Source organism: Xenopus tropicalis, chromosome 10 (genome assembly GCF_000004195.4).
Source record: "Xenopus tropicalis strain Nigerian chromosome 10, UCB_Xtro_10.0, whole genome shotgun sequence".
Lineage (NCBI taxonomy): Eukaryota > Metazoa > Chordata > Amphibia > Anura > Pipidae > Xenopus > Xenopus tropicalis.
Genome location: NC_030686.2, coordinates 35004171 through 35076259, shown reverse-complemented (window position 1 = coordinate 35076259; position 72089 = coordinate 35004171). Strand labels below are relative to the sequence as shown.

Sequence of the window (72089 nt, the reverse complement as noted above, 5' to 3'; positions counted from 1 at the left end):
TATGGCAGCATAGGGATTCCCCTGTACTAAGCAAAATTCAGCAGGAACAGCCCCCTAAGTTTGCTCATAGCCTGTACAGAGAGATACCATAAAACTATGGCAGCATAGGGATTCCCCTGTACTAAGCACAATTCAGCAGGAACAGCCCCCTAAGTTTGCTCATAGCCTGTACAGAGAGATACCATAAAACTATGGCAGCATAGGTTTTCCCCTGTACTAAGCACAATTCAGCAGGAACAGCCCCCTAAGTTTGCTCATAGCCTGTACAGAGAGATACCATAAAACTATGGCAGCATAGGGATTCCCCTGTACTAAGCACAATTCAGCAGGAACAGCCCCCTAAGTTTGCTCATAGCCTGTACAGAGAGATACCATAAAACTATGGCAGCATAGGGATTCCCCTGTACTAAGCACAATTCAGCAGGAACAGCCCCCTAAGTTTGCTCATAGCCTGTACAGAGAGATACCATAAAACTATGGCAGCATAGGTTTTCCCCTGTACTAAGCACAATTCAGCAGGAACAGCCCCCTAAGTTTGCTCATAGCCTGTACAGAGAGATACCATAAAACTATGGCAGCATAGGGATTCCCCTGTACATAGGAGAGAACAGAAATGTTCAGTGTCCCTACAAGTAAAACTTTTATCTCAGTGACAGCATTGTCCTTACAATGTTCCCTTCCTTGTCCGTCTGTTGGATACAAAAGTGCATCCAAATGCTTATTTTAAGTCTCCCGTCAAGTGATGAGAATTTACATGGGGTTGGAGGGAGGGTCCGGCTCAGGGATGGATAGTGAAGCCATTAGAGTTGAAAGCTAATCAATGCTGAGCTCTTTGCAGACGCAGAACCCTCCCGTTAGCACTTTTGTGTGAGCGCCGCCATGCAGCCCAGAGAAATAAGTGATTGCCATGATTTAGAGGGCCGCGTTTGATGTTGTTTCAGCTAATTAAAGGTTCCCTGTACTGTAACGATCTGCGAGGAATAGCAGCACATTGCAACGACCTGTAACCCTTCTGCCGTAACAGGGAAGGACAATTTGGCACCTAGATGCCGCGTTACCGCCCCGCCCCTATACCCCCAATCTGGCAACGTGAGGGGCAAGTTCAGCTTTGATGTGAGCCAACAGTTAGAAAGTTCTACTCGCTTAACTCAAATTTCAGGCATCTTCCTACTTAGATTGTAAGTTCTATGGAGTAGGGACCTCCTGCATCTCCTAATGTGCCATCATGTAGGTTTATTCATTGCCATGTTTGTCCCCCTGATTGCACAGCATATATGTATGTATGTATGTATAACTTTATTTATAAAGCGCCACAAGGGTATGCAGCGCTGTACAGTCTTACAGAATACAAAATTACACACAGGGAGGACAAGTGTTATAATAAATAAATACAATAAATATATATATGAGAACAAAGGGAGTAAGTGCCAAGTGGTATGAGACACAGTAGGAAGGAGTTCCCTGCCCCGTAGAGCTTACAATCTAGCACTTCCATGGTTTATACTCTCTCTTGCACTGCAACTCCCTGCCAGGCTCTCGTCATTGTTTAAGAAAGAATAGAATGACATATTTATGATGAGTCTGTCAACAGTTTCCCCCGGGAGAGATACAGTTTCCCTGGGGAGAGATGAAGGTTACTCTGGAATGTATGGAATGGATTCACTGTCCATCTTCCTCCAGAACAGACCCACATCCCACATCTATCAGAAGAACAACCAACAAACTAGGTGCCCTCAGAAAACATCAGTATTTAGCAGCAATTTAGCTGGAATGTAGTCAGTAGCAAAACCATTTACATTAGTCCCTGCCCCAGTGGAGCTTACAATCTAAGGTCCCTATCACATTCCGATCAGTCCCTGCCCCAGTGGAGCTTACAATCTAAGGTCCCTATCACATTCCCATCAGTCCCTGCCCCAGTGGAGCTTACAATCTAAGGTCCCTATCACATTCCCATCAGTCCCTGCCCCAGTGGAGCTTACAATCTAAGGTCCCTATCACATTCCCATCAGTCCCTGCCCCAGTGGAGCTTACAATCTAAGGTCCCTATCACATTCCCATCAGTCCCTGCCCCAGTGGAGCTTACAATCTAAGGTCCCTATCACATTCCCATCAGTCCCTGCCCCAGTGGAGCTTACAATCTAAGGTCCCTATCACATTCCCATCAGTCCCTGCCCCAGTGAGCTTACAATCTAAGGTCCCTATCCCATTCCCATCAGTCCCTGCCCCAGTGAAGCTTACAATCTAAGGTCCCTATCACATTCCCATCAGCCCCTGCCCCAGTGGAGCTTACAATCTAAGGTCCCTATCACATTCCCATCAGCCCCTGCCCCAGTGGAGCTTACAATCTAAGGTCCCTATCACATTCCCATCAGTCTCTGTCCCAGTGGAGCTTACAATCTAAGGTCCCTATCACAGTCGCACACATTAGGGGCAGTTCTATCAGGAGCCAATTAATACCCAATTAGTACCCAGAGGAAACCCACACAGACCCATGGCTGGAATCAAACCTAGAACCCAAGCAGTGCCAAAGGCAACGCTGGTAATCTACTGGACCCCTTATCTGGTGTCCTAATAAAATGCATCTGGAGCTCCACAACCTGCCCCCACACCTAGAAAAATCAAATCCAATGCGGAGATTTTCAAGTATTTTTTAGCCAAAAACTATGCTAAATTTTATTGTAGTCCTGCATGATTGGAAAATACCATTCCTGCAGCTCATAAGCCAATTAACTGCACTTTAACTATCATTAAATCTCATTATATAGGCATAATTACACTGACCAGACAATCACTCTTTAATACAACTTACAGTGCCAGCAAATAAAATAGAAGTATTCAAAAAAGGATGAAAACCACTGATATCTGAGACATTATTTTTGTGACCTTTGGGTCACTTTGCTCTGCATTGTCATCTTATCTCAGGTCAGCAGGATAATTGATGGAGCAAAAGAAAACACAGTTGCTTCATTTTGTTTCTGCCCTGCATTTTCTGCATAACTTGATTAAAGCCGATCCTTGTTAACACCAACAGGAAGAAACGGCTTTACAGACACACCGTCTACTCCAGGGGCTATTCATTAGTATCTACATATGTGTATAGCAAGGACTGGCAATCACTGTTTTTGTTATCCAGAATTACAATTGGAATTGTATTTATTTTTTAAGATTAAATTTTTGTACATTTTGTTTTAGAAAATGATTAAAAAAAAATATATTGTTTGTCTCCCTTGGCCTGAGGAATGTGGACTTAATGTGACTAAATATATATATATATATATATATATATATATATATATATATATATATATATATATATATATATATATATATATATATACATTAAGTCCACATTCCTCAGGCCAAAGGATAATCTCTTTATACAATTTTTTGGCTATTTAAAAAAAAAAAAAATATATATATATATATATATATATTTTATATATATAAATATATATTTTTGGTTAACAATATATCTACAATAAAAATTTTTTGATAAAACATTGAAGGGTGTGCTGGCCACAGATGATTATTTTCTATATATATATATACACACACACATATAGGCCAGCAAATATAGTTCTAATGCTTATAATACATTTTTGACTAATAAAAAAAATATATATATATACAAACAATTAAAAAAAAACCATATATATATATATAGATATTCACAAATTTTTAATATTAAATTTAATTAAAAAAAAATGAAAAAAAAAAATATTATATAATTATAAAAGAAAAAAGATAAAAAAAATCTATGTATATATGAATATATGAAATACTTATTGTGAAAAATTATTAACAAATAATATAATATATTTATATATATATTTTTATTTTTTTTACACATTGAGTATAGAAAAAAAATTATATATATATATATAAATATGCTTTGTCCCTGAGGAAGAGTACAGTTAGTACTCGAAACGTTGGATTTTTTTTTTAATAAAAATTTTTTCACTTTATCGTTAAGTCTTTGTGTGTGCGGCTCTCTGTCCATATATAATATATTTATATATATATTTTTATTTTTTTTACACATTGAGTATAGAAAAAAAATTATATATATATAAATATGCTTATTGTGAAAATAGTTAAGATGTTTTGGGCACATTTACTCCACATTCCTCAGGCCGGGACTAAACAACACATTTTGACTATTTATTTTGGAAAATAATATTAAAAAAAAAAAAAAAAAAAATATACATATATATATATACATACATATTTGTGCGTGTGTACACATATATAGTTTTTTTTTTCAATAATGCTGGAATATAATCATATATAAAATAAATACAATTTTCAAGAATATTTATAATATATATAATATAAAAACACTATTAAGTGTAGAGAGGCATCAGACAATGAGGGATTGGATCATCTATGGTTAAAGACCCTACAAACACCAATTAGTTTCAGTTCTGTTATTACCTTGAAGTCAAATAATTTCATGATAAATATAGCTTCCAGCTTTCTTCATTATAAAGGAATCACTAACACAGCTTATTTACCTGCTGACCAGTTCCAACTGGTCCCAACTGACAATGATTCCATTATGGTTATAATTACAACTGGTTTCCCTTGGAATTGGTAGAGAACAGGTTTTTGCCACATGAACCCATTTGATTTAAAAAATCATTCACTTTGGTAGAAAAAAAAAAATCAAAGACAATTTATCTCCGACTGAAATGAAGTTATATCACAATACCGAGCTAACCAAAAACCTCCTATCTTTCCTGTTTATCTGAGAATGGGGGCGGGTGTGTTTGAGGCTATTACTCTTGCAGCCATCATTACAAACCCAGTGGTGCTTCCTTTAGGGTAAACAATTCTTTGCTTTAAAGAAACGACGAAATTTCAGATAAGAGATCTCAAACAATACACAAAAAAAAGAAAAAAATTGTCGGTTGGCTGCATGTAAACAAACCCAGGTGGAAAAGTGAAGATGTATTTATATTGCGGCCGATGTTCCCTTTATCTGATATTGAAGCTGCACAAGTGGTTGCAGTGCTACAAACTGATTAAACGCATTGTGGTGGGAGGTTCAGAGGTGTCTGTTTCAGCATCGAGTATTGATTCTCGCAAGTATTTCAGTCAATTACCTTTCTCCTGTAGCAGATTTCTCTCGTAAATACATTTAAAAAAAAAAAAAAAATTAAATAAGGGAAAAGTCATTGTTACGCAAGCAGAGCCATGTTATAACTATTTGCCAATCTGCAATGGTTTTTTTCTAAACAAAATTAGATTTACATAAAAAGCGTACTTGCTTATACAGGTATCGGACCCCTTATCCAGAAACCCATTATCCGAATTACGGAAAGGCCATCTCCCATAGACTCAATTTTAATGAAATAATTCACATTTTTAAAAAGGGTTTCCTTTTTCTCTGTAATAATAAAACAGTACCTGTACTTGATCCCAACTAAGATATAATTACCCCTTATTGGGGCAGAACAGCCCTATTGGGTTTATTTAATGGTTAAATGATTCCCTTTTCTCTGTAATAATAAAACAGTACCTGTACTTGATCCCAACTAAGATATAATTACCCCTTATTGGGGGCAGAACAGCCCTATTGGGTTTATTTAATGGTTAAATGATTCCCTTTTCTCTGTAATAATAAAACAGTACCTGTACTTGATCTCAACTAAGATATAATTACCCCTTATTGGGGGCAAAATTTTTAGCAGACAAGTTATGGAGATCCAAATTATGGAAAGATCCCTTATCCAGAAAACCCCAGGTCCCGAGCATTCTGGATAACAGGTCCCATACCTGTACCATACTTAGTTTGTGCAGCTCAGCATCTAAATAAATGCATTCACAATATGCGTTTTGGACATCTGTGCATCTAGGCACCTTTAGGGCAAGGGCACACGGAGCGTAGATCCACTTCTCTCAGCCTGGCGTTTTTTCCATCAGGCTGAGAGAAGCGGATTCACTTCCCTACACTGCTCCGTATGCCTGCGCTGAAAACTACAGTATCTTCTCAGTGAAGCCACACAAAGCGGAACGGAACATATGTCTGCCCCAAAACATCTGCTTTTGCATTTAACAGTCGGACCCATGCACCCCTGCGCGTGCCGGCACTGGATACTGTCATTTTCAGTGCAGGCACATGGAGCAGCATAGGGAAAAATGCAGGGCTGAGAGAAGCGGATCTACGCTCTGTGTGTCCTTGCCCTAAGGTACTATTCATACTTTTAGGCTACACTGTTTGTATATAGTGGCCCTACTCCCCACTGGGACCCAAACAAGTGAACTAGGAAGGCCAGTTAGGGGGAGATTTGGGGTGAGTGCTTATTTGTGCCCTGGGTACCCCTGGAACTATAGCAGGGTGACAGTTACCCCAATGTTTCTATATATCTGTAACCTTGTTATGGGCTAAGGGGGCCCAGCCTGAAGGCCAGTTAGGGTGAGATTTGGGGTGAGTGCTTATTTGTGCCCTGGGTACCCCTGGAACTATAGTAGGGTGACTGTTACCCCAATGTTTCTATATATCTGTAACCTTGTTATGAGCTAAGGGGGCCCAGCCTGAAGGCCAGTTAGGGGGGATTTGGGGTGAGTGCTTATTTGTGCCCTGGGTACCCCTGGAACTATAGCAGGGTGACTGTTACCCCAATGTTTCTATATATCTGTAACCTTGTTATGAGCTAAGGGGGCCCAGCCTGAAGGCCAGTTAGGGGGGGATTTGGGGTGAGTGCTTATTTGTGCCCTGGGTACCCCTGGAACTATAGCAGGGTGACTGTTACCCCAATGTTTCTATATATCTGTAACCTTGTTATGAGCTAACGGGGCCCAGCCTGAAGGGCAGTTAGGGGGAGATTTGGGGTGAGTGCTTATTTGTGCCCTGGGTACCCCTGGAACTATAGCAGGGTGACTGTTACGCCAATGTTTCTATATATCTGTAACCTTGTTATAAGCTAAGGGGGCCCAGCCTGAAGGCCAGTTAGGGGGAGATTTAGGGTGAGTGCTTATTTGTGCCCTGGGTACCCCTGGAACTATAGCAGGGTGACTGTTACCCCAATGTTTCTATATATCTGTAACCTTGTTATGGGCTAAGGGGGCCCAGCCTGAAGGCCAGTTAGGGGGGGATTTGGGGTGAGTGCTTATTTGTGCCCTGGGTACCCCTGGAACTATAGCAGGGTGACTGTTACCCCAATGTTTCTATATATCTGTAACCTTGTTATGGGCTAAGGGGGCCCAGCCTGAAGGCCAGTTAGGGGGGATTTGGGGTGAGTGCTTATTTGTGCCCTGGGTACCCCTGGAACTATAGCAGGGTGACTGATACCCCAATGTTTCTATATATCTGTAACCTTGTTATGAGCTAAGGGGGCCCAGCCTGAAGGCCAGTTAGGGGGGGATTTGGGGTGAGTGCTTATTTGTGCCCTGGGTACCCCTGGAACTATAGCAGGGTGACTGTTACCCAAATGTTTCTATATATCTGTAACCTTGTTAGCTAGAGGGGCTATTCAAATATATAATTAGCTCGTGGGACAGTTAATATTCTGGCAGCCTTATGCAGACAATTTCACACCCTCATGAAAAACACCCCCCATTTAGTGATGAGTGAATTTTTTCAGCAGGCATGGATTCGCAGCCAATTTCCGCATTTCGTCACTGGCAAATTGTTTCGTGCAACTTCCGTGAAAATTCGCCACACTACATGTGGAAAGCTGGAAAGCACAGATTTACTTTATCTGATGCCACTTCAGAGTCACTGTTGTAGCGCAATTGTTAGGGGCTGATTTACTAACCCACAAATTCGAATCCGAATTGGAAAAATTCCGATTGGAAAACGAACATTTTGCGACTTTTTCGTACTTTTTGCGATTTTTTTGGCGCCTTTACGACTTTTCGGAAATTATCGCAACTTTTTCGTTACCAATACGATTTGCGCGAAAAAACGCGAGTTTTTTTGTAGCCATTCCGAAAGTTGCGATTTTTTCGTAGCGTTAAAACTTGCTCGAAAAGTTGCGCTTTTTTCGTAGCGTTAAAACTTAAAAGGCGCAACGTTTTGCGCAAGTTTTAACACTACGAAAAAATTGCAACTTTTTGCGCAAGTTTTAACGCTACGAAAAAATCGCAACTTTCGGAATGGCTACGAAAAACTTGCGTTTTTCCGCAAAAATCGTATTGGTAACGAAAAAGTCGCGATAATTTTCCGAAAAAATCGCAAAATACCGATCATTACGAAAAAAACGCAATCGGACGCATTCGGCCCGTTCGTGAGTAAGTAAATGGGCCCCTTAGTATTGCTGCATCCCAGTTCTGCAGTTCAAAAATATACTGGCATGTTAACTGGCACCTGATGAAATTGTCTTTGTATTGAAGGGAAATTAAAGTGTAAGCTCCACTGGGTCAGATGTTCAAAGCTGCATGGGAAATGCATATTCTTCATCAGACAGAGCCCAAACGGTAGTTTTAGAGCTCACTGTCTGTGCTCATCTGTCGTATTAGGAGACATAAGCTTAAGTAATAAAAAGATTTTAAAAAGGAAAAATTTCCATTAGATCCTGAGGACGATGTACCATTTCTTCCTAAACTCCACATGCTGAAATATCAGAAATGTTCCTCTCTATCCCACCTTGGTACTTGGTCTCTTGCGCCATCTGCCTGTAAAACTGGGGAACTGCATCACTAACAGCAACTTTAGTTTTGCTTCTTCATGAAATATATTTATATAACAGGAATTACATTTTCTATCTTTCTTTGAAAAAATAATTCATTGCCCTCAAGGCCATGGTTATGTCCTTACAACTTTCCCATTTCCCCCTATTTTTCTTTTGGACTCTTCCTATGGATAAACTATATTCCCAAAAGTATGTGGACACCCGACAAATTATTGGTATAAGCTATTTAAATCACAGACATAATTTCCATCATCGGTGCCACCACATTATAAAATTAAATTCCTAACAATTTAGTGCCTACTTTGTGGAACAGTTTGGGGAAGGCCCTTTCCTGTTTCAGCACAATAATGTCCCCATACACAAAGCCAGGTCCCTGCAGAATGGGTTTGCTGAGAAGGGAACCTGACGGGCCTGCACAGAACTACAATCTCAACCCAACTGAACCCCTGTGAGATGAACTGGAACCCCAACTATGAGCCAGGCCTGATCCCCAACATCATTGCACAACCTAACTTTGGGGCTGAATGCAACAATGTTCCAACATCTAGTGCAGGGGTGGGCAAACTTTTTGGCTCACGGGCCACATTTACTTACCCCCGGGCCAGGGCGGGCAGGGCCAGGCCAGCGTTACGCCCCCTTAGTCTGTTTAATTCCAGCCCGCCAATGACACCAAGTCTCGCGTGATGAGACTTGGCGTCGTCGGCGGGCCGGATTAAAAAGGCCAAGGGGCCGGATGTGACCCGCGGGCCGTAGTTTGCCCACCCCTGATCTAGTGGGAGCCTTCCCAGAAGCACAGAAGCTGTTATAGCAGCAAAGGGAGGGGTAACTTTGTTAATCCCCTTAATTTGGGAATGAGATGTTGTTCCTTGTCCTACGCTATAGTGTAGCTACATCCATTTACAGTGACTTTTATTCCGTTCTAGGCAACCAGGCAATCCATGTGGCTGAACAGACCACAGAGGTTCCTGCAGAAAGTCTGACTATATCATTGCAAGCTCACCACATATGAGGATGGCAAAGCTGGAGGAGATATGTTCTGTGCAATTCAAGTCATCTGGCCAAAACACACATCAGTTGTGCCAGTAGCCGGGTCCACTTTCGGTTCTGCCTCATAAACTTTGCAAAATCACACTGTACAGACTATATAATGCAAAGAGGTAATATGGCTCATTTAGAAACCTTACTGGATGGAATATTGCTATTCAAACACCCCTTTATATCTTGTAGATGAGATGATATAAAGCCTACCTCACCCAGCTGGCCTGGAGTGGCCTGGTTACCTCAATTGTTTATTTGCTTGAAAACAAGAAGAGCACTTTCCACTGTAAATGGATGAATGTGTGCAGGGTCAACAAGTATCAGAATATAAAGGGATAACGACCAATCCATTAAGCTGCACCTCCCCATTTCAAATCAATGAGTCCTAAGTCTTTGGGCTTCACAAAATATAGTTCTAGCCGCACCTCAAGGCTAAGCCTTTTGCCGTAAATATATAGAGCTTTTTGCTCTTCAATGAGACGTCTGCCTAGCCAATAATTTTAATTTGTAGGGACATACTTAATTTTTAACTTATTCAATACAGTTTATATTTTGATATAGAACACATCTTTTGCTCCATGATGTGGAATGGGGAGCTGCAGCTTACTTTGTCATTTTTTCTCCTTTTCTTTTGTATGCCCATTTTCTTCAAAACTTCATCTCATTGCTTGGAACTTTCTTCCAGTCACTTCTTACCCATTCAAGCTTCATTCCATCAATAACTAAAAGTTCTGCCCCCACTAATGCTATGATTCACAAGCTTCCTAATGGGGCATCCCAAATCTGTTTTCATCAGGCAAACTACAGACTATATATCAGAGTGTCCTAATAGACATACATTTATTTTTAATCTTTGGAATACCTTACTTGGTATAGACCTTGGAGCTTATGGGTTTTACAACATTGCTACTCCCATGTCATTACCAGAGCCACAAACTCCAGCAGTTGCCATCCATCCACGTAACGCATGACTTTGTTTCCTTATACATATTTCATTATTTACACTATATATTTACACAAATATTGAGACACCTGCCTGTCCAACACCTCATTTCCAGTGCAAGGGGATTAATATAAAGTTGATCCCCCTTTGCTGCTATAACAGCCCCTGTGCTTCTGGGAAGGTTCCCAGTAGATGTTGAGACATTGTTGCTGGGAGTTGCTCCCATTTAGCCCCAAAGTGAGGTTGTGCAATGATTTTGGGGATCAGGCCTGGCTCAAAGTTGGGGTTTCAGTTAATCTCACAGGGGTTCAGTTGGGCTGAGATTAGAGTTGCTTCCATTCAGCCACAAGAGCATTAATGAGGTTGGGCAATGATGTTGGGGGATCAGGCCTGGCTCAAAGTCGAGGTTCTCATTCAACCTACAGGGGTTCAGTTGGGTTGAGGCCAGGGCTCTGCCCAATCCTTTTCACTCCCATCTCAGCAAACCCATTCTGTAGGGACCTGGCTTTGTGCATGAGGGGTATAGTTGGGCAAAAGCAGGAATGGGCCTTCCCCAAACTGTTCCACAAAATAGAAATGACATTGAATGATGTTGCAGCACTTGTGTCAACACCGATTGGTCTGACCTAAATGGCTAATTCCAACAATTATAAGGGCTGTCCGCATACTTGTGGTTATATAGTGTATGTGACCAATAGTATTTTGGAAGTTAAACAGAACAGTACAATGAGATTAGGTCTCAAAATGCTTTTTTCGTGCTAATTATGAATTTTTAGTCACTGTATAAAACGAGAACTTATTTCAAACCCATCTGATGAACCCATGGCAGTTCTTATTTGAATCTTGGCATGTCACAAATAAGTGCTCATAATCCCAGAAAAAAAGAAGTTTTCAAGGAGCGAAGGAATTAAAAATGCTCATAAACTAAACTGACTTCAAGAAAAGTATGTACATAATATGGCTTTCTAGAAGTAAAGGGGAAGTAAACTCAAGTTGCATGTGTCATTCACTGGCCAGGAAAGCTCACTGCGCTACGCAGGTACACAGCAAAGGCAACCGCACCACTTTGTACAGGTATTGCAACGTCAGTGTACAAGCAGGTTGATCAAAATTTATTCAGATTTTCCAGCAGATGATCCAAACCTGGCCCTACACCAAAAAGTCATTTATATACACACACTTCTATGAAACTATATATACATATATACACACATACACATCTCAATGCTGTATGAAATTCTAATAATAGCTACCCTGTATACAAGATGTTTTAGAAAAAAAAATTCTGGACTACTCCACTTCCATCGGAATAATCCGCCGCGGTGCCTACTAGTTCACTAACGGTCCTTGTAAATTGGACGCCGCTATTTCTCATGCATTTCTACATACAGACAGCTGTATGCCAAGGCAAAGGAACATTTTAGTATTCATGGTAATGGGTATAAAGTGTCAGTCTGGTATGGAGTCTGCTGGACACAGAAGAGCAGAATGTGGATCCTCCTGGACAACGATGTAGCTGCGTTTGGGTGTGTTAACAAGGGGAGACGGAGAGAAAACAGGCGACTGGTGAGGCTCCTCCATTCGGATATAGTCTCCTGCATCACTAACAATTGTCACTTCTACGGGCTCCTCCTTTATTATATGAAGATGATCAAGGTCAGAGCACTCATCGATGCTGGAGGCAGACATAAACGCCTCATCGTTAGTCTCTTGGTCGTTGTCTGTACCGCTTTCATCCAGATGGTGTTGGATGGGATTGTTACCGATATCCGGCAAAGCAAGTTTTTGGGCAGCAGAAGGCGATGCTATTAAATTGACCTGACTCAACAGTCTGAGCTGGCTGGTAGCCATGTGGTCTTGGACCTTTGCCATACTGTCTAAAGCTCTAGCAGGCTCGGACGTGGTCTCTGCAGTAGCCCCTTCTATTAGGGGATGGTCGCCCATGAGCTTTACTCCGTCCTGCCCAAAGGGTAGAATCGTAGTGGGGAACTTAATATTCCTTATTGCAATAGTACTGGAACGCGGTGCGCTGGTTGCCAAAGGGATAAAGTCCAGGCCTGAAGCCTTCTGGGCAGCAATGATCTCACTGTGCTGTTTCTTATGACTCCGCAGGGAGTCTTCCCTAACAAAAGACGCATCACAAAGGTCACAATTATATGCTTTCTTAGCCTCCAACTTGGTGCCTTTACGGGACGTGTAATGCCTTGGGGAGTCCCCCTCTTTTCTGTGCAGAGAGCTCTTTCTGGGTTTCACTTGGTCCCCGTGACATTTCTTTATGTGGGTGGTCAAGTTGCTGCGCTGTTTTGTATCAAACTGGCAGAAGCTGCATTTAAAGGGACGGTCTTTAGAGTGAATCCTCTCGTGTACTTTCAGGGCAGCTTTGCTGGAACAGGAGTAGCTGCAATCCGCGCATTTAACCGGCTGCTCCGGGAGGTGGCAGCGTACGTGTTGCCGTAAGTCGGCTTTGCTTCCACACTGGAAATTGCACTCCAAGCACTTGAATGTGGTCTCTGTGTTATGTTTCATCCGGATGTGGGACTTCAAGTTTCCTTTCATGGCGCAGACGAAGTTGCAGAAGTCGCAGCGGAAGGGTTTCTCCCCCGTGTGAACACGCATGTGTCTCTTTAAGTCAGAGTTTATTTTAAATTTAGCGTTGCACAGAATGCACTGGAAGGGAGCGTCACCTAGAGGAGAATAGACAAAATGAATGCCATTATACATACAGAAATTTGCTGGTTTGTATCACTGGGAACATGTGACCATCACAATAGTGACAGGGACAACAATTTACTTTACATTAAGCCTGCATATACTCTGGATTAGCAAAATTAAGTCCAGCTGCCACAAAGTGAGACTGACCTGTGTGCGAGCGTAGGTGCACAGTGAGCTGGCTGGAGTTGCGGCTAGCATACGGACAGATCTGGCATTTAAATGGTCGCTCATTAGTGTGTATTCGCTGGTGCTTGCATAGGCTGCTGCTGTCTGCCGCCCTGTAGTCGCATTCCTTGCACTTGAATGGTTTCTCCCCCGTGTGGGAGCGCATGTGGGTCTTCAGCTTGTCCTTCCTGCTAAAGGCTTTATCACAGGTCGGGCATTTGTGGGGCTTGTCACCTGCACAAAAAGGAAGACAAGTTTTTACTACCTGTATTAGCAGACAATAAACATAGGGGGCAGAGCTGAGTCAGGCAGATTTGACACTCCGTATAAATCAACAGGGCAGCAGAGGATATTATATGCCTAATGGCAGGTGCCTGCAGAGCTTACAATTTACCAGCGGTATTGCCTTGTCATATTCTGTTTTGTACAATCCAGTTTAACGCTCTTGCCATGTAACTGTGCCAAAATGGCAATACTTGGCATTATGCTGTGGCAGGCACCCTGTAGCATTTTATGGCTAGGACAACCCTGTAGCCAACTAGTTAATGGGTTGTTAAATTTAAAAATATTCAACTATTCAAGTACAGCTGGACTTCTCTGCAGTAGAAGAGGACAATGAAGAGTGGTGGCTAGATGCAAAAGGGTGGGTAAGATCTGGGCTTGTTCATCATTAGCCATTTCAGAAGGGCAGAACTAGCCAATATGGAAGAGCAGGGTGCAGGAGACAGTGGCGGAGAAAAAAAGACAATAAATGGGAAGGATGGAAGAATGGCAGCAGGATTAGAGGATGAGGCAAGGGAATTAGAGGTTGCAGAAAGATGATAGTGAAGGGGCAGCAAATGACAAAGAAGATTATAAAGTTGTAGAAGGGCGATAGATGCAGATGACTGAGAGGTCAGTAGGGATGAAGCGGAGTCAGGTAATAGGGCAGAAGGTGCTTACATGAGCCAAGAATGAGTTACATGGCAGAAAGTGAAGGCGAGGCTGAAGATGTCAAAAGGGGCCAAGGATGGTAAATGAGTCAGCCAGTAACAAAAGTCAGGGGCAAACTTTGGGAGATAGGGTAAGATGATGGATAGGGGGCAGGAGAGCATGTATCAGCAGAAGACATGAGACAGAGGGTGGTTTAGGGGTAGGAATAGTAAATTATGTTTCTGGATGGATGAAAAACGAAACAAGGAGGAAATGGAGAGTTGCCTCCCACAATCCATGGCTTCGGCATGGCTGCCCATCACTACCCTGTGATCATAGTTACCCGTGTGAGTCCTTAAGTGGCGCTCCAGATCTTTCAGCCCATACGCGGTCTTGAACTGGCATCCTGCAAAACGATGGGGCAAATATGTAATAAACTGGAGTAAAACTCAACAGAGCAAGATTTCTGTACATTCAATAGGAACGGGATGGTTCTGTGACAGAACAACAGCGCCCTCTAAAGGCCAAGGAACATAAACTCAGCTGCACAAGGCAGAAACAAGGCAACTTCCCAGCAATCCAGGTGTTATACCAGCTTAGAACAATTATTCCACATAACAGAACAATGATTAGTCCTAATTATACTACTGATTTTAACTTGAGTTCCTCCCCAGCACAATACAACCCCCCAATAAAGGGTATATACCTACCAGGGTACGTGCAGCTGTGTTTCCTGCGGGATGAGGACCCAGACACTGTCCTACGGCACTTGATGGGTGGAATGGTGCGTTCTGTAGTCTGGGACTCTGCGTTCTCGCTCGGTAAAAAGGTCTGATATCCGTGCTCAAAGACAAATCCCGGAGCAGAAACTGTACCACAAAAAATAGTTTAAATTTCTTGTTGAGTAAAACAAGTGTCCATCATGATTCCATTTTGGCCAATCAAACTCACCCAACAAATCCCACACAAAGAGACAGTACTAGCCTTCGTTCTGTATGTTTGGCTCCAGGTTTGTGCACCTGATTCAAGCACCAGTAATACATACAAAGTAACAAGGTTTGCTCCATGTGTAGTAACCTATAGCAACCCCAGATATTGGCCAGAACAGAGCCAGAATGTGTCCCTGTCAATTGGTTGCTAAGTGTTGCTACACACAAATCAGCAATTAACCAGCAAGAGGAGATTACCAGCGATGGTTTGAGTCTCAGAAGTGATGGTCCGGGGAGAGGTCTGCGTGGGGGTCCCGGTGTCATTCTGCGGCACAAATTGTACGGCACTCGTGGCGCCATTCCCAGAGTTCAGTTGGCACCCGCTCTGCTTGTGAGCAACAAAAGAGTCCAAATTGGTGAACTGCTGCTTGCACAGGCCGCAGATGTGGATGTCTGTTGTGATTTCAACCAAAACGGCGGCTCCTCCATGAACTGGAATCAGGATGAGAAAGACTAATTGTTATATAGATACAGTGGTGTGAAAAACTATTTGCCCCCTTCCTGATTTCTTATTCTTTTGCATGTTTGTCACACAAAATGTTTCTGATCATCAAAAACCGTTAACTATTAGTCAAAGATAACATAATTGAACACAAAATGCAGTTTTTAAATGAAGGTTTACGTTATTAAGGGAGAAAAAAAACTCCAAATCTACATGGCCCTGTGTGAAAAAGTGATTGCCCCCCTTGTTAAAAAATAACTTAACTGTGGTTTATCAATTTCAATTTTCAATTTCAATATCAATTTCTGTAGTCACCCCCAGGCCTGATTACTGCCACACCTGTTTCAATCAAGAAATCACTTAAATAAGAGCTACCTGACACAGAGAAGTAGACCAAAAGCACCTCAAAAGCTAGACATCATGCCAAGATCCAAAGAAATTCAGGAACAAATGAGAACAAAAGTAATTGAGATCTATCAGTCTGGTAAAGGTTATAAAGCCATTTCTAAAGCTTTGGGACTCCAGCGAACCACAGTGAGAGCCATTATCCACAAATGGCAAAAACATGGAACAGTGGTGAACCTTCCCAGGAGTGGCCGGCCGACCAAAATTACCCCAAGAGCGCAGAGACAACTCATCCGAGAGGCCACAAAAGACCCCAGGACAAAATTAAGGTCAGTGTTCACGACTCCACCATAAGAAAGAGACTGGGCAAAAACGGCCTGCATGGCAGATTTCCAAGGCGCAAACCACTTTTAAGCAAAAAGAACATTAAGGCTCGTCTCAATTTTGCTAAAAAACATCTCAATGATTGCCAAGACTTTTGGGAAAATACCTTGTGGACCGACGAGACAAAAGTTGAACTTTTTGGAAGGTGCGTGTCCCGTTACATCTGGCGTAAAAGTAACACAGCATTTCAGAAAAAGAACATCATACCAACAGTAAAATATGGTGGCAGTAGTGTGATGGTCTGGGGTTGTTTTGCTGCTTCAGGACCTGGAAGGCTTGCTGTGATAGATGGAACCATGAATTCTACTGTCTACCAAAAAATCCTGAAGGAGAATGTCCGGCCATCTGTTCGTCAACTCAAGCTGAAGCGATCTTGGGTGCTGCAGCAGGACAATGACCCAAAACAAACCAGCAAATCCATCTCTGAATGGCTGAAGAAAAACAAAATGAAGACTTTGGAGTGGCCTAGTCAAAGTCCTGACCTGAATCCTATTGAGATGTTGTGGCATGACCTTAAAAAGGCGGTTCATGCTAGAAAACCCTCAAATAAAGCTGAATTACAACAATTCTGCAAAGATGAGTGGGCCAAAATTCCTCCAGAGCGCTGTAAAAGACTTGTTGTAAGTTATCGCAAACGCTTGATTGCAGTTATTGCTGCTAAGGGTGGCCCAACCAGTTATTAGGTTCAGGGGGCAATTACTTTTTCACACAGGGCCATGTAGGTTTGGATTTTTTTTCTCCCTAAATAATAAAAACCCTCATTTAAAAACTGCATTTTGTGTTTACTTGTGTTATCTTTGACTAATAGTTAAATGTGTTTGATGATCAGAAACATTTTGTGTGACAAACATGCAAAAGAATAAGAAATCAGGAAGGGGGCAAATAGTTTTTCACACCACTGTACATACAATGCATCCCAGATAATACATTCCTACCTTACAATCGCCACTAGGTGGGGCTGTTATTCTGTAAGCTGCCCACTTATGCGAGTTTCCTATACAGCCTGTGCTGGGGTGACAGATATTGGCTCTATTCCCCCCTATAGGAACCAAAGGGCCCCGGCCTAGGGCAGTAGATCTAGTTGGGTGCCTATATGGTAAATACAATTTAAATAATAAAGTTAGTGTTACTTTCTTAAGGAAGTGAATAAAGCACAGACTGCTCAGGGGGTGGAGGCCAGGCCTCGGTTACATAGGAGGATAATAATAAAATAATTCACGCTGCAGGGCTGCCATAAATATTTTATCAGCTTTTTTAATTAAAATGGGAGGTCCATTCACACACTCGGAGCTCTACATTACTGATGTCCTGATTCTTTCAATGGAAATGAAAAGTCTATGGCATTATGGGTAAGTCACACAGGGCTGCCTTTTGCATTGCCCATAGCCATGTAATAAGGGTAATTGCGCCTCACTATCACTACCACAATGTATCTGCCCCTTCTTCGGTAAAAAGTTGGTGCAAAGTCATTTTCGCTTGGGGGCAGATTTATCAAAATGTGAGTTTAGAGCTTAAGACATAGAAACTTACCCACATTCTAGTCATTCCTATGGGATTTTGAGAAGCGTATTTATCAAATGTGGAACTAACTCCTAAAATTCCCATAGTATCAAATATAATGTTATGTATTAAGCTCTAAACTTACATTTTAAATCTGCCCCATAGCCTAAGCTGTACTCCAAAAATGTGCCCTTACTTATGGCTTGAGTGGGGGCAAAGTGCAGACAACCTTCTGCTTTGGCACCGGTGGTCACAGTAAATAACCCCTGTATGGGCCAATTTCCGCCACTTATCTGTGCTGGTTACAGGGCGTAGCGGACGAACCCAATACTTCCAGGGAGCTTCTAGTTATCATAGGCAAATACAGAAGTCCACAGGCAATAATCACCCCTGGGTACAGGTCTACCCTTCATGGCTTTTACCTGCTGCCAGCCATACTAACTGTCAGCTAATGTTGAAAACTGCCAATATAAAGTCAGGCACACTAGCATCTCTAGAGGTTAATCTTTTCTAGGGCACCTTAAAGGTCCCCATACAAATTAAGATTCGCTTGCTTGGCGAGATCGCCAAGCGAGCGGATCTTCACCCGATATCCCCACCTATGGGTGGGAGATATTGGGGAGCGTGAAGGCTAATTCGATCGTTTGGCCCTGGGGCCAAACGATCGAATTATATTGGCAGCAATGGGGCAGTCGGTTCGGGGACCGCATCAACGAGCCAATGCGGCCCCCGATCTGACTGAATTTTCTAACCTGGCCGATCGATATCTGGCCAGATATCGGTCAGGCAGGCCCCTCGTTTCTGCCCCTACACGGGCCAATAAGCTGCCGAATCGGTCCAAGGGACCGATATCGGCAGCTACAATTGGCCCGTGTATGGGCACCTTAAGGCTGATGTTGGGGGTGCCTTCTGTTGAAAGCTAGAGGGTGCTGAAAACAGTTTAAGTGCCCCTTCATCAACACCCGTTCCTAAAGGTGGGCGATATCGGGGAGCTTGACGATAAAAAAAAAAAATAATCCGATCATTTGGCCCTGGTGCCAAACGACCGGATTATGTAGGTGGCAATGGGGCAGTCGGTTCAGGGACCACATCAACGAGCCGATGCAGTCCCCAATCCGACTGGATTTTCTAACCTGGCCGATCGAAATCTGGCCAATTTCAGCCCAGATATCGGTCGGGCAGCCCGCTCGTTTCTGCCCCTACACGGGCAGATAAGCTGCCGAGTCGGTCCAAGGGACCGATATCGGCAGCTTCTATCGGCCCGTGTATGGGGACCTTAAGAGCCCACAAGTGCAGGGCTTGAGTAATCCGGTGCCACAGGTTGGATCAGCAATAACTGCAATCACTTCATTCTGCAGTAGGAAAGGTTCAGCCCCAATCGTGCCCCAACTATGCCAGGCTGGGGGAGAAGGGACACTGGAGGCTCCCAGTATAAAAATGTGTGTTTCATAGCGGATGGCTTTTTAGTGGGGGGGACACAATCTCTAGCATTGGAACAAAGCAGCCTGGGACACAGTTCCCTCAGGAGTAAAAGGCAAGAGGTAAAAACTAACTCTCAGCTCTCAACTAATTCTCAGCGCCCAAGGGTGGCATTAGCCTACTGCAGGGATCCCCAGCCTTTTATATACGTGAGCCACATTCAAATGGAAAAGTGTTGGGGAGCAACACAAGCATGGAAAAAGGTCCTGGGGGTGCAAATAAGAGCTATACTTGGCTATTTGGTAGCCACTATGTGGACTGGCAGCCTAGAGAAGGCTTTATGGCTTTCTGCTGGGTTTTAGGCACTTGCCTGCAAGCCAGGAATTCAAAAATAAGCACCTACTTTGATGCCCCTGGGAGCAACATGTTACTCCTGAGCCACTGGTTGGGGATCACTGCCCTACTGGGAGCCATTACATTGTGAGGGTGTCGCCCTGTCAGGCTATATTCCCAGGAGCCCATTCAGAAGCATAAAGGGTGCGCGGCCATAACTTAGCCTGGAAGACAAAGGGTTATCCTCATACAGGTTTTGTTATATATACAGTATAGGACTAAATGGCAGAGGGCGCTGGCATTGAACTCTAAACCATTAAAGTATTATCTGACCCATCCCAGCAGCCGTGCGCGGCAGATAAAGGGTGTAGCAGGCAGAAGTTTGGGGCAGTAATACTGCCAAATGCACAGACACACACTTTCTTCACACCCCTTGTTGTACAACATTACACAACACAGGTTAAATGTTGTCACTGTATCAGTGTGTGTGTGTTTTGTCTTAACTCTCATTCACATTCACACACACATACATACATACAACACATCACAAAAACACACAGTCTGATGGAAGGTGTCCTGACCCAGTGTCTCCCATATAACAGCACACACACACTGACCCAGTGTCTCCCATATAACAGCACACACACACACTGACCCAGTGTATCCCATATAACAGCACCCACACACACTGACCCAGTGTATCCCATATAACAGCACCCACACACACTGACTCAGTGTATCCCATATAACAGCACCCACACACACTGACCCAGTGTCTCCCATATAACAGCACCCCCACACACACACTGTCCCAGTGTCTCCCATATAACAGCACCCACACACACACACTGACCCAGTGTCTCCCATATAACAGCATCCACAGAGACCCAGTGTCTCCCATATAACAGCATCCACAGAGACCCAGTGTCTCCCATATAACAGCACCCAGTGACCCAGTGTCTCCCATATAACAGCACCCAGTGACCCAGTGTCTCCCATATAACAGCACCCACACTGACCCAGTGTCTCCCATATAACAGCACCCAGTGTCTCCCATATAACAGCACCCCCACTGACCCAGTGTCTCCCATATAACAGTACCCAGTGACCCAGTGTCTCCCATATAACAGCACCCAGTGACCCAGTGTCTCCCATATAACAGCACCCAGTGACCCAGTGTCTCCCATATAACAGCACCCACACACACTGACCCAGTGTCTCCCATATAACAGCACCCACACACACTGACCCAGTGTCTCCCATATAACAGCACCCACACACACTGACCCAGTGTCTCCCATATAACAGCACCCACACACACTGACCCAGTGTCTCCCATATAACAGCACCCAGTGACCCAGTGTCTCCCATATAACAGCACCCAGTGTCTCCCATATAACAGAACCCACACACACTGACCCAGTGTCTCCCATATAACAGCACCCACACACACTGACCCAGTGTCTCCCATATAACAGCACCCACACACACTGACCCAGTGTCTCCCATATAACAGCACCCACACACACTGACCCAGTGTCTCCCATATAACAGCACCCACACACACTGACCCAGTGTCTCCCATATAACAGCACCCACACACACTGACCCAGTGTCTCCCATATAACAGCACCCACACACACTGACCCAGTGTCTCCCATATAACAGCACCCACACACACTGACCCAGTGTCTCCCATATAACAGCACCCACACACACTGACCCAGTGTCTCCCATATAACAGCACCCACACACACTGACCCAGTGTCTCCCATATAACAGCACCCACACACACTGACCCAGTGTCTCCCATATAACAGCACCCACACACACTGACCCAGTGTCTCCCATATAACAGCACACACACTGACCCAGTGTCTCCCATATAACAGCACCCACACACACTGACCCAGTGTCTCCCATATAACAGCACCCACACACACTGACCCAGTGTCTCCCATATAACAGCACCCACACACACTGACCCAGTGTCTCCCATATAACAGCACCCAGTGACCCAGTGTCTCCCATATAACAGCACCCAGTGACCCAGTGTCTCCCATATAACAGCACCCACACACACTGACCCAGTGTATCCCATATAACAGCACCCACACACACTGACCCAGTGTCTCCCATATAACAGCACCCAGTGACCCAGTGTCTCCCATATAACAGCACCCAGTGACCCAGTGTATCCCATATAACAGCACCCACACACACTGACCCAGTGTCTCCCATATAACAGCACCCAGTGACCCAGTGTCTCCCATATAACAGCACCCACACACACTGACCCAGTGTATCCCATATAACAGCACCCACACACACTGACCCAGTGTCTCCCATATAACAGCACACACACACACTGACCCAGTGTATCCCATATAACAGCACCCACACACACTGACCCAGTGTATCCCATATAACAGCACCCACACACACTGACCCAGTGTATCCCATATAACAGCACCCCCACACACACACTGACCCAGTGTATCCCATATAACAGCACCCACACACACTGACCCAGTGTCTCCCATATAACAGCACCCAGTGACCCAATGTCTCCCATATAACAGCACCCAGTGACCCAATGTCTCCCATATAACAGCACCCAGTGACCCAGTGTCTCCCATATAACAGCACCCAGTGACCCAGTGTCTCCCATATAACAGCACCCAGTGACCCAGTGTCTCCCATATAACAGCACCCAGTGACCCAGTGTCTCCCATATAACAGCACCCAGTGACCCAATGTCTCCCATATAACAGCACCCAGTGACCCAATGTCTCCCATATAACAGCACCCAGTGACCCAATGTCTCCCATATAACAGCACCCAGTGACCCAATGTCTCCCATATAACAGCACCCACAGAGACCCAGTATAACCCTGCAGCATCAGACACTGCCCCTGCGTCTCCCAGCAACCCCTACACTGTGCTCCAGTGCCTCCCAGTACAATGGGGCTGCTATTCCCGTACACACATTCCGGGGCGGCCCGGGAACCAGCCTGTCCCCTCCCCATACTCACACTGCACTGCGGGGAAGGCCTGGCCGAGCGCTCCGGGGTTCATGGCCGCTCCAGCTGGGGGTTTGTGGGGCCGCTGAAGGCTGTAAGAGGGCGGCGGATGGAGGAAACACCGAGACTTCCGCTAACTAGAGGGCGCCTGGCTCTTTATACCGGGCCGGGAGCCTCCCCCAGTGTATCGGGCTGCCCGCCCCCCCTGCGCATTGTGTATAATCTAGCCCGCCCCCTGTATAGATTATACGCCTGTCTCCCCTGCACATTGTATGTGTTATATTCCTCTGCACATTGCTCATAATCCTGCCTTACCCTGTATAACTCATAACCCCGTCTATACCCTGTATAATGTATAAACCAGCCTGTGCCCTGTATAACAGATATCGTTGTCTGCACATCGCATTGCTCATAATCCTGCCTTACCCTGTATAACTCATAACCCCGCCTATACCCTGTATAATTTATAAACCAGCCTGTGCCCTGTATAACTCATAACCCCGCCCTGTATAATTTATAAACCAGCCTGTACCCTGTATAGCAGATATTGTTGTCTGCACATTGCATTGCTCATAATCCTACCTGTACCCTGTATAACTCATAACCCCGCCTATACCCTGTATAATTTATAAACCAGCCTGTACCCTGTATAGCAGATATCGTTGTCTGCTCATTGCATTGCTCATAATCCTACCTGTACCCTGTATAATTTATCACCCAGCCTTTACCCTGTATAACTCATAATACTGCCTGTACCCTGCATAACTCATAATCCCACCTGTTCCCTGTATACTTTATAATCAAGCCTGTACCTTGTATAACACATAATACAACCTGTACCCTGTATGATTTATAATCCAGCCTGTACAACTCATAATCCTGCCTGTACCTCATCTCATTTACCCCATTAAACTCGTTGTCTGCACATTGCATTGCTCATAATCTTGCCTGTACCCTGTGTAATTTATAACCCAGTCTGTAACCTGTTTTATGCATAATATAGCCTGCACCCTGTATAACTCATAATCCTACTTGTTCCCTGTATAATTTATAATCCAGCCTGTACCCTGTTTAACTCAATCCTGTCTGTACCCTGTATAACTATTAATGCTGTCAACTTTAAGGTCCAATCCATCCCATATTTAACCCTAAGTGACCTTGAGGTTGGATTTACAGGACTATTTAGAAATATAAATGGCCAAATTGCATCTTTTATAACTTTTACAATGGTTCCCCAAGCCACTGTTCTGATGCCAGGCCTACAGTTTGGGGATCGGTGCTGTGGGGGTAATGGCAGATGGGGGTACTTTCTCTGCCCATGTTTATTTACGGCCAAATCCAGTGGTGCCACTTTGCTGATTTGCTTAGATCCATGTTTTTGAACTAAGCTCAGACCCAGACCAGCTCTCCTTTTTGCTGGTTGAGCATAAATTTGGTTTTTACATTACTACGTTTGCCCATTTGGTTTTTCGGTAAAGAGGAGCGCAGGCCCTGGGTCTGAGCCCTACCATTATTATGTTGACGGGGGTGGGGGGGGGGGGTGGGCGTTATTAGTCTCTCTCTCTGACAACAAACAGTCTGGCAGCTCCTTGGGCTACTAGTGCCACCTAGAGGTTGGTGTGCTTGTGTGCAGGTAGGTATAGATCCAGCCCTGACCTTCATCTCCCCAGTAGGATGTGGGCGCAGGAATACCTGGGCCGCTCAGTAAACAGCTGGGTAGGGTAGATGGGGGCAGTATATTTATAGCTTCTCCATAAGAATCTTGTATATACAAGTAAATGTACTGTCTGGAATTGCAGATCCGTGTGAGTTCTGGCTCGTGCTGTATACACATCATAAGCTACATTGGTTCAAATAACAAACTCCCCGAATGTGAATTATTGATCTGAGCTCTAAAAAACTAGGCAGTGCTTATGAAAAATGCATGTTCCTGGCCTGAGCTGGCCCAGTGCCCACTCTGCTTTCTCTTTCCTGAGGGCTCTGCGTCTAAGCACTGTCAGCTTATGAAAAATACATAAGGCAGGCCTGTATGGCTAATGGGGTTACGTGTTGCTTTAAATAAGGTCGGCATGGCAACTGCATGGCAATTTTAGGAGAGGATTTAGCATATTTTAGAAGGGAAATTAAATCCTCTGACAGAAACCTGCCTTGGGCATAGGGCAAAGTGTAAACCAAAAATTAAAAGTAGTACTCATATTCCTTTACTGGGAAATGTCTGTTATTATGCTAAAACATTTTGCTCTTACAGTCATATTCTGACAGGATCTGTACCCACTGGATAGCAGGAATCTCAGCCATAAAGCAGGACAGGACTGCTGCTTACAATGGGTATCAGATAGGATCTGTGCCACTGTGACAGAATGCTCTGTTATACAGATAGCTAGAATCTCAGCCATAAAGCAGGGCAGGACTGCCGCTTACAATGGGTATCAGATGGGATCTGTGCCACTGTGACAGAATGCTCTGTTATACAGATAGCTAGAATCTCAGCCATAAAGCAGGGCAGGACTGTTGCTTACAATGGGTATCAGATAGGATCTGTGCCACTGTGATAGAATGCTCTGTTATACAGATAGCTAGAATCTCAGCCATAAAGCAGGGCAGGACTGCTGCTTACAATGGGTATCAGATAGGATCTGTGCCACTGTGACAGAATGCTCTGTTATACAGATAGCTAGAATCTCAGCCATAAAGCAGGGCAGGACTGCTGCTTACAATGGGTATCAGATAGGATCTGTGCCACTGTGACGGAATGCTCTGTTATACAGATAGCTAGAATATCAGCCATAAAGCAGGGCTTTGTGACCACCATCTGTTTTTTCCTCCTGTACTTAAAATAATAACTTTAAAGATAATTATGGCTTTAAATAATATTCCTACCTTTCTCCATCTTCCACTGCAGTTTCCTCTATCCAACACCTCCCAAGATAAAGAAAGTTAATAAAAGGATCCTCTTGTTTCGTGTTTTTCTCCCAGGCAGAGGCTTTTATACAAGCCAAGGACACAACATCATGTGATAAAGCAGGGACACTTATGGGAGCGAATGCAATTAGCATGGCAGCACTGATTGCAAACTGATTGCATTTAGACAGAGATTCCCAGACCATCGGATGATTTTGGGACCCTTATAAAGAATGCAATTAGCAGGGCTGCACTGATTGCGCTTCATTGAGATGCAATCAGGTTGCAATCAGAAAGGCCCTGTCAGTTTGGTTTTTTTTTATACAGGTTTCCCAGATTATCTGGATGAACAGTATTTATAGGTTCTGGTCGTGGAGTCTGTATGTGCTGCTGCCCAGACAAAAGAGACTTTGTCCATAAAGTTTCATTATTATCCATATAAAGGGAGGCAAACCTGCGGCTCTTCTGTCGTTCATCCACTATTAGCCTTCAGCTGGGATGTTGGCCTACTGCTGCCTCCATCTTTCCCTATGGGGGCTCAGTTATCAACACTGGACCAAACAATGATTAGGTTTTTTTCAGCCAACTGGAAAAGAACAATGAAATAAAAAATGATTGTGATTGGTTACCATGGGTTACTGCAAAGGTTCCAATGTCCCGGCACAGATCAATTACTCTTCCTCTTCTCTTGTCCCAACTGTCATCATTCTGCCGACTGGGACCATCTTTCCCTAACTGTTGCCATCTTCCCCTTCATATACCTATTATCCCCAATTCTTATCTACCACCACTCCTGCTTTCTGGAATGTGACTATGTTAAAACCCCAACTACTGTATAAAATAGTTTGATGAAATGGAAAAAATCCAGGCTATGTGCTCCATAGCACTTTTGTCCCTGTTTTTTCCCCTGTAGTTTTATGATGCTATAGGCCAGTGGTGTAACTTGTCTGTGCTGGGTCCCCCCACAGAAAAATCTTCGGAGGGGCCCGGCGCACAGGGACTTCTAACTGCCCCAACCTGCCTCTTTCGTGTTTCCTGCTTTCTGGCCGCCGGTAGGAGAGAAGCTAGGTAGGGGAGATTTATTTGCAATTAGATGCAGGAAAAGGTGATGTACCTTATTAGCCAGTCAAAAATGTTTACAGGGTAACCCTTTTGAAATAAAAAATAACAAAAGTGGTATAAAGGTGATACCTTTATTGGCTAACTAAGATAACAATAGCAAGCTTTCAGAACATTTTAGTTCCTTTTCAAGCTGATTACAATGAAGCTGTGCTGCTCTCTGATATATATACAACATTCAGCTCATAGATCAAATACCCAGAAAAAAAGAACATCTGTGTGGAAGGTGTTAACAAAGTCATATAAATGGGGGGGGGGGGGGGGGGGGGGGGGGGGCTGCAAGGGACAAACATATACAAACAGATAAGGTACAGGATAATGTGGATCAAAGTGACTTGGTATAAATTAGGGTAAGTTACTGAAGTGTGAAGTGAATGGAATTCCATGTGATTAACCGGCCCAGTGTCTCTACAGATGTTGGTATTTCTGGCTGGGTGCAGGCAGTTCTTAATCTATGTAATTTGCCATAAATCCAAGGCCCAGGTTCAGTTCCTTCTCCAGAGAGTTGAAAGTTTTCATTAATTTATACTCCCAAACCTTCCTTTCATTCTCTTTTTTAAAGTTTCCCTTAAGAACCAAGATTCTTAAACCGTTTATGGAGTGGTAAGGGCTGTTAAAATGGTTCCCTACTGGTGTGTCCAGGTTTTTATTTGTTATGGTAAAGCGGTGGTGTGTATTCCTCTTTCTCAGGCTGTGAAAGAGTTAAACGCGCAGACGTTAAATGAATGTATGCTGAAAACTCGCACAGGATTCCGTCCAACACCCGAAAATGTATTTTAGACTTCCTGTCCCTCCACCTGAAATAATGCAGACAGAAACGAAGGAAGACCAATTGCAAGTATCGCAGCCTGCCAGAAGCGATTTTTGAAGAGGAATGTTCCCTTTATGCCTTCGCTGCTTTATTTGATATTTAACAATATTCTTTTTTTTTGTGAGACAGAGACTCCTAAAGCCTCGCTACATCCCTGTACTTGTCAGACGTCTCGGCGAATATCCGCGTCATTAGCCGGGGAGATGATTCCTCTGGCGCTCGTGGGTGACACGTGTCAATTAGTGACTGAAGTCATCTCGCTCGAACGCCGCCGCCATACCCTCTTCTGCCGGCAAGAAATAAAGGGGGAATAAAAAAAAACCCTTTAAGGAACAAGCGTGAGGCTGATCAGCGTTTGAGCGCGGTGACATATTTGTGTCCTAAACTCGAAAGGAGAACGTTTCCGCGAGAGCTTTTTTGGCATGCCGGCATTAATAAATTATAGCTCCCCAAGGCTTCGGAGAAAATTGCTCTCTCTAAATTTCACTTTTGTTTTCTGACGTCTTTTCCTGGCGGATTAGAAACCGACCCCCCCCCCTCTCCCCAAAAAATAAGGCATCGCTCAATGACTCGTTAGTTTGATAAACTGTCATAAGTGACTTGCTACAGTGGGATCGGCAAGCACAACAGCGTTTATAGGGCTCCGGGGAATTGCGCACAACACAAAAAGTCTTTAGCAGCTGAAACGCAGCCAACAGTTCGGAATCTTTGTATTTTTTTTTCTTCATTTTAGTTTTGCCGCAAAGAAAAATGTCAGATCTGAACTATGGAGTTTTCTGTTCCTTGTAGATTGCTCTTATGTAGAATGTATATAGAGTGAGTATGGAAGTACAAGTGTGTCTTGTCACATTCACACACACCAGGGGCAGTTATGCTGTATAGAGAGATACCATAAATCTATGGCAGCATAGGTTTTCCCCTGTACTAAGCACAATTCAGCAGGAACAGCCCCCTAAGTTTGCTCATAGCCTGTACAGAGAGATACCATAAAACTATGGCAGCATAGGTATTCCCCTGTACTAAGCACAATTCAGCAGGAACAGCCCCCTACGTTTGCTCATAGCCTGTAAAGAGAGATACCATAAAACTATGGTATACAAAAATATCCAGCCCTTAAATTTGATTACATAGGGTTAAAAAAAGACCATCAAGTTCAACCCTTCCAAGTAAACCCAGCACACACAACCTATACTAACCAATCTATACACTCACATACATAAACTATATATACAACCAGTAATACTAACTGTAGATATTAGTATCACAATAGCCTTGGATATTCTGCTTGTTCAAGAACTCATCCAGGCCCCTCTTATAGGCATTAACAGAATCTGCCATTACCACATCACTAGGAAGGGCATTCCCCAACCTCACTGCCCTCACCGTGAGGAACCCCCTACGCTGCTTCAAATGGAAGCTCCTTTCCTCTAATCTATAGGGGTGACCTCTGGTGCGCTGATTGTTTTTATGGGAAAAAACAACATCCCCCATCTGCCTATAATCCCCTCTAATGTACTTGTACAGAGTAATCATGTCCCCTCGCAAGCGCCTCTTTTCCAGAGAAAACAACCCCAACCCTGACAGTCTAACCTCATAGTTTAACCCTTCCATCCCCTTTACCAGTTTAGTTGCAGTCTCTGCACTCTCTCCAGCTCATTAATATCCTTCTTAAGGACTGGAGCCCAAAACTGCCCCCCATACTCACGGTGAGGCCTTACCAGGGACCTATAAAGGGGCAAAATTATGTTCTCATCCCTTGAGTCAATGCCCTTTTTTATACAAGACAGCACTTTATTTGCTTTAGTGCCACAGAATGACACTGCCTGGCATTGGACAACTTGTTATCAACAAAAACCCCTAGATCCTTCTCCATTAAGGAAACCCCCAACACACTACCATTCAGTAGAAAGTTTGCTTTTTTATTATTTCTACCAAAGCACATAACTTTGCACTTGTCAACATTGAACCTCATTTTCCAGTTTGCTGCCCAGTTTTCCAATTTTGTCAAATCGCTCTGCAAAGCGGCAGCATCCTGCATGGAACTTATAGTTTTGCACAATTTAGTGTCATCAGCAAAAATAGAAACAGTACTGTCTATGCCCACCTCCAGGTCATTAATAAACAAGTTAAAAAGCAAAGGCGCAAGGACTGACCCCTGCGGTACCCACTAACCACACTGGTCCAATTAGAGAATGTTCCATTTACCACCACTCTTTGTACTCTATCCTTCAGCCAGTTCTCTATCCAATTACAAATATTATGTTTCAGGCCAATATTCCTTAATTTGACCATTAACCTTCTGTGAGGTACTGTATCAAACGCTTTAGCAAAGTCCAAGTAGATGACATCAGCTGCCATTCCAGCATCAAGGTTCCTACTCACCTCCTCATAAAAGGCGACTAAATTAGTCTGGCAAGATCTGTTACGCATAAAACCATGCTGGCACAAACTAATAGTATTGTGAACTGCAATGTATTCAAGTACCCTATCCCTTATTACCCCTTCCAAAAGCTTTCCAACCGCTGATGTCAGACTAACAGGCCTATAGTTTTCAGGCTGAGAACGGGATCCCTTTTCAAATAACCACTTTAGCAATTCCCAGTCTCTCTGCACCATGCCAGACGTCAAGGAATCCTGAAAAATTAAGTGAAGGGGCTTGGCAATGACAGCGCTCAGCTCATTTAATACTCTGGGATGAATCCCATCTGGTCCTTGACCTTTGTTTACCTTTACATCCTTGATGGAGAAGGACGTGTAGCAAGCAATGCCAGTCAGCAACAGGAAGGGCCAGCAAGGTACTTTCCTGTATAAGAATGTGTATAGGTTCCTATGAGGAGAAGGCTATCCCCCCTCTTTAGTAAGTGCTGGTAGGGCCCCATCTAAAATATGCAGTGCAGGTTTGTTCTCCAGTCCTAAGAAGGGATATTTACGAAAAGAAAAGAGTACAAAAAAAACTAAGCCAAGGGCTCAGTTATGGGGAAAGGCTTGTCAGTTTGGGATTGGTGACTCTGGAGAAGAGGCAGTTAAGGCTAATGTTCCATGGGGAGATTAGTCACCCGTGATAATCCCGTCACCCGTGCTACAGCTGCCAACTAGTCTCCCCAAAAAGCCCCTTGCAATGAAGGGAATCACCGGTGGAAAGGCCTATGCATCGCTTTGGTTTTCCAAAGTTGCACAAAGTTTCTTTCTGCAGGCAACATTGTGCGATTTTGAAAACCCAAAGCAATGTGTAGGCCTTTCCACCGGTGATTCCCTTTATTGCAGGTAGAAAGACTTTTTGGGGAGACTAGTCGCCCGCGGTTGCAGAGATTAATCGTGGGTGACTAATTGCCCCATGGGATATTAGCCTAAAGGAGAAGGAAAGCTACTGAGGCATTTTATTGCCAACAAAATAGCCACAATAGGAGGTATGATCTTGTTATATATTTCTATATAGTGATCATATCCCCCTATTGTGGCTGATACATTAGATAGCTTCTGGAAAGGATCAGATGCTTTTTTAGAAAGTGAGAAAATAGTTACTGAAATGAACTCACCTTCCTCTGAATCAACAAGGATTTAGGCAGGAATCACTTTTTTCAGCCTCATCTCCTTGTTTGTTTCTGAACGCCAGGTAGTTGCACAAGTTTATAGCAACCAATTAGCAAGTAGATTCACAAAAAGTTGAAAAAAGTGTGTATTTTTATCAATTGCATCTACTACATGACTAAGTGTAGGTTTTTTAACACTTTTATTCTGTTTCATTTTTTTGGGGAATTATTTGTGCCATGGACATCTATGGGGTGGGTGGTAAGGACTAGGCCCCATTGTGTCCTGTGACTCCTGCCACAAGGGAGGGTAGAGTCCTGCAGAAATTCTGAGGAAGGCAGAGTTCAAAATGCACATATTTTTGCCCATGGCCTTATGTAACTTAAGGTCCCCATACACGGGCCGATTATAGCTGCTGATATGGGTCCCTTGGACCGATTCGGCAGCTTATCGGCCCGTGTAGGGGCAGAACCGAGGGGCCTGCCCGACCGATATCTGGGCTGAAATTGCCCAGATATCGATCGGCCAGGTTAGAAAATCCAGTCGGATCGGGGACCGCATCTGCTCGTTGATGCGGTCCCCGAACTGACTGCCCCATTGCCGCGTGTAGAATTTGATCGTTTGGCCCCAGGGCCAAACGATCGAATTCGCCTACATGCCTCCCCGATATCGCCCACCCATAGGTGGGGATATCGGGTGAAGATCCGCTCACTTGGCGACATCGCCAAGCGAGCGGATCTGCCCGTGTATGGCCAGCTTTAGATAACCCCTTGTCTGTCCTCTCTGTGCTTGAATAAATATTTTCTGCTCATTGAGAGAACAGTATTCTCTTCTTTTACCACTAGATGGCGGCAGAACAAGCAAAATAGAATTAATTAATTTGCTTTACCATGTAGTTACCAAATGGCTTCAATGTCACAAACTGCCCCAGCTGACATTTCAAGCCCTGCATCTTTGTGCTATCTCCTATTTTATTTATATAATGAAATTGCATCTTCTTAAACCATTCTTGAACAGTGTATAATTCCAGGGGTACCCAGGGCACAAATAAGCACTCACCCCAAATCTCCCCCTAACTGGCCTTCAGGCTGGGCCCCCTTAGCCCATAACAAGGTTACAGATATATAGAAACATTGGGGTAACAGTCACCCTGCTATAGTTCCAGGGGTACCCAGGGCACAAATAAGCACTCACCCCAAATCCCCCCTAACTGGCCTTCAGGCTGGGCCCCCTTAGCCCATAACAAGGTTACAGATATATAGAAACATTGGGGTAACAGTCACCCTGCTATAGTTCCAGGGGTACCCAGGGCACAAATAAGCACTCACCCCAAATCTCCCCCTAACTGGCCTTCAGGCTGGGCCCCCTTAGCTCATAACAAGGTTACAGATATATAGAAACATTGGGGTAACAGTCACCCTGCTATAGTTCCAGGGGTACCCAGGGCACAAATAAGCACTCACCCCAAATCTCCCCCTAACTGGCCTTCAGGCTGGGCCCCCTTAGCCCATAACAAGGTTACAGATATATAGAAACATTGGGGTAACAGTCACCCTGCTATAGTTCCAGGGGTACCCAGGGCACAAATAAGCACTCACCCCAAATCCCCCCCTAACTGGCCTTCAGGCTGGGCCCCCTTAGCCCATAACAAGGTTACAGATATATAGAAACATTGGGGTAACTGTCACCCTGCTATAGTTCCAGGGGTACCCAGGGCACAAATAAGCACTCACCCCAAATCTCCCCCTAACTGGCCTTCAGGCTGGGCCCCCTTAGCTCATAACAAGGTTACAGATATATAGAAACATTGGGGTAACAGTCACCCTGCTATAGTTCCAGGGGTACCCAGGGCACAAATAAGCACTCACCCCAAATCTCCCCCTAACTGGCCTTCAGGCTGGGCCCCCTTAGCTCATAACAAGGTTACAGATATATAGAAGCATTGGGGTAACAGTCACCCTGCTATAGTTCCAGGGGTACCCAGGGCACAAATAAGCACTCACCCCAAATCCCCCCCTAACTGGCCTTCAGGCTGGGCCCCCTTAGCCCATAACAAGGTTACAGATATATAGAAACATTGGGGTAACAGTCACCCTGCTATAGTTCCAGGGGTACCCAGGGCACAAATAAGCACTCACCCCAAATCTCCCCCTAACTGGCCTTCAGGCTGGGCCCCCTTAGCCCATAACAAGGTTACAGATATATAGAAACATTGGGGTAACAGTCACCCTGCTATAGTTCCAGGGGTACCCAGGGCACAAATAAGCACTCACCCCAAATCCCCCCTAACTGGCCTTCAGGCTGGGCCCCCTTAGCTCATAACAAGGTTACAGATATATAGAAACATTGGGGTAACAGTCTTACTCCTTTAGTTTAGGGGTACCCAGGGCACAAATAATCTTCTGGTTTTAAATATCACCCTAACTTTCCTTATGGCCAGGGCCCCATACACAGCTTGCTTGGGCCTCTAAATGGGGCAAGCCTCATAATTGGGGAGTCCTACAGTCTGGTGGAAATGTATTCTGTTTTTATCCCTCTTCCCTAGAAAACACTTAATCATTTCAGACACCATTATTTCAATTTGTATTGCAGTGAAACTTATTCCCATAATGGAAATTTAGCTCCACTCCAGTTTGCACCACACTAACTGCTTAGAAAATCCAGACTTTTTCTGTTGAAGTTTTCCGCTGAGGTTTAACCTTGTTCACCAGAAGCCTCCCTAGCTAATAGCAGTGTTACATATATACACAAGCAGTGACGTATCAGCAATAGCTTCAAGAATATCTATGATATCAAATACATTTTCAACCCAAATGTCACCCTAATTAACATTCGCCTGGGCATTCAGGTACATTTGTGAGAGCAAAACGTCATTCTTCCCCTATATGGCCTTTAGACTGAGCTTAAATACAAATATACAGAGAAGGAATGTTCTGGGCACACAATAAGCTGTACCCTCATACTGTACTGTCTAAGGGAAACAATATGGCACCTCCCTCCCATATGTATAAATACAAATATACAGAGAAGGAATGTTCTGGGCACACAATAAGCTGTACCCTCATACTGTACTGTCTAAGGGAAACAATATGGCACCTCCCTCCCATATGTATAAATACAAATATACAGAGAAGGAATGTTCTGGGCACACAATAAGCTGTACCCTCATACTGTACTGTCTAAGGGAAACAATATGGCACCTCCCTCCCATATGTATAAATACAAATATACAGAGAAGGAATGTTCTGGGCACACAATAAGCTGTACCCTCATACTGTACTGTCTAAGGGAAACAATATGGCACCTCCCTCCCATATGTATAAATACAAATATACAAATAAGGAATGTTCTGGGCACACAATAAGCTGTACCCTCATACTGTACTGTCTAAGGGAAACACTATGGCACCTCCCTCCCATATGTATAAATACAAATATACAGAGAAGGAATGTTCTGGGCACACAATAAGCTGTACCCTCATACTGTACTGTCTAAGGGAAACAATATGGCACCTCGCTCCCATATGTATAAATAATACTTATATACAGAGAAGGAATGTTCTGGGCACACAATAAGCTGTACCCTCATACTATACTGTCTAAGGGAAACAATATGGCACCTCCCTCCCATATGTATAAATACAAATATACAGAGAAGGAATGTTCTGGGCACACAATAAGCTGTACCCTCATACTGTACTGTCTAAGGGAAACAATATGGCACCTCGCTCCCATATGTATAAATAATACTTATATACAGAGAAGGAATGTTCTGGGCACACAATAAGCTGTACCCTCATACTATACTGTCTAAGGGAAACAATATGGCACCTCCCTCCCATATGTATAAATACAAATATACAGAGAAGGAATGTTCTGGGCACACAATAAGCTGTACCCTCATACTGTACTGTCTAAGGGAATCAATATGGCACCTCCCTCCCATATGTATAAATACAAATATACAGAGAAGGAATGTTCTGGGCACACAATAAGCTGTACCCTCATACTGTACTGTCTAAGGGAAACAGTATGGCACCTCCCATTATTTTTTTAATTTAGATTATACAGCACACTCTCCCCTTAATGCAGCTTAATACAACGTAGACAAGAGATTAAAGACTTTTTTTTATCATAGATTTCCTTTTAATACTGAGATTCATTGCATGAATCTCTCCCCAGCCATCCTATTCATTTTATAACAAATGAGTGACCGGTCTAATTTATAGCAATCTATGTTAACAGATATGATTAATTTTCCATTTTATGATGCAGGTAACATCCTCTTTATACTCATTTACTGTGCATTACAATGTGTTTTACTCTCTTCCATTAACTCCCTGATAATGATTCCGTGTTCTCGCTGTCTAACCGTCAATCCCATTTGTAGTCGTAAACTTTTTAATGGCAGGATTTATGCTTTGAGATTTGTAGCCGGCCACTTGTTGTTTCACATACTTGTTTTGAAGAAATTATGTGTTGTTCAGCTTCTGCAAGGAATGACGGAACGTAATGTCCTGTGCCTGTGTGATAAATGAGCTTTTCTTGTAAATGAATGGATGGGATCAGAGAGGTCAAGGAGAATATGGAGATGGGGGTTCAAGATGGTTAGGGGTTGAGTGGAAATATGTTAGGGATAGAGGTGGAAGGATGAAACTGGAGTAGATATGGAATAAAAAGACATGAAAGAGAAGACATGGAGAGAGGTTTGAGTTGGTCGGAGTAAAGGAGTAGGAATATAAATGGCATAGTACCGGGGCGCCAAATATCTGTTCCTAGTTAGTGATGGGCGAAATGTCGGCAGGCATGGATTCGCGGCGACAAAAGAATAGCCGCAGGCGACAAAAGAATAGCCGCGTGACAAAACAATAGCCGCGGGCGACAAAAGAATAGCCGCGGGCGACAAAAGAATAGCGGGGCGACAAAAGAATAGCCACGGGCGACAAAAGAATAGCCACGTGACAAAACAATAGCCACGGGTGACAAAACAATAGCCTCAGGCGACAAAACAATAGCTGCGGGCGACAAAACAAAAGAATAGCGGGGCGGCAAAAGAATAGTCCTGGGCGACAATTTTTCAAGATTCACAAATTTTTCGGTGAAGCGAAACGGGACAGATTCGCTCATCACTATTCCTGGTAACTTTAAGAGCTGAACTTCAAGAGCTGAAATGGAAATTCGGCTTTGCTAGTGTAGAGAGCGCAATTGCACGCTCTACACTAGCAATGTGGGCCCCCCTGGACCCCCTCCGGCGCTGCAAGGTAAGCGATGGGGGGGGGGTGATATTGGAGGGGCCGAAAACGCAGGGTCGGACTGGCCTACCAGGAACCAGGGAATCTCCCAGCAGGCCCCAGTGTAGTCCCATTATGTCTACAATAGAGCTGTGTAATCATTTTTATATCTAACGGTATCCAGGGTGCCCAATCTGACACTGTCTAGAAAAATGATTGGATGTAGATGGAAACAGATATAGGAATGGGGCAAGGGTTGGACAAAAAAGAATGAATGGTGAGAATGGTAGTAGTACTGATATGGGGTACAGATTGCATAGAGTAGAGCTGAAAAGCAATGGGTACAGCCTCTTCTTTCTTATTTGGCCATTCCATTTCTTTCTCCTTTCTTTCTTTCTTTCTTTCTTTCTTTCTTTCTTTCTTTCTTTCTTCGGCCATTCATTTTTTCTTTTCTTTCTTTCTTTCTTTCTTTCTTTCTTTCTTTCTTTCTTTCTTTCTCTCTTTCTCTCTTTCTTTCTTTCGCCATTCCATTTCTTTCTTTCTCTCTTTTTTTCTTTCTTCTTTTCTTTAACCCTCCTTTTGCATTCCTGTCACATACGTATCTGTGTATATATAAATGCTAAGCATTTCTTTTGGTAATGCATTAATTGTCTGTTTCCTGGCAGCTAATTTACTATCAACTTGTTAACTGCTTGGAAATGCCCAATGTGCCTGGATTTATGGCTTAAGTAATATTATCTCCACTGGCACATTATACGGAGGTTTAAGAGTAGTTCCCAGTAGTGTTTAAATAAATTCACACCGTGGCTCAGACGGAATACAGGTCAGCGCACAGCAGGCGGCACCTTCATGATCCCATGGTCTGTTGTATAAAAGGAATATGTTATATTATTTACCGTAAGGAACCTGCTTTACAATTTGAAGGGTTGGGGGCACATTTTGGAAAAGCTTTTGCCTCTGTAATTAGAAACATTTGCTAAGTACCCAGGTAGACTTTCATTGCTGGAAACGTTTCCATCTTAAGAAGGCAATGAAAACTTCTTCTGATGTGCTCGCTGCCTCTGAGTATAGGGAATATGTCTTTGTATTTGTGTTCATTGTGTTAACTACATAGATGCTGAGACTGAATGGGTTATGGATAAAATATAGATAAGGATACAGATAAAATCTCTAAAACAGGATTCAATCTCTAAAACTGTCATCTTGGGTTTCTTTTATGTGTAACCCTAAATAACTAGCTGTGAATATGGGGGAACAGAGGGGAACATAAGGTAGGCTACGTGGGTAATAATGCAATCGGCCAGTGCTTGAAATGGCGTGGGTGTATGTAGGTATTGCATAAGGCACGAATATTTACAATGCTATTAATTGTTGTGTAATTATCTGAATGAATGAGACAATGCTTCTACATGTTCTGCAGTGACAGTTTATCAATATAAGATAGACATTTAAAGGGGAGGAATGTATTGTGTAAGAGAGGAACTTGTGTATAGCATTTTAGATTATTTTTTTGTTATATAATATATAAGAAATAATGTATATAACAAGGACGCAGGCTAGATTATACAGAGAACTCTGAGTATCAATTATGGGATAAGGGATAATGTACCCCCTACTGTAAATGATAAGGATATTAGAAGTCACTGAGGGGTTCTGTGCCCATATAAAGGCACAAGGCTGCAGGCTGAGTTATACAGGGAACTCTGAGTATCACTCATGTATTATAAGGGATAATATACCCCCTACTGTAAATGATAAGGATATTAGAAGTCACTGAGGGGTTCTGTGACCATATAAAGGCACAAGGCTGCAGGCTGAGTTATACAGGGAACTCTGAGTATCACTCGTGTATTATAAGGAATAATGTACCCCCTAATGTAAATGATAAGGATATTAGAAGTCACTGAGGGGTTCTGTGCCCATATAAAGGCACAAGGCTGCAGGCTGAGTTATACAGGGAACTCTGAGTGTCACTCATGTATTATAAGGGATAATGTACCCCCTACTGTAAATGATAAGGATATTAGAAGTCACTGAGGGGTTCTGTGCCCATATAAAGGCACAAGGCTGCAGGCTGAGTTATACAGGGAACTCTGAGTGTCACTCATGTATTATAAGGGATAATGTACCCCCTACTGTAAATGATAAGGATATTAGAAGTCACTGAGGGGTTCTGTGCCCATATAAAGGCACAAGGCTGCAGGCTGAGTTATACAGGGAACTCTGAGTATCACTCATGTATTATAAGGGATAATGTACCCCCTACTGTAAATGATAAGGATATTAGAAGTCACTGAGGGGTTCTGTGCCCATATAAAGGCACAAGGCTGCAGGCTGAGTTATACAGGGAACTCTGAGTATCACTCATGTATTATAAGGGATAATGTAGCCCCTACTGTAAATGATAAGGATATTAGCAGTCACTGAGGGGTTCTGTAACCATATAAAGGCACAAGGCTGCAGACTGAGTTATACAGGGAACTCTGAGTATCACTCATGTATTATAAGGGATCATGTGCCCCCTACTGTAAATTATAAGGATAATGGAATTCTCTCCGTTCTGACAAGATGGAACCACTTTATATTAGAAATATCCAGTCTGCAGACACCTCCTTTCCAAAACCAAGTCTTCTGCTTTCAATAATACATTTTTAATTTATTCCCTTAGGTCCCGATTAATAGTAGTAATCAAGTATTTTTCTGTAATTCCTATTTGCATGCACAATAGGATGACATGACCAGCCATGGCCAGCAGATGGCGTGTGGGGTACATTCATTGGCTGTAGAACAATCCTAGCAGTTGTCCCTAGGACAATGGAAAATAAATCTTAGATGGACTGAATCCGCGCGTTTGTATTTAGGCCGCAGGAAATCACTGCAGTATGAATAGAACAAACACACATACATAATGGGAGCCATTGATAGTTGCAGGTTGCTAACTAATAGTCTGAGCCTGGATGAGTGTTTTCCTTATGAGTCCTTAGAAGAGTCTGCCAAATATGTCATATTGCCATAACTCCCCAGATCAAGAGCTATTGTTTCAGCATCCCATGTGTAGTGATGGGCATACAGTGTCTGTCCTAAAAAGCTTGCAAAATGGCAAAATTTGCGACAAAATTTTGTGATTAATTTTTTCCCACCCAACTTTTTTTTTTTTTTTGCAATACATTGGAGTCTACGGATATTTTTTGCAGCAAAACCTGCAGAAAACTTTCAGCATCACTATCCATGTCTCTTGGTGGGTACAGACCTAGAGGGGTGCCTGGGATCAGGTAATTTATACATTATCATTCTGTCAGATGGATAGAATCACACATTCAAAGCACTTCAGCTGAGCAACCAATTTTAAAACAAATAGGAAAAGTTTAGATTCTGCATTTTCCTTTTGGCCATGTACTCTCTCCTCTGCCAATATACATGCCTACATAATACCTTTCCTCCCCACACTGGAGCACAAATGAAAGAAACAGAAGATAAAAGGAGAAAGATGATGGCAACGAAAACACCGAAGAGCAGAACACAAAAAAGACAGAAATGCGTGAACAAGAGTTTCTCTCAGCTGCTAATTATATACAGCATCCAATAATCCAATAATCAGATTGCATGGCCAACAGCTTAACCCAACAATAGCATATAGCTCCTTTTCTGAATGATAGCATATACTGTAGCTCCTATTCCCAGTAATAGCCTGTAACTCCTATTCCTAATTATAGCATATGGATCCTATTCCCATTCCCATTTATAGCATATAGAGCATATTCCCATTCCAAGTGATGGCATATAAATCTAATTCCCGGTGATAGCATATAGCTCCTATTCCCAGTGATAGCATATAGCTCCTATTCCCAGTGATAACATATAGCTCCTATTCCCAGTGATAGCATATAGCTCCTATTCCAAGTGATACCATATAGCTCCTATTCCCAGTGATAGCATATAGCTCCTATTCCCAGTGATAGCATATAGCTCCTATTCCCAGTGATAGCATATAGCTCCTATTCCCAGTGATAGCATATAGCTCCTATTCCCAGTGATAGCATATAGCTCCTATTCCGAGTGATAGCATATAGCTCCTATTCCCAGTGATAGCATATAGCTCCTATTCCCAGTGATAGCATATGGATCCTATTCCCAGTGATAGCATATAGCTCCTATTCCCAGTGATAGCATAAAGCTCCTATTCCCAGTGATAGCATAGAGCTCCTATTCCCAGTGATAGCATATAGCTCCTATTCCCAATTATACCATATAGCTCCTATTCCCAGAGATAGCATATGGATCCCATTTGCAATGATAGCATATAGCTCCTATTCCAAGTGATAGCATATACAGTAGCTCCTATTCCCAATTATAGCATATGGATCCTATTCCCAATGATAGCTTATAAATCCTATTTCCAATGATAGCATAAAGCCCCTGTCTATACCATATAGATCCCTTTCCCGTTGATACCATATAGAACCCATTCGTGGTGATACCATATAGATCCCATTCCCAATTATACCATATAGATCCTTTCCCAATGTTAGTGAATATATTCTATTCCTAGTGATAACATATAAATCCCATTCCCAACAATAGTTATAGATGTTATAGAGGTTTCCCACCCCCAGCCATAGAGGTTATAGATTAGATAATAGACTGTACTATGCCCCTGTGAGGTTAGAGCAATTGCATTAATTATTGGCGCTATCAGTTCTAATTTCCTATTTAATTATTCATTCACTGCAGGTTCTTCTGATTCAACAATGGCTGCCATTGTAATAATAATAATAATAATAAAAAAAAATATTCTTTATAAAAAAAATCAGATTGCCATGTTTCTATATCAGTTTATTAGCGGCAGCAGACTCCCTTGATATAATTCCCCTGAAATCCACCAGGTGTAAAGAACAAATCTTTGCTCGATCGCTGGGGATTTGTTTGAATAACATTGCTGGTTGTAATTTTATGGATGAGGATACGCTACATTGAAGCTGAAATTTTGTTCCCTTCGGTCCCATAGGAACCAGTATAAAGTAGTGTCACATAACTGGGAAATATTCAAACTGATTTAAAAGAATATCGAATTTGTTGTGCCGCCTTCCCGATTGCCATACTCATTTATTAACCGCTATTATCATCAGCCTTTGATTATATAATGGGGACTATGGATCAGTTTCCATGGAATGTTTATTATGTGTATAAGTGCCTACAGCAGTGGAGCTTACGATTTTATTCTCCTGCTACAGACACAAATACTAAGGGCCATTTACTAACGGAGAGGCCATTTAGCAGTTGCAATTACACTGAAATTCTGGGGAAAAAATGCTGCATTGCGGGAAAAAGGGTTTGATGGTACAATTTACCAGTGTTTATTCATAAAGCAACAAGATGGCATACCAGGTAGGGGAAAGCCACACCTGGCAAGAATCCTGTTTTGGAACTGCCAGGGCAATTATGTATGTGGGATAGTTGCTTAGAATTACATTGAACAAAATGTTATTTTTGGGTTAGGTCCCCTTTAATTTTGCAGTGTAAGGGCTGCTGTCCAGGGTGCTGAAACAATGACCTTAGGGAGCAATCACTGCAATAGCAAGGGAGGCAGTAACCACCCTCTTTTCACTTTTCTGCCCATACAACCTTTCCACTGAGAAGATTCCACAACCGCACAGCTATTAAGGTACACAAATATATATCCTGATCCTATGTCCACTGTAAAGATTTACTCAGGAATAAAAAAACAGAAAGTTTATTGCATGATCCCATATATATATATATATATATATATATATATATATAGTACCAAGCACCCGCGGTATGATATGTAGCGATGTGTCACCCTTTGTGTGTGTGTGTATGTATATATATATCACACTAGAACAAAAGGAGCACACCCTTCAGGCAATTAAACACCCTGGCCAAAAATAACAATAAAGGAACAGAGTGCCGCACACAGTGTGTGTGCGGCACTCTGCTCCTTTATACACAGTATAAACCTGTATATGTATGTATGTATATCTTTATTTATAAAGAGCTACTTATGTACGCAGCGCTGTACAGTAGAATACATAAATACTAAGATAATAATAGATAAATATAACAATAAATAAATACAAATAAATGCAAGATACAGTTGCAATAGGTTAAGAGTCAAAGACACAAGAGGATGGAGTCAAAATCAGCACATATATAACAAGTCGCTATGCATGGGTTAATGTTGGCTGCATCAGCACATGTATAGTGTATCCTCTATACCCACTGGCCTTGTATGTATGTACTGTATGTATAACTTTATTTATAAAGCGCCACAAGGGTACGCAGGGCTGTACAATCTTACAGAATACAAAATTACACACAGGGAGGACAAGTGATATAATAAATAAATACAATGAATTTATATATGTATAAGTGCCATGTAGGAAGGAGGTCCCTGTCCCGTAGAGCTTACAATCTGGAGAATGCATTAACCCTAAGTAATATTTTGAGACATACCCACTGACCTGTTGCCCCACTGACATGCATTCACCTACCCATTACTTGCCCAATACATACAAAGACATTGTTTGCAGCTGGCCAAGCCCTTATAGGACCTATTCCAAAGTATAGCCCTTTGCCTTCTCCCTTTGCACATGCAGTGGGCATGTCAATCCGGACACAAGGGAAGTGGAACATTTTAGAGGTGCAATGCAGCTGGCTGTGGGGTGCCCTAGGACAGTGATCCCCAACCAGTGGCTCTGAGCAACATGTTGCTCCCAGGGGCCTCAAAGTAAGTGCCAGTTTTTAAATTCATGGCTTCAAGGCACGTTTAGGCAGCGTAAGGACACAGGTTTTCTCCAGCAGAGCTTCCTGTAAGCTGGCAGTCCACATGGGGCTACCAATTAGCTTATCACAACACTTCTTTGGCATACAGGTATGGGGTCCCTTATCCGGAAACCATTATCCAGAAAGTTCCTAATTATGGAAAGGCAATCTCCCATAGACTCCATTATAAGCAAACAATTCTACTTTTCAAAACTGATTTCCTTTTTCTCTGTAATAATAAAACAGTACCTGTACTTGATCCCAACTAAGATATAATTACCCCTTATTGGGGGCAGAACAGCCCTATTGGGTTTATTTAATGGTTAAATGATTCCCTTTTCTCTGTAATAATAAAACAGTACCTGTACTTGATCCCAACTAAGATATAATTACCCCTTATTGGGGGCAGAACAGCACTATTGGGTTTATTTAATGGTTAAATGATTCCCTTTTCTCTGTAATAATAAAACAGTACCTGTACTTGATCCCAACTAAGATATAATTACCCCTTATTGGGGGCAGAACAGCCCTATTGGGTTTATTTAATGGTTAAATGATTCCCTTTTCTCTGTAATAATAAAACAGTACCTGTACTTGATCCCAACTAAGATATAATTACCCCTTATTTATAGTTACATAGTTACATAGTTACATAGTTACATAGGGTTGAAAAAAGACCATTGTCCATCAAGTTCAACCCATCTGAGTAAACCCAGCACACAACCTATACTAACCAATCTATACACTCACATACATAAACTATATATATACAACCAGTAATACTAACTGTAGATATTAGTATCACAATAGCCTTGGATATTCTGCTTGTTCAAAAACTCATCCAGGCCCCTCTTAAAGGCATTAACAGAATCTGCCATTACCACATCACTAGGAAGGGCATTCCACAGCCTCACTGCTCTCACCGTGAAAAACCACCTACGCTGCTTCAAATGGAAGCTCTGTTCCTCTAATCTATAGGGGTGACCTCTGGTGCGCTAATTGTTTTTATGGGAAAAAAGAACATCCCCCAACTGCCTATAATCCCCTCTAATGTACTTGTACAGAGTAATCATGTCCCCTCGCAAGCGCCTCTTTTCCAGAGAAAACAACCCCAACCCTGACAGTCTAACCTCATAGTTTAAATCTTCCATCCCCTTAACCAGTTTAGTTGCACGTCTCTGCACTCTCTCCAGCTCATTAATATCCTTCTTAAGGACTGGAGCCCAAAACTGCCCCCCATACTCAAGGTGAGGCCTTACCAGGGACCTATAAAGCGGCAAAAATATGTCCTCATCCCTTGAGTCAATGCCCTTTTTTATACAAGACAGCACTTTATTTGCTGTAGTAGCCACAGAATGACACTGCCTGGAATTAGACAACTTATGATCTACAAAAACCCCTAGATCCTTCTCCATTAAGGATGCCCCCAACACACTACCATTCAGTAGATAGTTTGCGTTTATATTATTCCTACCAAAGTGCATAACTTTGCACTTGTCAACATTGAACCTCATTTTCCAGTTTGCTGCCCAGTTTTCCAATTTTGTCAAATCGCTCTGCAAAGTGGCAGCATCCTGCATGGAACTTATAGTTTTGCACAATTTAGTGTCATCAGCAAAAATAGAAACAGTACTCTCTATGCCCACCTCCAGGTCATTAATAAACAAGTTAAAAAGCAAAGGACCAAGGACTGACCCCTGCGGTACTCCACTAACCACACTGGCCCAATTAGATTATTGGGGCAGAACAGCCCTATTGGGTTTATTTAATGGTTAAATGATTCCCTTTTCTCTGTAATAATAAAACAGTACCTGTACTTGATCCCAACTAAGATATAATTAATCCTTATTGGAGGCAAAACAAGCCTATTGGGTTTATTCAATATTAAAATTAATTATAGTAGACTTAAGTTATGGAGATCCAAATTAAGAATCCCTTATCCGGAAAACCCCAGGTTTTGTATAACAGGTCCCATACCTGTACTAGTTTTTACATTATTGTTACATTATTAATCATGGGTGAAAAAAGGTTTAGCTATAAATAAATAGATATTTACTCCAGACTTTATTAGGTTTTAGACTGCAGCATTGTATGGAAAAATGAAAAGTAGCCACGTTCAATATGTATTGGCAAAGCTCTAATACATTGTAACATCCCACAAGCTCTGACAGACTAGAACACGGATGTTAACAAGGTCTCAGTGATATGTGGACGGCGTCCCCCTAACTGATAAATACAAGACTCGCTTTGCTTCTGTAGCATCCCCACCAACAAATAAATCACACCACCACAGCCTTATAACGCAGCCCGTAACTCACTGCATTGTAATATCCATGGCAGCATATGGGAAACATCTGACAGCTGCTACACAGATGTGGCAATTAGCAAGCCTTATGGCCGCGCTGTAAGAATTTCTATACAACACGCTTTCAGCACGAAATTCGGAGGGTTTTCTCACTCTGCTGATAGACTCATGTTGAGTACTAATTTAAAGCCATGCTATCATCAATATTAATTAAAAAAGTTTTTTTCCATTTGTCACTGGATCCTTACAGAAAACTACACCACCCTGCCATTCTATAAAGTCTATATAACAAGCTGTTGAGGCACTCTTCCTGTCAGGTTAGCCTGCGGTATCACGGGGAACAGCTAGGGGAACTCAGATATCCACAATGCAGACAGTCCTGCGTCACAGGGGCCCTGTACCCTTAGGGGGTCCCTCCCCCATGTTTCCTCTTCATGCCCTGTGTGTAGTGATGGGCGAAATGTTTTGTCAGGCATGGATTTGCAGCGAATTTCCGCGTATTGCCATTGGCGGATTGTTTCATGAAATGGATGAAATAGTTTGCTGCGGAAAAATTCGCCAAAAATTGACGCGGGCATCAAAAGAATTGTTGTCGCCTCAAAATAAATAATCGCGGGCGTCAAAAGAATAGTTGCAGCGGCAAAATAAATAGTCAGGCGTCAAAGAATAAGTGCGGCATCAAAATAAATAGTCGCGCGTCAAAAGAATAGTCTCGCGCTAAAATAAATAAACAAACTAAATAGTTGCGCGGTGAAAATGATAGTCGTGTGTCGGGCGACAAATTTTTTTTTATGTGTGATATTTTCTGCGTTTTGTGAATTTTTTGCCGTTTCGCGAATCTTTTGAAAGATTCGCAAATTTTTTGGCGAAACAAAACGGGACAGATTCGCTCATCACTACCTGAGTGTCCTCCTAATCCTCTTCATTCCTCTTCTAATTCACTATTCTTTCCCCTTAGTTGTTTCCTTTACTTCTCTTCTCCTAACTTCTCCCCTTGTATATATTTTCCATTCTCCCATCAGTGTTTCTTTCTTCCTTCCCTCATGTCATTCTTATCTCCTTACTCCAGGGATCCCCAACCTTTCTTACTCGTGAGCCACAGTCAAATGTAAAAAGACTTGGAGACCAACACAAGCACCATAAAAGTTCATGGAGGTGCCAAATAAGGGCTGTGATTGGCTATTAGGGGCCTCTATGCACCCTATCAGCTTACAGGGGGCTTTATTTGGTAGGAAATCTTGTTTTTATTCAGCCAAAACTTGCCCCCAAGTCAGGAATTCAAAAACAACTCCCTGGTTTGGGGGCACTGAGAGCAACATCCAAGGGGTTGGGGAGCAACATGTTGTCCCTGAGCCACTGGTTGGGGATCACTGCCTTACTCTATTTCTCCTCTTCCTCCTGTTTCTCCTTTCTCTTTATTATTTTACCCTTGTCCCCCATTCCCCATTAACCTTTTCTCTACTTCATTGATCTTCTTCCACCTTTACCAACAAGAGTATAGTTTGTGGTATTCACTCGAGTGGTATAACACTCAAACCAATAGCAAAGAGGGGAATTTCCTGTGGGATTGGGGGTTTCCAGTATTTGGTAATTCCACCCAGCACACCAATGAACTCTTTCTTGAGATTACAAACACTGGTTTAGCTTTTGGCTAAGGCAAACCATTGAAATCCTGTTAATAAGTCAGTTTTATCAGTCCTAGTATCAGTCAAGTATCCCTTTTTTAATCCTTTTTAATTAAAAGATGCCACTGTGCTTTGCATGTTTCCTATAGGATGTATTAAGCTCAGACTCATAGGTGCACATTTACAAAAGCACGAATGCCCCAAGCGTATTTTCGCGAATTTTTTGGGCGTCCGCACGACTTTTTCGTACGCTTGCGCGAAAAAATCAGAAAGGTTTTACCGCTGTTTACAATGGTTCTGCACGAAAATTTCGTGACTTTCGTATCGCCAATACGATATTATCGTGACTAATACGATTTTTTCGTAAGCATTTTCAGGATATTTGCGATCTTCAGAAATTTTCTTTTCCAATCCGAATTTTTCCCATTCGGGATTCGAATTCGTGGATTAGTAAATCTGCCCCATAGAATCTATGGCATGCTGGCATTTCAATATCAGCGCTAGGGATGCACCGAATCCAGAATTCAGTTTGGGATTCAGCCATATTTCGACCGGATACGGATTTGGTTGCATCCAATTGTCACGTGAACGTGAACACGGAAGTTAAAAAGATGTACAGTAAGTGTGAGCTGAGGGAGCACTTCTATTTAACCCTTCTGTAGCCTCATTTGCAAATTGGGATTCAGCTTTAGTTTGGCATTCGTGCGAATCTTTCATGAAGGAGCCGGGGTGTAGAGATGTAGCGAACTGTTCGCCGGCGAACTAATTCGCGCGAACATCGGGTGTTCGCGAACACGGAAATTTGCGAACTTTTGGCGATGTTCGGCATTTTGGGTTCGCCGCGTTTTTTTTTGCGCCGCGGTTTTTTCCACCGCGTTTTTTTGCTTCGGTTTTTCGCCTTTGCGTATACATAGGAATAGCTTGCGTTTTTTTTTTGGTGTTATTTTTTGGCGTTTTTTTTTGGCGTTATTTTTTGCGTTTTTTTGCGTTTTTTTTTGCGTTTTTTTTACAAAGTATTTTTCAGAGAAATTTTTGCTTGATCCCCCCCCCCCTGCATGCCACTGTCAGTTTTCTGGCCAGAAATGGCTTTTCTAGGTTTTAAAGTTCGCCTTCCCATTGAAGTCTATGGGATTCGCAAAGTTCGCAAATATTCGCGAGTTTTGCCGAAAGTCCGCGAACGGGTCCGCGAACATTTTTGGCGATGTTCGCTACATCCCTAGCGGGGTGTAGCTAAACCATTCATTTTCTCCGAAAAATTTGATCTCTCCTACAAAATGTAGAGAAAATTCACGCTTGCAACGGAACAATGTTAATCCAGTTGTGTCGCAGGGGCCCCAATTATAATGGCTAATGGACAATTCACGAATTAAAACGAGTCCTCTATCATGTTAAAAAATTCAACGAACAGTTTTCAATTAGGAATGAAAGCGGAGGCAAAAAAAAGAGGAAAATGAGAGATCTTTTCCCCTTGATGTTCGCGGCATTCGACAGAAAGAAAGAAAAAAAAAGATGAGAGTAACTTTGGGTTTTTTCATTATACAGTAAGGAGAATCAAGTAATGATGCGTATTTAAATTATGAATCAGGTCAGTATCTGTCATTTGGAAGCAATATCAATTAAGGCGGCACTGGGTCCGTACGACATCCTTATATTTAATGACAAAACTAAGACTGTTAATCTCACTATGGAACAAAAGGATAATTTAAAGCCGCGAGAAATCAAAACGTGTTGTCACAAAAATAGACTCTCGCAGGGCTTTTTGGCTGGTGATATTATAATTAATAGACTACATATGACTCTTTTTTCCATTCGTTATGGGGTTCAGAGAGGCAATTTATTGCAGACATAAAATATAAGTTAAGAAAAAAAAAAAGGGAGGTTGGCTAAGGGTCTGTGGGCATCTTGCAATAGCAGCGGCCTTCAAAGGAATAATTCAATTAGAATTTGAGATAATAATTCAATTTGCAGACCGTGTCTGATCATGTTCCCTTAATACCAGTTCAGGTTCTATAAATCAGACTTATAGTGAGATCAGTTGTACATCAGCACTAGCTGACAATTTGTCAAGATGGTCTTGCTTTAAAACAGGTCGGATACATGAACCGGCTCGTGATCTGACGTGTGGTAATAGAATTAAAGGGCAAGTCTTCTAAATGATTGAAAGGCAACAAAAGGCTTACCAAGGTTTAGTCCAGAGTAATCGATCAAATACTACGGGACCAGCTGGTTCCCCATCTTTATGTCACTCAAAGTGATCCTGAGTTTGAAACCAGCTGATATTATGTAATACAAGTAGGATAGAGTTCTGTTCCCGTTCAGGTCTTCTGATGTAGAGAACCATGGTGAGATATATCTTGTAGAGAAGATAAGACTCTTGCATTTCCATCTGAGGTAGAGAATGTGGTTGTGGATGGAGAAATAAATGACAGTAGAGTCAAGGGCATGGCTTTATTGTCATATGAAAAAGAGAGAACTGAAGAGTTTGGGGTGTTGGCCAGGCGTATTGGATCCCACAGACTCTCATGAGTCCATTAGGTTGTGAGACTTAACATTTGGGAAAACAAACCAAAATGGAGATCCCCTTAGAAGCATTGGTGGTTTGGACGCACTGTATTGCAGCACTTGTACCAAGTGTCCCCCTAAACTGAAATACTGTACAATGGTGTCGGCAGGAGGCACGGTTTGTAGGGGAGAAGCTTCCCTCACATTTAACTCTCTGGAGTAGCGGTTTCTGGCTTGATAGACACATTTCCCTTTTTACCTCCTCTTTTTGAGTGTAGAATATAAGGGATTGGGACTGTTATTGTAAAGGAGTAATGCCAAGTAATGTTCTGTTCCAGTTCCAAGTACTGTGCCCGGGTGTGATAGAACGGCTGTGGTTTTTCAACTTCTTTTAGTTCAAGTCCCTCTTTGGCTGTCCACCTATTAAACAGGGCTTACTTAGTTCATAAAATAAGTTCAGAGATTGGAAAATATTGGCATATCAGACATTCATTCATAGTATTAAGAGTATCGAGGACAGCAAATACATATTTTCCCCCAAATCTTACTCCAACTGACCTTTAAAAGAAAATGAAAGGAGTAATGGGGGGCAGGGTTGGACTGGGCCTGTGGGGCACTGGGAAAAAACCCAGTGGGCCTGCAGCCGGCTCAGACCCAATCCAGATCTCTCTCCCCCATCACGTCTAAGGTAAGACTAAGGCAGGGGCACTTAGGGGGTACATGGGGGTAGTCCCAGTCCAACCCTGATAGGGGCCCCCCAGTGATAATAATCGCTTACCTGATCCATCCCCTGGGCCGGTACTCCTGTTACCAAAAATTTACCAGACCAGGGTCTTTCTGTAGAAACTTTTATAGCATGATCTCCTACCTCTTCTGTCTTCTTTTCTTTGGGTAATGGCAGGCGCATGGGTAGTAGCGTAAAAAATGTCTTTTTGTGTCTAAGTTTGGCTTTCACTCTACTGCACATGGGCTGGACTGGAATGAAGAGAAGATAGAAGAATACAGTGCAGTTTTTTGTGAACAGGAGCACTTGCCCAGGTAGGGTTGCCAACTTTATAAAAATCTTTCACCAGTCGATGGGGGATGGGAACAAAAGGGGGAGGAGCAGGGACCTGTAAGGGGCGGTACTGTTATGCAATAGGGGCTAGGCTACAACACATGAAGGCCAGGGGGAAGGATGTAGAGCAATCGGGAAGAAAAAAATATAAGTTTGAGGTGGATTGGGGGCAGATCACAGACAGACCAGGGGCTTATCTTAAGGGTATTACAAATTTGCCAGCAGCTACATTGCCAGTAAATTTGTAATACAGGCCCAGCCTCGGCAGGTGTTTTAGCGGCTAGATTGGTAACATACTGGCTAGGGGGAAATCCTAGGCCCAGGGTATCAGGTAAGCAATTGTAATCACTGGAGAATGCCCAACATAACCTTCCATTCTCCCGTAAACTGGGTTTTAATTCTATATTTCTATATACTCATAGTCTGTACACTGGGGGTTTCCAAACTGTGGGGTTGGCCGTTCTCTTCAATTCCCACCCTAACTGGCCTTTGGGCTGAGGGCCACCTTCTTGCTCCAAGTCCCCCTAGAGAGGCCACGCACACGGTTTGGAAACCACCGGTGTATAGGCTATAAACTGCAAACTTTACAGACTTTACACAGATTAAAGGGAAAACAAAGCAAGAAGGAATTCACCTCTTATTTCCATTAGAACAATACGAAAGTAATTCAATAGCTGGGATGTGTATATAGGCAACCATATTTCTGCCTGCAACAAATGAGACTTTTGGTGGGAGCCCTCTCATTTCAATATTGCTCTAAGACCCCCCAGCTCATAATAAATTGCCATTTGCTTTTAAATGTTATTGAACCAAAAGCCACTGAAAACCTTCAAGCCCTGTCATTCACCCTCAGATGAAATATAGAATTAAATAACATGTAATAAAGATGAAGAGGCCGCTGTCCAAAGACATTATTCTCAGTCTAATGGCTGACTGTATTCATAGATTTAGCAGAGCTACCCAAAGGCATGACAGCGCTGTAAAGTTTTTGTTACCCTGCTGGAGAATTTTAAGATTATAGTGACAGAGATTTCCAGAAGGAGAGAGATTTATTTTCTAATCAGAATTTGCTATAGTTTTTTTCTAAATCCCCTTTAAAATCTGTTTGGGCAAAACCAAGTCCCATGGGATAATGGTGCATTTCCTATTAGCAGTGCAGATAAAATATACTATGGGGTTTATATGCTATGCTGACATTCCATAAAGTAGGTAAGATATCATTTCTGAGCTATATGGATTTTTAAAATATGGTGAAATAGGCGTGTGCGTCTTTAAGCTTGTAGGTAGCTTGTAACCCACATAAAGGGAAAGTGAGTGTTTATTTTCCAATAGATATACTTTGATGCATATTGCTATAAGTTATGCTTTGCAGCATGTCATCTTTACCTGTGAACATATGTTTATTTGATTAGAGCAGTCATACTGGTTGGTAGAGTACAGCAGAGTACCTATGTTACTATATTGTTATATTTTGTACAGGCTATGAGCAAACTTAGGGGCTGTTCCCGCTGAATTGTGCTTAGTACAGAAGAATTCCTATGCTGCCATAGTTTTATGGTATCTCTCTGTACAGGCTATGAGCAAATTTAGGGGGCTGTTCCTGCTGAAATGTGCTTAGTACAGGGGAATCCCTATGCTGCCATAGTTTTATGGTATCTCTCTGTTCAGGCTATGAGCAAACTTAGGGGGCTGTTCCTGCTGAATTGTGCTTAGTACAGGGGAATCCCTATGCTGCCATAGGATTATGGTATCTCTCTGTACAGGCTATGAGCAAACTTAGGGGGCTGTTCCTGCTGAATTGTGCTTAGTACAGGGGAATACCTATGCTGCCATAGTTTTATGGTATCTCTCTGTACAGGCTATGAGCAAACTTAGGGGGCTGTTCCTGCTGAATTGTGCTTAGTACAGGGGAATACCTATGCTGCCATAGTTTTATGGTATCTCTCTGTACAGACTATGAGCAAACTTAGGGGGCTGTACCTGCTGAATTGTGCTTAGTACAGGGGAATACCTATGCTGCTATAGTTTTATGGTATCTCTCTGTACAGGCTATGAGCAAACTTAGGGGGTTGTTCCTGCTGAATTGTGCTTAGTACAGGGGAATACCTATGCTGCTATAGTTTTATGGTATCTCTCTGTACAGGCTATGAGCAAACTTAGGGGGCTGTTCCTGCTGAATTGTGCTTAGTACAGGGGAATACCTATGCTGCTATAGTTTTATGGTATCTCTCTGTACAGGCTATGAGCAAACTTGGAAGGCTGTTCCTGCTGAATTGTGCTTAGTACTAGGTGTACATAAAATTTAGATGTACAAACATTTAAACATTCTCGGAATAAGGGCGTCTGCATCATTTGCAGGGTTAAATACAAGAGGGGAGATGCAACTTAGCACATACACCTCTATGTTAATTCCCCTTAGAAACATAGAGAGATGAAGGATAGCAAAATGTTTATGGATGAATAGAAAGGTTGGCACTGAGAAGGGTTAGATAAAGAAACATATATATAAGGCATTCAAGTTATCTGGGTCAGCTGAAACTTTTATTAGGTTCTAAGAGGCCACTGGAGCATGCAAAAAAGCTTGCAAAAATATAAAGGGTATTGCTGAGAAGTATAAAACAAATCCCCAAATTATTTCCTCAATATATAAATAGTAAAACATTAAATGAAGCATATGGGACTTAGAAAGGGATAGAATGATTAATGGAAACAGGGAAAAAGCAGAGATTTTAATCCAATTTCTTTTGTCTGCTTAATCCAATAAGAGCGGTAATCCCATAAATTAGGGCCACTGACACCCTGGCTCCGAAAAAGATCAGATCAGCTGAAAGCCTGGTATTAGCAGCCTAAAACTATCACCGAAACCACTAAAAACAGAAGGATTTATTGAAATAGCAGCACCGTGAGCAAATATGCATTCATTTTCTTTTTCCCAATGAATCAAAAGCCACAAAAGGTTATATCCTTAGTCCCATATCTTTGTGTGCGTAATGGAATGAATGCCTTCTGGATCTCATCATCTGATAAACTGATTGATAAACCAAAGTGATTTCTCGAGTGACATGATAATGAATGGCAAACGGATACTTGATGGACGGAAGGCAGTATTAATGAACTCGGGCTGATGAGGTTTTTCGCCTGGGCATAAATTGAGTTTCGTCTGAGAAATGTATCAGTGTTTTATATTTGATCCTTTTATGTATCATTTAGTACATTATTCACTAGTCAGTTATTAGGGGACGTGAATTATAGGAAATAAAGTACATAAATAATAAAGTGTGGCTGTTATTGGCTAGCGCTAGTGGCAGAATCCATCTCATCTGGGAATGGTACCGCTTCTCAAAGGGGCTGTCAATATAAAAAAGAAAAATTTGCTTAAACGAGAACTCCGGCTTCCAAACCCAAATTTGTTAAAGAGCCCCACACAGCACAGAAACCCATAGTAAACCCCAAGTATGAAAAAATACCATTTTTATATGCTGAAATCCAACTGCAAAACAGTTCTTCATTTTTTGAATCATTTGAAATCCTGGCAGGGGAGGAGGGACTAAAACACTGATGTTAGAAATTAACCCAAAACCCAAATTTGTTAAAGAGCCCCACACAGCACAGAAACCCATAGTAAACCCCAAGTATGAAATAATACCATTTTTATATGCTGAAATCCAACTGCAAAACAGTTCTTCATTTTTTGAATCATTTGAAATCCTGGCAGGGGAGGAGGGACTAAAACACTGATGTTAGAAATTACAACAGTTTACAGACAACATGCAGGGACTACATAACCCATAATAAAATGCACTGTAATGTTCCTTTCCTTATTGACTTCATGTGTGCAGGGAATTGTGGGATTGGGGGGATGCAGGATGAAGGCAGGTTGAGAACAGTCGACTACTGTTATATTTTATTTGAGTCTCAAAGTAGTCAGCCAGATCAGCAGGGGAACAGGTGGCGGGGCTTAGGGAATTGTTCCAAACCGTATTATTACATGAAAATCATGAAAAGGCTGCATATTAATTTATATTATTACATTACTTTTCAAAAGCTTAAATTGGGTTTGGGTGGAGTTCCCCTTTAATGAAAAAAATGCAGATCTAGGCAAATGCCCAAGTGATTTTTAAATTATCAGTAATTTGTAGCTGCTAACGGAGGCAGTGTCTGTCCATCTCTTTCTGTTTTTTGCTCTCATTCCTGTGGCTACAATGTCCCGTTTCTTCACAACTGGCTTCTGCTACATAGTTTCTGCAGTCGGAATGAGCGGAGGACAGAAAGGGACAGACAAACGCTGCTTTCAATAGCAATTACGTTTACTAATAACATTGTGTAATGAGTGTATATTAGGCAGTTTCTTACAATGTTATCAGTTGAGTCCCCGACCAGACTGAAGCTGAGGATTTGTATCGGCCCAACAAACAGCCCGTGTCTGCGGCTGGATTCATTCTCGCCTCATCTTCATTTACACCGCAGAGTTTTATATCATCCTTTCAGCTGCATTGATTTCCCCGTTATGTTTGTATTTCAGTTTCTGCACTTGTCTTTTCTCATTGCCCCCAGGCCCCTCCAGTAAACCAAGTGTCTGGGATACATTTCCATCTCTGCTTCGATTATCGACAGTGGGAATGATGGAAAGATTGTCAGGTCTGTCGGCAACGTGAGGGCTTTACTTATTGTATTCTGGAAGCTTCCTCTTGGGAATGGATTAGAACAGGGACAGGTAAAATCACCACTTGATGTGACTGTTATTTCCATAAGGGCTAAAAATGTAAAATCAGATCAGGAAACCAATGAAACTATGGGGGCGGTTCCCAAAGTGCGTCTGGCCCTACCTACAAGGCAGAGGGTTATACCCTTTAACTAGAGCATAACAATATATATCTAACATTAATTCAAGCAGTGTCGGACTGGCCCACCAGGATACCAGGAAAACTCCCAGTGGGCCCTCCTGCTTTCTGTTTAGCCTATTTCATGGTCATTTCCTATTTCTGTATGGGAACATGGAAGCTTGATAGATGGAAGAATAGAGTATAGTATGTAGAGAAAAGAGACTAGGATAATAAAGAGTTTGAGGGAGGAGAGGAGCAATTAAAGTTTTGAGAGTGGGCCCATTGTCTAGGGTTTTCTGGTGGGCCCCTGCCATCTCAGTCCAACACTGAATTCAAAATAGAGACCTGAGCAAATGTTGGATCCCAAATGGATGGAGCAATCCTAGCAAGTCTTAATAACCCTAACAATCAATCAATAATCAATTCAGTGGCTGGTTCAGGGTTAGACTGACAAGAGCAGTTGCTCCCCACTCCCCCAGGGGCCCCCCCACCAGACCACTGCCACCCCCAGTGTGCATAGCTCATACTTACCTAGGCACTTTTGGGGGAGGGGAGTCAGCAAGGGAGCACTGATGCTTTCTGGAAGGAATCGGGTCTGGGTCAGTGGCCCACAGGAATTTTCTTCGGATTCCGTCGGCCCAGTCCTCATCAGACCTTACCCAGTGGACATACAGTCTAATCTCCCTACCATTTACACAAAGTCAGATTCATGAGGAGCCAATTAACCTACTAGGAAGTTTTGGAAAACCCAGGCAAGCATGTGATCTCCATGCAGATTTGAACCAAGGATCCCAGTGCTATAAAGTTGGATTTCTCTGGATTTGTGTTTTGTAAAATATAGGGATATTAGAAGTAACCAAGTAGTTTCATGACCATTGAGGAACTCCAAGGTGACTTCTAATGGTCACAGAACTTCAAAGCAACTTCTAGTGGTCATAGAAGTCCAAAGTGACTTTTAATGGTCATGGAACTCCAAGGTGATTTCTAAAGGCCATGGAACTCCAAGGTGACTTCTAATGGTCATGGAACTCCAAGGTGATTTCTAAAGGCCATGGAACTCCAAGGTGACTTCTAATGGTCATGGAACTCCAAGGTGACTTCTTAAGGCCATGGAACTCCAAGGTGACTTCTGATGGTCATGGAACTCCAAGGTGACTTCTGATGGTCATGGAACTCCAAGGTGACTTCTGATGGTCATGAAACTACAAGGTGGCTTCTGATGGTCATGGAACTACAAGATGACTTCTGATGGTCATGGAACTACAAGGTGACTTCTGATGGTCATGGAACTACAAGGTGACTTCTGATGGTCATGGAACTCCAAGTTGACTTCTGATGGTCATGGAACTCCAAGGTGACTTCTAATAGTCATGTGACTCCAAGTTGACTACTAATGCTCATGGATCTTCCAAGGTGACTTCTAATGGTCGAAGAACTCGAAGGTGACTTCTAACAATATCTTCATATTTTACAATGGGGGGGCACATTATTTATTATAATTCACATATTTCAGTGAGTCCTGATAGAAATGACATCACTAAGCAACGATTATAACTAATGACATCCCTAAGCACCATTTATAAGGATATAATTTACAGGATATTAATACACAAAAGACACATATTATCAGTCATTTAGCTACCCGAGTTCAGCACAGGACCAGGTAATACACAAAGTTCCAGCTATGACACACTGGGCAGAGACACAGACAGACGTAGAGCGATACCGGTAAGTGCAAAGACACATGGGCACATGAGGTGCTGTATTGGTTGTGGCCCTACCTAGGCCTGGGGCCCGGGGGTGTAAGTAATTAAATGTTTCTTCACAGCAGAAAATAAAGGGAAGGAGTGAACAAGGAGGGGGGTGTAAGACAATGGAAAATGCCAATATGTGCACATGAAACTGCTACTGTGCCAGGTGATCAGCCACTGAACTGATATTTACTTTGAAGATCCTTCCCGCAAGCGGCGTGTTTGTTCCAATTTAATTAGCTTTGCTTTAGCTCCTTCCACTATTTCCCTCTCTCCGCTTTTAGATTGCTCTTTCTGTTGGATGTGCTGTCTTGTGGCCTAAAATGTATTTTTATTGCCTTTATTATTCTCTCTAAACTTTTCTTTGGTGCCTCCTGTCTCTCATTGTTTCCACGGTGTCATCAAAAACTGGCGGAGTCAGCCTGCCAATTAGCCTTTATCTGTCGCCCCATTCATCAGAGCCTTGAAGGTGAACTCTGAGTGGCAGGGCTTTAAAGCTGATTTTGACATGGAGGTGGGTGCTGTACAGAGTGGGAGACACACTGAGCCGTGCAGGAGTGTATATGTGCGCACATAATAAACACACACACAGGCATTCACAAACATACACACAAACACATCCACTTACACAGGCATGTACTAATACAGATTTACTCTTATAATCATTTACTCATGTACATATGGCCACACAGCATCATGCTTACACTTACATGGTGATACACACCCATACAGAATTGAACACTCATGCCTGTGGAATATAGAGGCTTTTCCTCTACAGAAATAGGGGTTGGTAGCACTAGGTAGGTACCTAATATATAGGGGCAGAGACAGGGGAAAGTGTTGGAAGGGTTACTGCCTGCTCTGCTCTCATTTCCCTACAGAAATAGGGGTTGGTAGCACTAGATAGGTACCTAATATATAGGGACAGAGAGAGGGGAAAGTGTTGGAAGGGTTACTGCCTGCTCTGCTCTCACTTCCCTACAGAAATAGGGGTTGGTAGCACTAGATAGGTACCTAATATATAGGGACAGAGACAGGGGAAAGTGTTGGAAGGGTTACTGCCTCCTCTGCTCTCATTTCCCTACAGAAATAGGGGTTGGTAGCACTAGATAGGCACCTAATATATAGGGACAGAGACAGGGGAAAGTGTTGGAAGTGTTACTGCCTGCTCTGCTCTCATTTCCCTACAGAAATAGGGGTTGGTAGCACTAGATAGGTATATATAGGGGCAGAGACAGGGGAAAGTGTTGGAAGGGTTACTGCCTCCTCTGCTCTCATTTCCCTACAGAAATAGGGGTTGGTAGCACTAGATAGGTACCTAATATATAGGGGCAGAGACAGGGGAAAGTGTTGGAAGGGTTACTGCCTGCTCTGCTCTCATTTCCCTACAGAAATAGGGGTTGGTAGCACTAGATAGGCACCTAATATATAGGGACAGAGACAGGGGAAAGTGTTAGAAGGGTTACTGCCTGTTTACATATAATTCAAACTAATAGACATTAATTTCCCAGTCACTGCAGGTCATATAACTTTCAAGATAAAAAAAAAATTCCATTAAAAGTGCATTTTTAAGTTGAACAGTTTTCGCAGGGCAACGTCTCTTTAAGTGAAGTCATTTTCCAGTAATTCCACATCAAGCCCCATTCGCCTGCTATATATCACACTGAGCTGTTGTTTTTTTTTTTCATCCTCCGTGATCAATATTTACTTGATCTCATCCAGAGCATCTTCATTCCCCAGCGCTGCACCGTCGGATCTGACAAAACAATGGAGGTTTCAGTTAAAGGCGACTGGGTACAGCGTGAGATCATGTATCAAGAACTGACCAAAGATGCCCTGATCGGCTCTTCCACCTCGAATGAAACCCTTTGAGAGATAGCTGTATAAACTTTTGGGTATTGTAAGCAACATTTATTGCTTTTACTTTCAACTCCATACAGGCTTTAAAAATACAAGTTTTCGTGTTCATTTTGGGTCACTAGTTGTATAATACTGCTCACCAACCCTTATATCAGGGCTGTAAAGCCTATCTAACAAGTTGGTCAGACTCTATTTCTGCCAGTCTGTGACACTGATTGGAGCAGGGAGATAAAGGAAATGCTCACAATAAGTATGAGCTCTCGAGCCAACTCTCTGCTAGATCCAGGGAATGTTTCCAGTATCCATGGGGGTCAGGAAGGAATTTTTTCCCTCTTGAGGCATAATTGGCACAGGCTTCAGGGTGGGTTTTTTGCCTTCCTCTGGATCATAACAGTGGATATATGATAATGTGTTTTAAGTTTTATTTGGCACAGCAGAGGTAGGACCTTGCCAGAGTACTGCTCAGGTAATTTTAACAGAGGGAGAAAGGAGGTTCCCTCCTGTGACTTCACGGTGGATTGATAGATACAGACGCTACTACTGCTTGTGCTAGGTGACAGCCTGCTTGGATTCCCTATCATTTAGACACTGCAGATTTAGGACTGGCAGAGGGCTGCTGAACTTCTCTCATGGTTGGTAATGCAGCTCCTGCTGCTAGCAGAGTTTGGGGCCATCCTCTCTGTAGGTAGAGGCAGTCTAATACTCAGTGGCGGATATAATGAGTGCCGATCTCAAATGGCAACTATTGAAGTAAGATTCAAGTCTTCAGCTAGGAATGGCAGAGCATAGTAGTGATCTCTTATGGAATTCTGGCCTTGGAATATTGCCTTGGGGTGAGGCTGGCAAAGTCCTGTTGATTTGATAAAATGTGAATAAATTCTGTGGCCATTTTATCCATTTCTGGCTCCGGGTGTTTCATTCAGTTATGTAACAAAGGGGTTCAGTGGGTTGGCTCAAGGCGATGGGTCAATTGAGGAGTCTCCTTGTCAAGACTTAAATGATAAGTTTACCATTGGTTGCTATTGTTAACTGCTTTGGGTTGTACATAAACCTGCCCCCCTGGAACCTGCTCATATTTATGTGCATTAATATCTTCAGTATAAATCAAACCCATAAGCACTAATGCATATATTAATACTCGGTGTGCCTGTGTCTTAAGTCACTTTGCAATAAACTATTATTTTCCACCAACTAAATGCTTCCCTTTGGATTATACATTTTAATTGGACGTAAACAGCAATAACAAATAACTATTGTTCACAATCAATGGGGATGTCACACCTTGTCCCTGAAATAATCATTCCATTGGCAAAAGACTTTTATTTCCCGACTACGAGACAAATATATCAAATGATCCCCAGACTCAGTTTTCTACGCTCGCGGCTCTTTTCGTTGTCCTACATCTGTCTGGCAGTTTTTGCAGACTCAGATGATGTTCCCTAAATAATCCCGTGGTGTCATCAGTTATAAACAGATGACATGAAATCCTTGCGCCTTTATCATAACCTTCATACAGGGCGCCGGGGCTGGGAGAGTCCAACTCTCCTTGTGCAGAAGGCGCCGGGGCTGGGAGAGTCCAACTCTCCTTGTGCAGAAGGGGCTGGAATGGTGACGCAGTGTTAAAGGGGATGTGAGCCCAAAATGACACTCAGTATGGATTCCCCCGTGGAACTGCGAGGGGTGAGGGATCTGGTGGGGGAAGGCAGACATTTCTGCTTGGGGCAATCACATGACCTTGAATTATGTTTGAATGTTCTCAAAAACTGTTATTTGCTGTATTAATAAACGTGGTCAGGATACAAATAATTCCTGTATACACTAACACTCTTCTCCTGTGGTCTGCACACACACTGAGATGGGAGAGTTTTTGTTATCATCCCAAACCCTCTTTCGAATATAATATTCTTCTCCTATATGTTACACCTGAAAGCTAAGGCAGCACTATGGGAGCTATTAATAGGCAATTCCTTGTCCCTCCTTGCACTAGGAGAGAGAATAAAACCCAATAACAACCTCTTCGTTATTACTGGTGCTGCAGGATCAGGGTAGTGGCCCAGTATAGGTCTTTGGCTTGGACCCTGCTCATTCTTTGTAGTCAGAAAACCTTCCCTTCTGTAAGCAAAAAGAATAATCCTCTGCCCTACCGTCTTCAATTTTCCCTTATGTCTCAATCTTGCCCTACTGTCTCAATCTTGCCCTACTGACTCAATCTTGCCCTACTGTCTCAATCTTGCCCTACTGACTCAATCTTGTCCTACTGTCTCAATCTTGTCCTACTGTCTCAATCTTGCCCTACTGACTCAATCTTGCCCTACTGACTCAATCTTGCCCTACTGACTCAATCTTGTCCTACTGTCTCAATCTTGTCCTACTGTCTCAATCTTGTCCTACTATCTCAATCTTGCCCTACTGACTCAATCTTGCCCTACTGACTCAATCTTGCCCTACTATCTCAATCTTGTCCTACTGTCTCAATCTTGTCCTACTGTCTCAATCTTGCCCTACTGACTCAATCTTGCCCTACTGTCTCAATCTTGCCCTACTGACTCAATCTTGCCCTACTGACTCAATCTTGCCCTACTATCTCAATCTTGCCCTACTGTCTCAATCTTGTCCTACTGTCTCAATCTTGCCCTACTGACTCAATCTTGCCCTACTGTCTCAATCTTGCCCTACTGTCTCAATCTTGTCCTACTGTCTCAATCTTGCCCTACTGACTCAATCTTGCCCTACTGACTCAATCTTGCCCTACTGTCTCAATCTTGCCCTACTGACTCAATCTTGCCCTACTGACTCAATCTTGCCCTACTGTCTCAATCTTGCCCTACTGACTCAATCTTGCCCTACTGACTCAATCTTGCCCTACTGTCTCAATCTTGTCCTACTGTCTCAATCTTGTCCTACTGTCTCAATCTTGCCCTACTGACTCAATCTTGCCCTACTGACTCAATCTTGCCCTACTGACTCAATCTTGTCCTACTGTCTCAATCTTGTCCTACTGTCTCAATCTTGTCCTACTGTCTCAATCTTGCCCTACTGACTCAATCTTGCCCTACTGACTCAATCTTGCCCTACTATCTCAATCTTGTCCTACTGTCTCAATCTTGTCCTACTGTCTCAATCTTGCCCTACTGACTCAATCTTGCCCTACTGTCTCAATCTTGCCCTACTGACTCAATCTTGCCCTACTGACTCAATCTTGCCCTACTATCTCAATCTTGCCCTACTGTCTCAATCTTGTCCTACTGTCTCAATCTTGCCCTACTGACTCAATCTTGCCCTACTGTCTCAATCTTGTCCTACTGTCTCAATCTTGTCCTACTGTCTCAATCTTGCCCTACTGACTCAATCTTGCCCTACTATCTCAATCTTGTCCTACTGTCTCAATCTTGCCCTACTGTCTCAATCTTGTCCTACTGTCTCAATCTTGTCCTACTGTCTCAATCTTGCCCTACTGACTCAATCTTGTCCTACTGTCTCAATCTTGTCCTACTGTCTCAATCTTGCCCTACTATCTCAATCTTGTCCTACTGTCTCCTTCTTGCCCTACTGTCTCCTTTTTGCCTTACTGTCTCAGTTTTGCCCTACTGTATCTATCTTGCCCTACTGTCTCAATCTTGCCCTACTCTCTCCACCTTGTTCGACTGTCTCAATCTTGCCCTACTGACTCAATCTTGTTCTACTGTCTCAATCTTGTTCTACTGTCTCAATGTTGCCCTACTGTCTCAGTGTTGCCCTACTGTCTCAATATTGTCCTACTGTCTCAATCATGTCCTACTGTCTCAATCTTGCCCTACTGTCTCAATCTTGCCCTACTGTCCCAGTCTTGCCCTACTGTCTCAATTTTGTCCTACTGTCTAAATCTTGCCCTACTGTCTCTATCATGTCCTACTGTCTCCATCCTGCCCTTATTGCCCCACTGTCTCCATTTGCCCTGCTGTCATTACCTTGCCTTACTGTCTCCATTCTATCTTTCTTGCCCTTCTGTGTCTATCTTGCCCTACTCTTTCCATCTTGCTCTGCTGTCATTTCCTTGCCCCTGCTATTCTACAAAACCCGTAACCAGTAAGCAGCTTACCAAGGTAAATAGGCTGGTCCCGGTGCCCCAGTCCCTCAGCTCCAGGGAGCGGGCTGTCCCTACACACATGCTACCTGCATCGGGCAGTCTCTGAGGCTTTAGTTGTGGAAACAATAATACATACAGAAATTTGCTTCTATCACCTCATTTGTGTTTGTCCCGGCGGGGGATATAAACATCATATCGGAGTGTATGCTGCTGCTTCAGGCTACAACAGATAATGGAACCCAAGCATATCCCTCTCTCTTTCTCTCTGATGCCTTTTATTTATTTATTTCTATTGTTCCGATGTTTCGGGAATGTATCCGGGCGGTTTATTGTCGTATGAGGAAGAGCAAGCTTTGCTGAGAACCTTTGATTCCGCGAGGCAAAGACCCCTGCAGTAATATATCAAAAGCGGCTTAACTTTCATCAATGGGCTGAGCGGACAATGGCACCTCGGTGCACTGTTGAGAACAACAAAAGGAAATTTCTCTAGAGGGCAGTATTATATTTAAAGGTTGGTTTATTTCCCGCAAGAGGTGCAGCATCAAGGCCAAAAATTTCCCCTGAAAAATACATCAGGACAATAGGAAGGCTTTAGCGAGCTGTATATCACCGCTGCCTTTAACACTGTGAAAAGAAAAGTATACAGATCTATCTACTTTCAGCATAATTGAAACATTTGGATGAGGCCATGAAAATCACTTTTAAGAGTAATAGGAATCCGACTCGGTGCGAAACAGTGGGAAAGTTATTAGTCTGAAAGCAAATTGCAAATCTGCATCATGCATAAATCTTGTGAAATGCTCCGAACGGATTCTCTCTTTTCTTTTCTCTTTACAAAAGGAATTAGTGGGTTTTTGTAAATCCATCAAGGTCAATATGGATCAGTTGGAGAGGTTAACTAGGAATCACAGGATAGGGTCACAGTGCTCTGTGTTTATATGGGGGCAACTTACACCTACTTAGCTATACCCGCATACTGTACTGTCTAAGGGAAACACTATGGCACCTCCCTCCCATATGTAGAAATACAAATATACAGAGAAGGAATGTTCTGGGCACACAATAAGCTGTACCCTCATACTGTACTGTCTAAGGGAAACAATATGGCACCTCCCTCCCATATGTATAAATACAAATATACAGAAAAGGAATGTTCTGGGCACACAATAAGCTGTACCCTCATACTGTACTGTCTAAGGGAAACACTATGGCACCTCCCTCCCTTATGTATAAATACAAATATACAGAGAAGGAATGTTCTGGGCACACTATAAGCTATACCCTCATACTGTACTGTCTAAGGGAAACAATATGGCACCTCCCTCCCATATGTATAAATACAAATATACAGAGAAGGAATGTTCTGGGCACACAATAAGCTATACCCTCATACTGTACTGTCTAAGGGAAACAATATGGCACCTCCCTCCCATATGTATAAATACAAATATACAGAGAAGGAATGTTCTGGGCACACAATAAGCTGTACCCTCATACTGTACTGTGTAAGGGAAACAATATGGCACCTCCCTCCCATATGTATAAATACAAATATACAGAGAAGGAATGTTCTGGGCACACAATAAGCTGTACCCTCATACTGTACTGTGTAAGGGAAACAATATGGCACCTCCCTCCCATATGTATAAATACAAATATACAGAGAAGGAATGTTCTGGGCACACAATAAGCTATACCCTCATACTGTACTGTCTAAGGGAAACAATATGGCACCTCCCTCCCATATGTATAAATACAAATATACAGAGAAGGAATGTTCTGGGCACACAATAAGCTGTACCCTCATACTGTACTGTGTAAGGGAAACAATATGGCACCTCCCTCCCATATGTATAAATACAAATATACAGAGAAGGAATGTTCTGGGCACACAATAAGCTGTACCCTCATACTGTACTGTTTTATGGGTTGCAAGTAGCAGGAGTCTGACGGTATCCCATAATGCTGTGTGCAATACAACTTGGCAACACTGTAGCCTTCTACATAAGTGTGAGTATCTCATTGCTATTTCAAAGATTCTCGAACATATAATTGTTAAAATTGCGTCTGTACCTTGTTTTTTTCCTCCCCCCGTATCGCTAAGTAGAGATATTCATTTAGGTTTTTTTTTTTTGTAAGACAATCATAATGAAAAATTGCCATTTTTAGTCGAAAACATAATTGTCATTTCATTTTTTCTTATGAAATGAATAATTCATCAATTAAAAATATATAATAGCATTAACATATCTTAAAGCATTAGTGACCCCTCCGAAACAACATCGGAGGCATTAACAATGCAGATTATAATTATACCCTGACAATTTTCATCCATCTCATCGATCAAATTGGCGAAGGCGCTGAAAAAAAAACATTTAAAGAAAGTGCCGCAAGCAGGAGATTCATGGCATTCTATTGATTTAAATTCCATGCGTTTACAACTTTTGTCTTATTTCATGGTATTCATTAGGAAAATGATCTGGTTTCTGTGGCTGGGGAGGCAAACAAAACTCTTATCCGGGTTCAGGTAGCAGCAGGATGATAGAAAATCCAATTCCCAGATGAGAATTTCTGCCCCTTAGGGGCTTTTAATGGCTCTGGACAAGATTCTACCGAGATTGTTTGGACACTGAGACACCAGGGGGCTGATTTACTAAGACACGATTTCGAATCCGAATTGGAAAAATTCCGATTGGAAACGAACATTTTGCGACTTTTTCGGCGTCTTTACGATTTTTGTGTAAAAACGTGAGTTTTTCGGCGTCTTTATGATTTTTGCGTAAAAACGCGAGTTTTTCGGCGTCTTTACGATTTTTGCGTAAAAACGCGAGTTTTTCTGCGTCTTTACGAAAGTTGCGCAAAGTCGCGATTTTTTCGCAGCGCTAACACTTGCGCGCAAAGTCGCGCCTTTTTCGCAGCGTTAAAACTTAAAAGGCGCGACGTTTCGCGCAAGTTTTAACGCTATGAAAAAATCGCGACTTTGCGCAACTTTCGTAAAGACGCCGAAAAACTCGCGTTTTTACGCAAAAATCGTAAAGACGCCGAAAAACTCGCGTTTTTGCGCAAAAATCGTAAAGACACCGAAAAAATCGCGAAATTACCGATCATTACGATAAAAAACGCAATCGGACGCATTCGGCCCGTTCGTGGGTTAGTAAATGTGCCCCCAGGTGTTACATAGTTACATAGGGTTGAAAAAAGACCAGAGTCCATCAAGTTTAACCCATCCAAGTAAACCCAGCACACCTAACCCACACCTACCAATCTATACACTCACATACATAAACTATAAATACAACCACTAATACTAACTGTAGATATTAGTATCACAATAGCCCTGGATATTCTGCTTGTTCAAGAACTCATCCAGGCCCCTCTTATAGGCATTAACAGAATCTGCCATTACCACGTCTCTAGGATGCTTTGGTGCTTTGGTACCCACACTTTGTCTTGGGGTGGTGGCACCAAATCTCCCACATCCTCCATTATATGATAAGACAGCCACCTGATGGAGCTCAAGTAGATTCTTATCTTGTCTTATCATGCTGAAACATCCACAATTACCCCATGGAACTTGCCCTAAAGGTGGCCATACACACTAAGATTTGCTCGCTTGGCGAGGTCGCCAAGTGAGCGGATCTTCTCCCAATATCCCCACCTACGGGTGGGTGATATAGGGCTAATTTGGTCCTTGGGCCAAACGATCGAATTAGAACGACGGGTATAGGTGGCCGTCGGTTCGGGAACCGCATTAATGAGTCCATGCGGTCCTCAATTCGACCAATTTTCAATCCTGCCCGATCGAGATCTGGCCAATTTCAGGCCAGATGTTGGTCGTGCAGGTTCGTCATTACTGCCCATACACGGTCTAAGGGACCAATATCGGCAGCTAGAATCGGCCCATGTATGGCCACCTTAAGCCCTAAAGGTGACCACACACGTGGCGATTTGCGATCGTACAATCGGCAGATAAGGAGGAAGAAACAATAGGATTTCTACCTCCTTCTGCCGATTCAGCGCTGAAGGCAGATTTTGGTCAGACGCCTTCTATGGCGCCCGATCAAAATTTTTTTAACCCGCCCGATCGGCGAGTCATCCGATATCTGCAGCCTCCTGCGATATCAGTTGACTCGCCGACTTGCCATACACGCTCCGAATATCGTACGAAACGAGGTTTTGTATGATATTATTGGTGCGTGTATGGCCAGCTTTAGTCTGGTCTATTTTGAGCCATTTAGGTTCAGTAAATGTTCAGCATTGTCTATTTTAGTGGCCAGGACAAGTAGCTGCTACTAGTAGCTCCGTGTGTCTTCAGCCTAATATACCCTAATATCAATTAGGCTAACGCGGATGTTTTTACCATCAATTGGGGGTCAAGTTTTCATAAAGAGTATGACCTCTTGGGTGGCTTAAGAATAATCCTTTAGGCCATAGCCTACTTCTTACAGTATGACTGGTAGGTGCTCCAGTCAAAACAGAAGGTAAAACTTTCATTTATCAATCAAAGTGTGACTTTAGTTGAACTCTGTATGGACATTTTATATTGCTCTAAGCAAGAACCTAAACTATGGTTGAAGTTTGCCACAGAAAACTGTGTGACTTGACACACACCAGCTGCCAGATAGAAAGGCATAACAGGCACTTTTTGTATAAAACTCCTTATATCAGCCTTGTTTACTCCAGGTTATATTGTTGGCTAAATAACACTATGGAGATGAAATGAAAAACAGCTGGTCTATCTTCTGTATTTTGCTTTTTTTTCCTTAAAATTGACAACATTATTTTTGGCATCTCCCAAAGACTTGTAGATTTTTTTAAATAAGGTGGGACAGGCCTTTTTCCCTAATGCCCTTTATTTATATAAACCTACTGGCTTAATTTAATCAGAAAGCCCAAGAATGTCATTAAAATAAGAAACTTACTGATATCCGCATCTCATCTCTGACCTCTTTCCTGTTCTGGCCAAACACCAGGGCTAGTAAGGGTCGGGGTAGGCACATGCCTAGAGTGCAATGGTAGGGGGGCGCTGGGCATGTTTTAAACCCTAGACAGGGCCTTTATCCCAAATAATACTCTGAATCAATTAGGTGTGCCAGTATCATGACTTTCCACTTTTACCCTAGGCTGCTGGGTGTATTTTACAACCTGACCTACTGCCCAGTCACCCGGTGGTGTGCTCCTTCCCAAGCACAGGGTGAGTGCTTTTGTCCAATTACAGGGTGGTGTGCTCCTGTCTAGTTACAGTATGGTGTCCCTGGAGTGTGGCCTTAAGAAACCCAGTTAGCACTCTAGGGCCTTACTTAAGTACTACATCAGGGCTCTCTAATCTTACTGAATAGATGTAAATATGTATTTTATTAGGGCCCCATAATTACAGGAACCTAGCATCTAATGTGGACATGCAGACATGGGAGGGAAAAACAGACTTGGGGAAAATGATACAAATACTAAAGAATACTGTGAAGGAGAGAAATAGAAAGTCAAGGGGATGAGAGACAGTAGAAGAAGGGGGGGGGGGTGTAAAAGGAGATTAGGAAATAGAGACAAAATGGGCAGTAGATCTGGGAGAGACAAGGACGGGTGCAGAACAACAGTAAGACTAAATAGAGGAGAACAGATAAAAAGAGAAATACAAAACAGAGGATTACGGAGCAGGAAAGAAAAAGACGGGAGAGAATGGAGCAAACAAGACTTTAACAGAAGATGGGAAGGAGATAGGGGAATAAAGAGAGAAATGGTACGTGTAAAACCGAGGAGTAATGAACTGTCTAACGTCAGTGAGAAGACTCTAATAAAGCACGAGCTTCTGTTTGGAAACAACGGCTGTTGAGGGATAGTGAGAGTTCAATAACAGTTTGGATTATAAATAATGGGGCTTCACCAATACGTAGAGCTCTGACCAATACAACCCCCCCATCTATTTTTAAAATCAGCCTTTGGCTTTATGCCTGAGTTAATAAACATTCTCCTGGCAGGATTCTTGCCCTTCCCTAAGCGACCATAGGACAGGCTGGAGATGACTACCCACCAGGTGATTGTTGTACGCTATGTAAATAAGTGCATATTTCCATGTGATGCTCCCCTCAAGAACAGTAAATAACACGCATCACATACGGCTTTTCCTCTGCAGCATAAAACATATTTCAGCTAAAATACCAGAAATGCAACAAACTTTATTGCATGCTATGATTAATGGACCCTATTAATTCAACTTGTTTGACCAGATGGTAAATCACAGAAACTTACTTTAATTTGTGAGGCAAAGCACTTTTCAAGAACTTGGAATGTCTACATGATACATCAGGTCAAGCCACGCTACCGTTAATAGGATCATGGACTGAAGGGAACCAGAACTGTTATTTTAAGGGGGGGGGGGCACAAATAAAGGTTACTTTACTCACCCATGCACATAATAGGGCCCCTGAGACCAGCAACTGTATGCAGCAAAGAAACATAGTAACAGTAGAGCAAATATCGGGACAAGGTGAAGTAGGAGAAATAGGACAAGTAGTCTGGCAACAATAGGTCAAGACCATAAACCAACAATAGGGCAACATTAGAGCAGGGATCCCCAACATTTTTTACTTGTGAGCCACATTCAAATGTAAAAAGACTTGGGGAGCAACACAAGCATAAAACATGTTCCTGGGGGTGCCAAATAAGGAATGTTATTGGCTATTTGGTAACCCCTATGTGGACCGGCAGCCTACAGAAGGCTCTGTTTGGCATTACACTGGGGTTTCATGAAGCCAAAACTTGCCTCCAAGCCAAGAATGAAAAATAAGCCCCTACTTTGAGGCCACTGGGAGCAACATCCATTAGGTTGGAGAGCGACATTTTGCTCATGAACCACTGGTTGGGGATCACTGCATTAGAACAAGATGATTACCGTAGAGTTAAATGGATGATGGTAGGCAATATACCAACAACATGACAAGATGACTAACCATAAGGGATTATGGTTGGGGTGGGTCAAATGGGACAGAACTTAACTTTTAGCCCCATAGTGGCTAATATTGGGTGGGGGTGAAATATTGGGGTCAGCCAAGGACTTCATACTTTGGTTGATATAGTTTCTTGTCTGGATGTGGTGCAAGTGTTTGGTCTTTACTTGTGCCCAAACCGAAAGGATCTGCACCCCACACAGTTGGTCCAAGTGATCAAAAAGAAACCAATGTGATTATGGAGATGATATTTCTGATATGTTCCATTAGTAGACTGTGTGTTGAGACCACAAGCTTGTTTCTGTAGATGGGCTTGTTCCAACACCTGGAGCTGTGGGGTAGGGCGTACAGTAATGCAAGCTGATGTAGGGACCATTACTCTGGGATAATAATATCATGTTGCACACAATGGGGGTTGTATAAGTACAACAGCATCATGTTGCTAGTTGGGGCTGCTGGGAGTTGTATTTCTTTAACAGCTGGAGAGCTGCAGGCTGTTTTATAAATAATGCGGGGGTGTTGGGTTCCCCAGAGCCCACCACCAGTAAGTAGATTCCTATATTTAGCCTCTCCCAAAAGTTCTCCCCCAAAATATCCCACCCCCCCCCAATAGTTGGCAATGAATTAATGTCCTCCACCACAATGGCCCCCGGGGTGACAAACAGAAAGTCAGCACATGGGTCTGTATTTACAGCCACTTTCCTTGGGCCGTATGCCGAGCAACTGTTTCTCATTGTTTGCAGAAGATTTTGACGTGCAACTAAGTAATGATGTCTCCGCAGCCATTTGTCATATAAATGCCTCATATCATCGGAATGCTGTGGAATGTTGCCCCGCTACAGGATGGAACATTTATTAACGAGACAGGCAGATTCTGAGATGTCATCAGTCAAATTTACATCTGTATAAGGGAAAAATGCAAATGGTTTCACTCAGCATCTGTGCAGGAGTCGACTGAAACCGGAATATTCTCCTATTTCTTTCTAATCATTCCTTTACATAAGGGACCTGGCATAGTTCAGTTGCACTACTACAGAGGATTGGCCAACCTGTGGATGTCCCATTGCAGCAGGCAGATCTCCTGGGGGCTCCGTTTCACCTTTTTCTAATAAATTTTGCTCTTTTCCATTTAAGAGAACATATAGTTACATAGTGACTGATGTTGAAAAAAAAGACCGTTGGGCTCAACCCTTTGCTTAGTCAATTCCTAATCTAACTTCTAGCTGAAATCTGTTTCAAGTTTGCATTAAAATGGAAAAAAAAATCCTGCCAAAATAATAGAATCGAAATGCCATGAAAACAAGGTATGAGGACTTGTAGTTTTTCTATACCGCACCAACACACAGTGGGCAGGGCCATTTTAATATAAAAGGGGCATTTGCCCAGGGCCCACCAATTACAATTCCCTGACATAGAGAGGTTTTATTTCCCTGTAACGTTGGCCATTATCCAGGTTCCATCTGGTGCCCTGCCGCTTTATGTTGTACAGGTATGGGATCCCTTATCCGGAAACCCGTTATCCAAAAGCTCCGACTTAGGGAAAGCCCGTCTCCCATAGACTCCATTTTAATCAAATAATTCAGAATTTTAAAACTGATTTCCTTTTCCTCTGTAGTATAAAAACAGTACTTTGTAATTGATCCCAACTAAGATATAATTCATTCTTACTGGATGCAAAACAATCCTATTGGGTTTAATTAATGTTTTATTATTTTTTTTGTAGACTTAAGGTATGAAGATCCAAATTACGGAAAGACCCCTTATCCGGAACACCCTTGGTCCTGAGCATTCTGGATAACGGGTCCTATACCTGTATGTGAAATGCTGGCATGTTTCATTCTCTAACCAGAATTTGTTTCAACTGCACTATCCTTACCCTATCTCCTCCCAAACTTGCCCTGGCAATCCCTTCTTTCTCACAATCTCTTCTAGCTCTGCTAGAC

General features: G+C 42.7%; 1 protein-coding gene across 1 annotated transcript; it reads right to left on the bottom strand.

Annotated features, from left to right (window-relative positions):
- Positions 1-11708: 11708 nt before the first annotated feature.
- On the bottom strand, positions 11709-23024 carry zfp64 (ZFP64 zinc finger protein). The gene is made up of 6 exons (XM_018089299.2): positions 22854-23024; positions 15594-15827; positions 15117-15275; positions 14750-14812; positions 13477-13728; positions 11709-13301 (listed from the first exon to the last, which is right to left on the bottom strand). The coding sequence occupies exons 1-6, from the start codon at positions 22894-22896 to the stop codon at positions 12067-12069; spliced, it is 1986 nt and encodes a 661-aa protein (XP_017944788.1). The 5' UTR covers positions 22897-23024; the 3' UTR covers positions 11709-12066.
- Between the last annotated feature and the right edge of the window lie 49065 nt (positions 23025-72089).

Coding starts and splice junctions, on each gene's coding strand:
- zfp64 (XM_018089299.2), bottom strand. CDS start 22,896: ATGAACCCCGGAGCGCTCGGCCAGGCCTTCCCCGCAGTGCAGT. Junction 14,813..15,116: donor ACACAGCTGCACGTACCCTG/GTAGGTATATAC, acceptor ATCGTTTTGCAG/GATGCCAGTTCAAGACCGCG. Junction 13,302..13,476: donor GCACCTACGCTCGCACACAG/GTCAGTCTCACT, acceptor ATTCTCCTCTAG/GTGACGCTCCCTTCCAGTGC.